The 67984-nt window shown below is 36.7% G+C and overlaps 2 protein-coding genes and 1 long non-coding RNA gene across 4 annotated transcripts; 1 reads left to right on the plus strand and 2 right to left on the minus strand.

Annotated features, from left to right (window-relative positions):
- Positions 1–34291: 34291 nt before the first annotated feature.
- On the minus strand, positions 34292–37252 carry LOC134749861 (uncharacterized). The gene is made up of 2 exons (XR_010128526.1): positions 36789–37252; positions 34292–35812 (listed from the first exon to the last, which is right to left on the minus strand). It is a non-coding gene; the product is annotated as an uncharacterized LOC134749861 (long non-coding RNA).
- Positions 37253–39132: 1880 nt separating this feature from the next.
- On the minus strand, positions 39133–47939 carry LOC134750404 (carboxypeptidase B-like). 2 transcript variants are annotated; one of them, XM_063685575.1, is made up of 7 exons: positions 45855–45996; positions 45348–45560; positions 44776–44866; positions 44290–44391; positions 43701–43916; positions 39997–40422; positions 39133–39378 (listed from the first exon to the last, which is right to left on the minus strand). In XM_063685575.1, exons 1-7 carry the CDS (start codon positions 45953–45955, stop codon positions 39214–39216), a joined length of 1314 nt encoding a protein of 437 aa, XP_063541645.1. In that variant the 5' UTR covers positions 45956–45996; the 3' UTR covers positions 39133–39213. The 2 variants fall into 2 exon arrangements, with proteins under 2 accessions (XP_063541645.1, XP_063541644.1); XM_063685574.1 differs by lacking the exon at positions 45855–45996 and adding an exon at positions 47823–47939 and having other exon boundaries at positions 39155–39378.
- A 15809-nt stretch (positions 47940–63748) lies between these two features.
- LOC134750020 (uncharacterized) lies at positions 63749–66389 on the plus strand. The gene is made up of 4 exons (XM_063685086.1): positions 63749–63921; positions 64686–64855; positions 65368–65543; positions 66156–66389. Exons 1-4 carry the CDS (start codon positions 63765–63767, stop codon positions 66373–66375), a joined length of 723 nt encoding a protein of 240 aa, XP_063541156.1. The 5' UTR covers positions 63749–63764; the 3' UTR covers positions 66376–66389.
- The last annotated feature ends 1595 nt before the right edge of the window (positions 66390–67984 follow it).

The raw sequence follows: 67984 nt of genomic DNA on the forward strand, positions 1-67984 counted from the left end.
TGCAGCAACGGTAATGCAGTACGAATACAAATGTCAATTTAAAAGATATGGCGCGAAACTTGCGACGGAAGATGTGGCCATAGCGCTGCTTTTATAACGTTTTAACAACTCTGAAAATATAAGTAGGTATACTTCTAAATATTTAGATCAGTACAACTTCACTCACCATTGTATTTAATCGCTTTTGGCGACATGTTTCGGATTCGTCGGGAATCCTTCCTCAGGCACGAGTGTCCGCGGCGGTTGTACTCCGTGCGATTTAAAACAATAGTGAGTGAAACCGTACTGATCTAAATATTGTGATATATGTATACTTCTGATTAAATGGTCACTGCCCACGGCTATAAAGCTTCTGTATGTAGTACTGTTATTTATTCTGTGGCGGAGGCTAGTATTTAATAACTAGGAGTAGTATTATTTGTGTTTGTGGACGTGACGTCTTTTGACTGTTATCTGCGTGATTTACTCTCAGCCTACAGAGATAAATGAAAAACCTCTGCCCTCGGGCATAGACTACCCCTCACAGACTCCGATTTATTGGTAGAGGGCGTACCACAAAAAGGTCTATATTGTCGGGGAAGTGTATGTCAGCTACCTTAATTACCTGCAGAAATATGTATTATACAGTGTGGCCAAAAAATATGTGCATTCCCGTTGCAACGGGGGTTTTGGGATTATACTGAGCAACTTTTACTATGGGACCAACCACAGAAACGCGAAAAAAAATTACGCTCCCATAGAAAATGGACCAGCCAAAATGTATGAAACAGCCAAATTTTTTTTCCCATAATAAAAGTTGCTCGGTACGACCTATAAAGTCACTACGCAGAGTATGAACGGCGGTTAAAATTTCACCCTGTATACTGTTCAATTTAAATAAATAAAATTCATTTATTTCGGACAATTCGGAATCCATATACAATTTACATATCAAATATTAAAATATTAAAATTAAAATTAGAATTAAAATTAAAATTAAAATAAAATTAAAATACAATTAAAATACAATCAACTTTAAAAAAAACTTAGATATAAAATTTAAAATTAGAATTAATTTTTTTTTAATTTTTTTTTTATGAAAGCTATGTTATCATACGTTAAAATGGTTTTAAATTTAATATCGGCTTCTTAGCTCCTAGCTATACCTCCGAATGAAGCGGTACAGGGACAGTCGCGCCCAAAGACAGAACCTACTTAAAACACTTATAATGAAGTGTCCAAGTTTAAATACCTTGGGTGCACTGTCATTGATACACATACAAGGACGAAATCAACATCCGAACTCAAAACACCTTGCGCTGCAGAGCTGCTCCATAAGGTGTTGGTGTCCAAGCCTCTTAGTAGACGCACTAACCTACGGATTTACAAGACCGTGAACCGCCTAATTTTGATGTATGGGTGCGAGGCATGGACTCTAACACTCAAGGATGAGAACATCCTTTTAATCCCAGAACGTAAGGTGTTAGGGAAGATTCTGGGACCCGTCAAAAGACGATGGCAGTTGGAGAATCCGAAAGAATGCCGAAATAGAACAGCTAATAGCCAAGCGAAATGTAATAGGTGAGACCAAAGCGCATCGTCTCCGCGGGCTTGGCCACCTCGAAAGGGTGGGTGAAGACCGGGCAGCCAAAAGTGCCTACTTGGGTCGACCAACTGGACGCCGTCCTGTTGGTCGTCCTAGATATCGTTGGGCGGATGGAGTGGAGGCGGATCTCCGTGAGCTCGGCGTCGGCGAAAGCTGGCGTGATAACGCTCTGGACCGGGCAAAGTGGCGTGCTCTTGTGTTGGATGCTAAGACTAATTTTGGGTCATCGCGCCAGCCAAGTAAGTACGTAAGCTTTATCAGAGAAAACACAGTCTTGTAACACTACTTAGAAAAATCGTTTACCATTTTATACTTATAGTTGGTCAAGCAAATCTTGTCAGTAAATAGAAACAAAGAAAACTATACTCATCCTTTTCTTTTGGGTGCTAGTACTAGTGTAAGACAAAGATAGTATGATTATCTCTGTCTATGTTTGAAATGAGACAGTCTCTTGACAAACTATAATATTGTTCTAGACTTAAACAATTTTTGTTCAAAGTAGAAAATAAAATATTGTTCTAGATTTAAACAACGACTGTTTAAGTCTAGAACAATATAACATAGAAATAAGTGTTATATTTTTTAACACATTATTTTATTTTCATTTATTTAATATATAATATTAGCACTAACAGATATTATGATTCTGACACAGAATATATAATATTTTAAACGTTAAACATTTTACAGACTGGCAGCATAATAACCACCAAGGGGGCAAGATAGTACAAGGTATATAAGACCATTTTTCGGTACCTCGTAGCTCATATATTTTTTTTTTTTATTAATATTTTTTTTTTTAAACTTTATTGCACACAAAGAATATACAGTGACAAAAGGCCGACTTAATGCTACACGGCATTCTCTACCAGTCAACCTTTAGGCCAAACAGAGAAACATAGTTGGTGCGGGGTATGTAAAGAACACTAAAATTAATTGCTTTAATAGACACAAATATAAATGTAATATGTAGATAAAACAAATATATACAACAATAAATATATGAAAAGTTAAAAAAAAGTTAAAAAGTTAAAAGTTAAAATCATTTATTGTACACCAAGACATAGGCAGAAACAAAAATTAACTGGTCTTAAAACTAAGGGACAATTTATGTACATTTATGCATTTACAATGACGGTTGCACCGGTTCCTACACTAGGCGTGGCCTGTCACGTAGGTAACCAATCCAGACACGAAATATCTGTGACATGATTTGTGCGAAATGCCAATAAGACACTATACTTAAATTTAAAGAAGTTACTAATCAATATCAATAAATATAAATATGAATTAGTTAACGACTATGAGTTTGCGGCGCTCGCAATAGAGACTCTGGGTCCTTGGTCATCCGACATGAAGACATTTATGAGAGCTTTGTCGGCACGGCTGGTCGATTCCACAGGGGACCGTAGGGCCGGTGCGTACCTCTCTCAGCGTATCGCCCTAGCGGTACAGAGAGGTAACGCCGCCGGCGTAATGGGGTCCATGCCGCAAGCCGACCTGTTGGACGGGGCATTTTTTTTATGATTCGGTTTTATGTTTTAGGTTAGTTTAATTTTTATACTCTATGTTTAGGTAGTTATTTATTTAATTTTAAATTGTATTTCATTTGCTTAGTTAGAAATTTAGGTATTTCTTTTTTCAATATATATATGTACCTGCTACTAAATTTACTATGCAGACACTTAATCGTGAGACTTTTCAAAAAGATACTTGCGCAGCTTGCGCTTGAACGTCAACTTAGTCTCGGCTTGTCGCGACGATATTGTGTATGAAAGTGATCTATGACTCCGAGCTATCGCGCCGAATTTGCCTGCTGGCGTGGAATGAGATTAAGGTAATGGATGACGCAGCCACACAAATAGTTTTATACAAGAATATTATTTATCTGTATCTGTAGTCCGATAAACAAAATTACTTCGAGAGCAAAAACAACTTATTTTTCTGGGGCTAAATTTCAGCTCTCAAATCTCAATGTAAGACCTGAAGAAATCCCATTACCATCAGGCGATTCATTTCATTTCATTTCATTTTATTTATTTATTTATTCATCTGCTCGTTCGCCTCCTGTACCTATCATAAAATAAAATAAAATAAAAGAATAGTTAACACATTTTTACGAAGATTCTTTGAAGAAATCAATAATATTCTAGTGAACTAGAAATATTCGCGAATATGGCACTTTTCATTCTTTTTTTAACTAAACTAAAAAGATCCGACACCGAAATTTCGATATTGATCCTCTTCAATTCCAGTAATAAAATATCGTAAAAATCAGTCCGATATTCCAGAATTCCGTATTTGATGCCCTGTATGCAGCATCGTGCCATGCTGCGCAGCAATGCTTTCACAACCAGAATGGAACCTTAAAATAAATCCAAATAAATGGGAACGTGTCGCTTCTCTTGACAAATGTACAGTCAGCTGTACATTCACCGATGATTCACGGCGCGCGTTTGTCAAAATTATTCGCGTCGAACCCAAATAGATACAATATACAGTTTAATTGGAGAAATGCCACTTTAATAAATAAATAAAACATTTTTATATTTTATACTTTTTTTTTTCATTTATTTTTTAAAGGCAACATATACATGATCAATTTTAAAGTTACTCGCCAAACTGCTTATGCAGTTTGTTGGCGAGAAAGCGCTCTTTTTTACAATTTTATGCACCTACTTGAGTTGCTATCTTACTATGCTTACCCTAAGCACAGAATAAGTAATCCCTAAGTTTGACATTAAAGTTAGTAAAAACTGTAATAGATGTCATATATTAAAGAAAAAAAGAGGGAGGGCTTCGTCACTTTTTCTTTAATATATGACATCTATTACAGTTTATAATTTATATATAGTAGAGTGACTACTTAAAAAAAACACAAATCAAAATATTTAATAAAATAATTTGATTTGTTCCCAAACTTGTTGATTAAAGTTAGTCTTAGAAAAAATATACCTATATAATAAAGTATACTTTTACAAATAAAAGACAGACGACATGTCATGTCTAGTGAGACATGACGGAGCCAAAGTTGAAAATCTTCTTCAAAATATTTAAATAATTAGGAAATATTTATTTTTGACATTAATGCAAACTTATAATGTCAACTTTCATGAAATAAATCATCTAATCTAATCTAATCATAAGGAACAAATATCCGTATCTACTTACCACAAAAATAAACGCCCTAAGCGAGATTTGAACCCGGGACCAACAGTTTTACACTAAAATGGCCGACAAAATAAATCCAAATAAATATTAATATGTCACTTACTCTTGACAAATTGAATGTACAGTGTTCGAAATTGCATGGAGAATTGAGTTCTTGCTTGCTTTTGGTGTCGAGACACTCGGTCCGTGAGGCAGGGGTGCACTCGGGCTCCACAAGGAGCTCGGAAAGCGGTTGAGGGAGGCAACGGGGGACCCTCGCGGGAGCAGCTTTCTTACGCAAAGGCTTGCTTTCGCGATACAACGCGGGAATGCTGCCTGCGTGATATTTGATGGGCACTGCCAAGAGGTCAGGGTTTGTTATAGGGTTTTTGTTTTTTTTTAGGTAGGTTTAGTTTTAGTCGTTTTCTTTTATAAGTAGTCATAATTTTGTTTTATACAATTAATGTAAATGTTATTTATCATCTTTTTAATTGAGTTCTTGACAATTTGTATGTATAATTTTTCAGTGATTTACGGCAAATAAAATTGCTTACGTGATCTATCCTAAATAAATAGTATTCAATGGAGGATTTGGACTTACTTGTGTTTTATGAAATGTAAAGACAGATATAAGTGCGACAGCAAGATATAAGTACTAAATAGTGTTGTAGAGAGTGGTGTATCTGTAACGTACCTTTATTATTCACGTGATCTGTGCAGATCCCACCTAACTCCACCGCTTAGCTTATGGCTGTTTGAATAAGACGAATCGTTTTTGTTGTTTATTTCATTTTTTGTGAATGTTTGTTCGGTTTGCGAATGTTTTGTTAATCTTTATTGCCAATATGTTTTGACACGTGAATGTAAATTGCGGCATTGTTCACCGTATTTTATTTTATTGTTTGGTACCTACTGCTGATGGCCCATTTTTAGGGTTCCGTACCCAAAGGATAAAAACGGGACCCTAATAATAAGACTCCGCTGTCCGTCTGTCTGTCTGTCACCAGGCTGTATCTCATGAACCGTGATAGCTAGACAGTAGAAATTTTCACAGATGATGTATTTCTGTTGCCGCTATAACAACAAATACTAAAAAGTACGGAACCCTCGGCGAGCGAATCCGACTCGCGCTTGGCCGGTTTTTTATTTATTTATGTGGGACAAAAAACAGGAACACTCAAGGGTAGGCACAGAAATAGAGTACAAAGAATAATAAAGTGAGAGACCAACAACATCGTCCACAGATTACAGACTTATATTGACCGGGATATAGACCGTGATTACCTTTTGTACTGTTTTTGAGCTCCCGCTATTTCGACGCAGTTACATGCATCTTGTTCACGGGTGTAACTGCATCGTAATATCGGGAGATGCATGTAACTGCGTCGAAATATCGGGAGCTCAAAAACAATAAGTACAAAAGGTAATCACGGTCCATATCCTGGTCAATATTATAATAAGTCTAGTGAAAGTAACCGTGAATCATTCAAAACTCTTACTAGATTACCTATTGATAAATCTACAATATAAAGCGCTAGGTAACAATATACAGGGTGACCTTAGCCATTGGACAAACCCTGAAATCCCACGTAGGGTTACTTCTCAGGAATGCTCTAACGTTAATATTTTTTTAATAAGAACAAAAGAAAAAAAATTTTTTTTTAAACAAAGATTAATTCCAATGATCGACAACAAAAAGAAATATACTGTATTAATCACTGGCAGTGTTTTTGATAATTTGTTCGAAAATGTGCGGCAATGATGACATTTCTCAAAAGTCAGAATCTTATTATTGTCATAATTAAAAAAGAATCAATAAGGTCGAAGAAGGCTTCATATATACTATTTATTACCTCAGTAGCTGCTCTCAGCACATACAGGCTGCTCCAAAGTGAAAATTGTAATTTGTTAATTCCTTCGTAACCTACACCGGTTGTTATGATACTTGGTATACTGATTCCAAATACCCTAATGCATATGTACATTTCTGCTTTTTCCAATGGCTAAGGACACTCTGTATAGGATAAAAAGCTAAAATTAACAAAATGTGGTCGTATTGTAGATATTTATTTAAATGTAGGCGCATGGAAATAGTATTGATAGTAAGTTTTAAACTAAACATACCCTTTTTCATCGATCGCTCTAAACATGATCCCTTGTTTATCCGACTTGTCCGTCCTTTGACGTCCGGGTACCCGGATTATGGATACCCGGATTACGGACGGTTTATTTAGAGATACGAGAAAAGGTATGCATTCGATATTTGAAAAGTAGGTAAATAAGGCCGTGTCTGTGGGTTCCCACGGCCTGTTGTTTCACGGATCTGACCGCGCCTCAGATCCTGGGAACGGTCGCATCCAATGGCAAGTGCGAGTCGGACTCGCCCACCGAGGGTTCCGTACTTTTTAGTATTTCTTATAGCGGCAACAGAAATACATAATCTGTGAAAATTTCAACTGTCTAGCTATCACGGTTCATGAGATACAGCCTGGTGACAGACAGACCGACGGACAGACGAACAGTGGAGTCTCAGTAATAGGGTCCTGTTTAACCTTTTGGGTACGGAACCCTAAAAAATAATTATTTCTACGCACACATACAGTACCAGCTATGTTTTAAGATTGGTAGGGACTTGAACATTATTGCGAAGTACCCAGAAACTGCCAAAGTAAATATCTGCATCGGACTTCGCCCAAGGGAAGGACTTCGTGTACACACAAAGTTCCTACATGGGAGGAACTAATATTTCCTAAAATCAAATACAATATTACCTACATTCAGTCAGTTCACTTTAGTGCTAGGTATCGACTGAGCGACATGATGTTATGGGATTACAATTAAATACAATACAAATCCTCTTTATTGCATAACCTCAGAATAAAATGTACATGGAATTGGAAACACAAATAATGAATGAAGACAGAAAAAAAATGACGAGGCTTGTTGCGGATATCATCATTGGTATTTTGCACGAATTATTTTGGGACGAAGCATGTTGCTGATTTGCATTTGTAGCCACCAGACGAAGCCTGCGCTGCGGATGTTTTACATGTATAGATTATTTTTTAAGATTTTCTCAGTTTCTGTATTTTTTTAAAATGTAATGTGCACATTTTTATTGTTTTGTGTGAATAAATGATTTAATGAAGACAGAGGTAGACAACAGGCGGTCTTATCGCTAAAGAGCCATCTATTCCAGACTACTTTACTAACTACTCATAAGGGGGCAACTTTTCATGTTTCTAAGTTCATTGGTTGTTAGACAAAAATATCTGTCAATTTCCTTGACAAAATGGGTGACGTGCGCCGCCTACTTACTGCCGCGATTATTTACATTTAATCCATCACTGATTTCATCTAGGAAATTGACAAATATAGCAACCGCGTCAAATCCAAAGCAGTAATGTCGCAACCGCAACAATCATCTTCTTCTTTCCGTGCCTCTTCCCATTATTTGGGGTCGGCCCTCCTCGTTTTTAAGCGCCAGGTCGGTAGATCCTGGGTTGGCTCTTTGTTCAACTGGCTCTGTACCAAATCCATTGATATGGTGGACCACCACGTAGTAGGCGGGCGGCCTCTGCCTCTCTTATTATTTGGTAGTGCAAGGGCTTTCCTCACGACATGGTCTTCGTCGCGTCTCATGATATGTCCGTACCATTTACCCTTTTTCCGATTTTTCAGATACAGGTTGCACTAGCGGAAGAAAGGTAAAATAATGAAATTTATTCGCGTTAGACCCGCTAATGACATTAATTAATAATATTGTAGTTACCATCCGAATGACACCTTATTGCTCATTTAAATATTATCATTTGAAGGGTACACGGAAAGAACATGTCTAGTCACTTTAGTAACATTTTGAGTAATCGCGGTTTTAAAATTTGTAACCATGTCAAAATGTATGGTAATTCCGTTGTATTACATATATTATATAGTGGTAGCAAAAGATAACTAATAGTTCATTAAAAGTTCTACATTTTGAAATGAAAATCTCATTTTCCGAAAAAAGTGACTAGACATGTTTTTTCCGTGTACCCTTCATTTGCAGAAAGCATGTATTCTGTCACGTTTCCGTCTTTGTACAATTCCATGAAGTTCTCCCGGACAGTCGAGCATGAAAAGTGAAAAATATCGCCGTCCTTTCCGGACTGTGGACGTACACAAGCCACAGTGAAAACTGAAACGGCAGTCACTAAATCCAGATCTCGGGGCAGTAACTCATCAGCACTAAAAAGTCACACGAATCCGCGGCTTAAAAGTCAAGCCAATTAAAACTCAAATTATGAAAATTATGAAAAATGATATGAAAATTTACGTCTGGCATGGTCATGGAATTTAATTTCAGTACCATTTCGTACTTAATCACAGTAACAAATTGTATGAGCAGGGGTGCGAAACTCCTCGCTTCGGGCAAACTCGGCTCCGTTCGGCTCAGAATTGCTCCTAGCAATTATTAGGGTTGACACAACTTGACGTCCCTTTGCATGCACGACCACAGATAACATAATGATTTAAATTTTGACCATTGTCTGACAGGGACAACATAATAAAACACTGTGAATACTATCATGTTGTTCCTGTCACACAATGTTATATTGAAATTGAAATTGAGAATATTTATTTCAGGCACAGAACAGAACCCATATAGTGTTAGAACAAAAATTATAATATGCTACCTATATCTATGTTAGTGTGTACAATATGTAGTAAAACAATAAATACCTAAAAACTAATTAAAACCACCTACCCACCCTAATTAATACCCACGATCTACATACATACATTGGATGTACTGAGAAACTGAGTTCCCCACTTCCCTCGTTTTACTATCGCCTTATGCAGAGTAGCCCGGACATCAACTACGAACTAGTTTTCTGAATACCAAACAGCAGCCTTCTTTTATTTGCAGGAAACGAGAAGTCCGCAGCGGTCTCAAATTTATTCTCGAAGGCCGATTCTGCTTCAAACTTTTATATAAGGTCAATACGGATGGTGTGGCTGCAGGGTAAGTGTAACTGGCTTTCATATTGGGTCTGTTTACACATTGATTAATGTTTACGGCGAGTTTACTGCTACACTAAACCAAAGTATTAGCAAGTAGCAAATCTAGGAGGAACGTTCCCCTCCCCCGCAAAAATTGGCACTGTTTTTGTACAGAAAATCAGAGACGTGGCGTCTCCGTTTGGTTATATCCTCCTAGTAGCAAATGTATGAACTCGCAATAAATCATGGAGACTGTATAAAGGAGCCAAATCTCTATGTATGAAAAGTGTCCATCAAAAAACAGTAATTAGGCGGCGCCACCATACACCGAAATACTACCAAAAACAACCTTTTGGTCGGGTTATTTGTTGCCTTATATGTTTCATGTTATATTCATGTCCCAGAGTCTAACTAGCGCCACCGGAGAGATTAGGAACTATTATTTAAAGCTTAACGCGGTCACTTTTACAACAATTCTGCCGTAAGAGATTGCGATCCTTTCTATACCATCCATACAATAAATACTAATCAATGTGAAAATAGACCCTATAGGGTATTTGACTACTAGTCAAATCAGTTTTTTTTTTCGAACTGTCAAAACGATTTTGCTACTATGGAATTTATATGAAACACTATGTGACATCATAATCAAATTACCTACTCTTTATGGTTTTATACGAGTTTTAAAATAGATATTGTGTCTAAAAAACTGCGTTTCTCTATTAATCTTCTGGTGCTTTATGCATGGTGTAAAATAATTTATTTTAAATACAGTCAAATATTGTGAAGGCCAGCCTTACTAAACTTATCACGCAGCCGCTCTTATCAGTATTGACCTTAGTTTCCATCTTATTTTGATCTTGCTTCATCAAACGCCGCTGCACAAATCATAGATCCTCACGGAATACAATTTTGTTTCTCCCCATAATGCTGACGCGACAACGCTATTTAATATTTGTACGGGCTGTTATAAAAGCTCCGAACTTCTGGAGCAACTTCACTTTAGAGTCCCTACACGCAGTGCGCGCTCACTACGATCCCTCGCCTCTTTTGCCGTCCCGCTATCCTCAAGCCACGCTGGCGCTCGCGCACCTTTGCACCGTATTTGTGATGAGTACAATAAGTTCTGGGTTTCAGTCGATATCTTTAATAACAGTAAACTGCAATTCAAGAAAAAAGTACTGAAATTGGCAATGGATAGTTAATAAGAGATCATAGGCATAATACCTACATAGTAGCTATTATTGTGAAATAGTATTGTTAGTCGTTACTGCTTTGTTTATTTTTGTTTTTGTTTTTTTTTTTTTTTCTTTACTTTGGCTCTTTCTCCCTTAGTAGTCATAATTTTGTTTGATGAGCTTGCACCTAGTGTTAGTAAATTGGTAACTGTATTTTGTACCCTAAGAGTAGTTTAAGTGTAGTATATTTCCATTACATGTTTTAGTGAGAGCTGTTAAGGGAATAAGTGAATGTCCTTAATGTGTATTTGTAAACTCATCTCCTGCTCACTTATTTCTGTTTGCTTTCCAAATAAATAAAATAAAATAAAATGCATCTCGCTTGCACCATTAGATTCCATGGGAATACTCAGTCGTATCAAAATAAGATCAAAACTTTATCAAATTGATACAACAGAAACAGCTTTTCGCGAGAAAACGGCGAGAAAATTGAGAAACATAATTTTGCTTTCAGGTTTTGTTGGGATTATTATGAATTACCGGAGAACGACTTTGTGAGGAAGTTCTGTGGATAAATTATTATGCCAGTATTGTTTATATGTACTGTCCGCGCGCGAATTCCGTGCACGGCTGAGGAATTTTAGGAATGTTCGGCTTCATGACAGAGTGATAGTGACTGGTGTCATTTTGTACGTACGGGCGCGGCGCTCACCCCCCCACTTCCTCGACCTCCGAATGCACGGAATTGGCTCGCGGACAGTACCTACGAGTAAGCATTACCGCCGAAGTAATCAAGAATGCTCGGTGGAAGGAAAGAGACGCCTTCCTTCCACCGTTCCACTATTCTTGTGGCCCTTTGGCCACTGTCCATTTGTCCACTGGCTTTACCAGCGTTGGCAGCATAGTTCCATTTTTATCGTCTGTCACTATGCCTGTCACTTTCACACTTACTTTGCAATTTCGAACCTCACTGTACATACTTGTTAGAACGTGACAGGCATGGTGACAGGCGATAAAAATGCGACCGTGCTACCGCCGCAGGTCAGCAAATAAATTTATCAAGGGCCATGAATGCCTTAAAAGTCGCACGAGATCGAAAAGCCTGGAAATCTGCCATCAGGAATGGTCACAACCCTCAGCATTGAGGAGAACAGAGCAAGGAGGAGGAGGATCATCCCCCCCCAGGCCCCACCACTGCAAAAAGTGGGGTATTTATGCGAATGTCACGATCACGTGATGATTTATATGGAAAACGACGTGTCAGACGCCTCGACCCGGACCTGAACCGTTTTAGCGTGAGTCAGCCTTAAACCGAATTGAGTGCCGTTTTCGGGATTTGTGACACTCCAAAACGTTATCATGGGCCTTATGATAGCATTCTGGTTCTTAGGCAGGTTTTAACTCACTAGGTGGCGCTGGCGGTGTTACAGTTTTTTTTTTCGATTTTTTTATACCTACTTTATTGATGTAAAACTTCTTTAGGCGCGACTAGAGGGTAACTCAGATTTTTCTGACGGAAGTAACGCTCAGTAGTGACACACGCACAATAGGACACACGTAAAAGTGCCAACATAGCGATAAACGTCATCGTCAAAGAAGTTTTACTTCAATCGCGCGTAATGCGCACACACTTTTTTTGTAGGTAACAGCCAAGGGCCTGACACTATTTGATAGAGAAAGATAGTCTTATTGCGATTCCTATAAGAGGAAAGAGAAAATAGTGCCATGCTTTGTCCTTATCACCGACCGGGTTTTTTTTCATGGTCGGGTTATGGCAGCAAAGGTAGGACGATGGCGAAATACCGAAATTTATAAGTGAAAGAGAAAAAGGATTATGCTGCCATACATTAACCTGTCAATACATGAATATGTCTTTCTCTTACCCCTGGTCGCTCGGTTTCATGTCTATAACTACTATACTATGTCTATGGTGACAGCTTACAAGCCCACAAGTCTTTTACGACCGCTTAAATAAAAATCTCTGTACAAATTTCACACAACTCTATAAAAGTAAATTATGACTTCCTTGCCCATTATTAAACAATGTGTTATCATGGTTTACAGCGTCGTAAACCTTTAGATAACATTACGGCCTTTATTCCTGGCCCGAATGCTTTTAAGAACTTAGGAATAAGGAAAAAACACCATATCGGGCTTCATCATTGTGCTTTTAAAGCTAATATTTGTTTATTTTTATATCCTTATAACAAAATTATAGCTAAGTGTGGACGGTGGACTAAAATGAGGGACTTTTATGTAAACGGGGAATTTTTTAGGCTACGTACATTTATTTTTCACTTATTAATCACGTTAATATTTCAAACTCTTTTATAGTACATATGGTGCTACTTTCTCGCACTAGTGCGTCAAATAGCACTTTTCGTGCATATGTCGAAAGTTTAAAGGGCCATATGTACTGGAAAACGTTGTACGATACACACCTACCTGCGGTGGTTTTTTAATTTATCGTCACTCGTTTCGAATTTCCTCTTTTCCGCACTTGTATCGTAAATAACTATTTTAAATACAGTTCGGTAAACATTAGTGTAAAAATCTGTATTTTTCAACCCTCGTTGATGAAGTAGATCCGATGAATTACATGACTTTGTCAATTTAAAATGTAACTTTGTAGAGTTGTCACTGATATAAAAATACTTCTTTTTAATACAGTTGCTCAAAAAGTGCTACTTTTCGTGGCTGTTTAGCGTGCGGAAAGTTGGTTTTCGCGAACTAGTGCTTTTTACTTTTCCAATTTTTTAAAATTTTTACTTGTTCCAATTCATGACTACTTATTGATGAGTGTTAATATTAGTTTCCTTTAAACGTCGTAATCAACATAAAAACCTACTGTTAATGTAAGAATACGAAAAATATGCATATTTCATATTTTATTACTTACCTCTCCATCATTATAAGTATTATAACACGTTTATTTTTTAATGTTGAAAAACCGATCTTAATAAGTTGTCTGCATGGAACGGAACGCCTGTCAAAGAAGAGGCGTATTTTCTTACTGCAAGAATGTTTTAAGTTTCCAAAGGCAACATTCGATATTGTTTTTATAAATATACGACACACAAATAATCGTAAATAACGATATTTAGGTAATAATAGTACAATGTTTTAATATTAACAATTGTTTCTGTCTTATAGAACATGCATTTGAAAAAAAAAACTTTCATTAAAGTGGGTTCAATAATAATAACAAAATGTATTCTAGTCGAATAAAAGCCAGAAAAACACCTCTTCATAATGTCAATGTCAATGATGTCAGTGTCACAGAATTAATAATATAAAAGTTTCGAATTCCATTCCTTACTTGTTGCTTTTCTTATTTTTTCGCAACTGTATTAAAAAACGTCGTTCGAAACACGTGCGGATATGTCATTCTTATTCAGGTAATGACATACTTTCCGCACTAGCATCGAAATGTACTATTTTAATGATCTTGTTTTACTTTTATAGATCACTTAGATAACACTAACGTTTCAGCTCAGTCTCTAGAAATAAGATAAGATAAGATAAGATATAATGTTCCATCCTATACTTATATGAGTGAATTTTGCCCCCTAAAATCCGATGTCTGAATATAAACAGATTAATCGTGTACAAAGACGACTGAAGACTTAAGGACTTGCTCGTTATAATTTTCTTTTGGCTTATATTTTTATAGTTCCCTCCCGAGCTCCCTAAAGTTCCCTTATGAGCTCCCTGCCGAGGTTTTCCCGAGGGGCTACAGTATGGGGTTCTTCAAAAAAGGAGTGTACAGGTTTTTAAAGGGTCGGCAACGCGCATTTAATATCTCTGGTGTTGCAGGCGTCCATAGGCTACGGTGACTGCTTACCATCAGGCGGGCCGTATGCTTGTTTGCCACCGTCGTGGTATTAAAAAAAAAAGTTACCAATTTAAACATAAATTAATGTATGCTCTAACATTTACCCTACGTTTAGGCAAGTATATCTAAGTCAAAGTATTTTACAATTGATAGCAGACTGCTGTTGGTTCTCCCAATATCAAATAAATAAACATTTACATAATAAAACATTCATTTGTGGCTTTAATAACTAAAAGCTAAATGTCACATTTGCAGGACATTATTTAAAATTTATTTTGCTTTAACGCATTTGGTGCAGCAAAAGCATCAGTCCGATAGAACGCGGAGAAACCTTAATTATTTCTTTCCCGCCTTCCCACTGCGTCTGACAGCCGTCACGCTATATTACTTCTATATTACAGGAAATAATAACATTACTAGGGTTCCCACGTAAAACCCCAAAATTTTCGAAGAAAAAGTCGATAGTCCTAAATTCAAATCAGATTCAGAGATTCACTTGCAGCGTAACGTAACTTTATATCGTTCGCAACAGTATGTTTTAGCGTTGGAATCCCTGGACAAAGATAAGAATTTACAAATTATTATCACTTTAATCCATTTTGAAATCACTGCTGCTTATTCACATAAACATCGAACTATTGAAAAGCCGCGTATTCACTAGAGGCAACTGCGGTTCGAGCGGCTGCCTCGCTCCGAGGACGCGCAAGTGGAAACGCTGCCTCAACTGCGAGCCCAAGGTATAGGCATTGTCACCATCGCGCATCACGCTCTCACTTAAAAAAAAAACAAAAAGAATTTATTTCGTTAAATAGTACAACATAACACTCTTCGGGTATTCCTAGTAAGTATGTACAATACCTGTGACAGGAAGGCCCGCTCTTCCACATTTATCTAGTACATTTGTACACAGTTAACCATTATAATGTAACATTGTGCAAACTGCTATTATTTACTTAAATAGATTTGACCATCATTTCCGTATTGGTATGCTTAATTATCAGTCTTAATTAAGTGGCAGTGGGCGGGGCACATTGCTCGCAGAACTGATGGCCGGTGGGGCCGGAAGGTTCTGGAGTGGCGTCCGCGTACCGGAAAACGAACTGCCGGTAGGCCTCCAACGAGATGAAGCGACGACCTGCGGTGTCAACATGGTTGCATTTTTATCACCTGTCACTATGCCTGTCACTTTCGCACTTACATACTTGTTAAAATGTGACAGGCATGGTGACATGCGACAAAAATGCTACCGTGCTCAGCCCGCTGGTGAAGGTCGCGGGAATTCGGTGGTTGCGAGCGGCACAGGATCGGTCGGAGTGGCGAGCCTTGGGGGAGGCCTATGTCCAGCAGTGGACGTCTATCGGCTGACATGATGATGATGATGATGATGCTTAATTATCTGAACCGTACACGGAAAGAACATGTCTAGTCACACTGACAACATTTTGAGTTATCGCGGTTTGAAAGGAACGATGTAGGTAATTAACCATATTATTTTCGTGTATAGGTGTTTTTATAGTCAGACAAAAAGGAGCTATATTTACAGCGGTAACAGAAGTTGTAACTAATAGTTCATTAAGGGCTCTACATTTTGAGATTATAATCTCATTTTCCAAAAAAAGTGACTTTTTTTTAATATTACGTCGGTGGCAAACAAGCATACGGCCCGCCTGATGTTAAGCAGTCTCCGTAGCCTATGTACGCCTGCAACTCCAAAGGAGTTACATGCGCGTTGCCGACCCTAACACTCCTCTCCCTCGAGCTCTGGCAACCTTACTCACCGGCAGGAACACAACACTGGTCTAGTGTTATTTGGCTGCGGTTTTCTGTAAGGTGGAGGTACTTCCCCAGTTGGGCTCTGCTCTAGATCTGGAATGACATCCGCTGTCCTGTGCCCTACCACACAAAGAGAAAGGTCATTTACAGTGCCCATACCTCTCTTTTGGACGTAGTTTAAGGACATACCCCCGGGTCCAAAGTGACTAGAAATGTTCTTTCCGTGTACCCTTCATCTACGGTAGATTTGTTTTCTTTAATAATTTCCCGTGAAACCCGACTCTCGCTTGCCACATACCGGTTCTTATAAACCCGCTCGCATTTGGTGGTAACAAAATAAACCGTTCCCAGACTTTGATTGATAGAAATGTAATTTATCCGCTTTGGAGATTCAAGATATTGCGATATTATAATCGTGTCTTTTAGATTTTTTATTAAATGGATAATATGATATTGTTTACTTTGTTATGATACCAGAACGAGTGTGATTAATGTTGGAGAAGGTGTTTGCATACACGGTATTTACACACAAATGCGCTAGGTGTGTAAAAGTAAAATTAAAATTATTAAATTAAAAACCCCCTATGCAATATGCCAACAAAATCCATTTTATGCCAAACATGCCTTAATATCATTTTGGAAATAAAAAGAGCTGATACTCTTCAAACGACTGGATCGATTTAAATAAAAAATAAATGTTATTTATTTAGGTATCAACCCATTACATTAAATTTAATTTAAGATCGAGTAAGGAATGTCGAGATCCGTCGACGCACCAAGGTGCAAGACGTTGGTTTCGCTATTACCAAGCTAAAATGGAGTTAGGCGGGATATGTTGCTAGGCAGAGTGGTGGCAGGTGGACTAAAATGTTAACGGAATGGTGGCCGCTTTCGAATGAAAGAAGCCCCTGGCGTCCGTCGGCTCGTTGGGTGGACGACATCCGGAAGATTGCGGGTCACTTCTGGATGAGATTAGCTCAGGACCGGGACAAGTGGCGTACTGGAAGAGAGGCCTATGCTCAGCAGTGGGCGATAAAGGGCTGAAGGATTCGATGGTGATGATGAAATTAATTTATATGAACATAGCTAAGAATCGCCAAAAGAAAACTCGCCTTTTAGTAAAAAAAAACGAATCGAAATCGGCCCATCCGCATCCGTTGGAGAGCTACGGTACCACAGACAGACAGACAGATATTGTCGTCAAACATATACCTAACATCCGCTTTTGCGTAGGAGTTTATAAATTTAAAAAAAAAGCAGCAACGGCTACCTAATTCACTTGATTTTTCTAACTTTATGAATGAAGTATCTCTCAGTTTTTTTCTAACATGTCATTGTAAATAATTGAAGAATAAATATCCACATTATCTGTAAAGTCTCTCCATTCAGTTGTAATTATAATCTCATGATTCTGTAATCATTAATGTAAGGCTTTAAGGCTGGATTACCGGAAGCCCGATAACTGAATTAATTAATCTTAATTAATCCGTTAAATACCACAATGACGGTTTTATCACGCAATTCAATTTAACATTCTATTTTCATCCGTCAAGTCCATCCATATACCAATAAGCATAAAAATGTTTTCCAAGTTATTTACATTAATTTGTTTGTACGTATTTTCTTTACAATATCTTCTTTTAAATAAATGTGAAAAGATGGTGATATTCAGTTCCATCGTGTAGGCCAAAGGCGTAAATTTTGAAGACAAAACGTTAATTTTTTATTAAATAATTGTAAAATAAAACTATGAAAACGGATTATATCGCGTATATTGAATTTATAATACATCCCGACGTTTCGAACCCTTTACAGCGTTCGTGGTCAACCACCACCACCACCGCTGACCACGAACGCTGTAAAGGGTTCGAAACGTCGGGATGTATTATAAATTCAATATACGCGATATAATCCGTTTTCATAGTTTTATTTCATGAGTAACTATCGCGGTAACCGAAGACAATATTAAATAATTGTAGTTTTAATTATTGATGACATTTTACGAGTGTAAAAGATGTGTTTCCTTAAAATTCTATGTCAACGAATGTTTGAGCCAAAACCCTTGCACAAAAGATCCCGATATGTCGAGTTGTATCCGCAAGGGCCTCCGAAATTATAAGATAAGTTAAGATGTTTGGGCTTACCCTGTAATAAATCCCCCCCCCCCCCTCCTGTACTAAGCGTTAGATCTTAGTCCTTCCGCTAAACTTATTAAACTTTTTAATTTTACATTAACCTTAATAGCAGACGACAGCGAATAGCGGAGGAGGCGACGATGCTAAGTGTGTAATAACTCGAGCGTCGTAAAGAGTAAAGACCTATTGGAATCGAAAGATTAGATGATAGTGTACGACTTATGGTCTTATGTCGCACGCTCAAGGTCTTATGTGCTAGATGGTAGATGGAGTGGTGACCCATTAAAAATCAGAAGGTTAACTCTATATTTTATTTTACGTATTGTTACAGCGATGGTATCTAATGAAGTGGCGGGGCCCGTGAGACCTGACGCTTACTCCCCGCGCGTCCCGCGCCCGATTCATTTTCGCTGCGTAGTGGGATTAGCTAACCAAGTGTGTTCCCACAATAGGAAGATAAAAATGTTATATAATATTTTCTTTTTTAGCGAGCAAGAAAGCGTCTAGATTTTTTTAATGTAAAAAAACACCATGTGTGACGCGATCGAGTATTTCAAGGTGGCGATTTTTTTTTACTATTCTAACGTGCTGTCCTTAACTCCCTGCTCAGGGCTGTCAAGGACGCATACGTGGTGGAGGTACTCAACAGCATGCCAGGTATGGGGGATATATCTTAATCTGACGCGCTCGAGTAACACCAAAAATCCCCTCTTGGGCTCCCCGACCATAACCCGCTGAGGGCTCCAAAAGTTTTCGGCAAGAGAGGTATAACAATAATCCTAAAGATTATAGCGCTGTTTCCAAGTTAGGGCTATTAATTAAAACTCAACTGAACTAGGGGATTGGATCTATGCCGCTAATTTTGAAACATTTCTTCGTAGAAAATCTGAACATCGATTTTACCATATTTTACTATAAAGTTGTTGTTATTTTATACCAAAATAAGTTTAAAATAGTGTTACTAGCGCGATCTAGTTAAAAATATGTAACAATATGTGTCTTTAATTCCGTCTGGTCTTTGAATACAATCTCGTCACTTGTCAACCGTCATCCGTGTGTTTCCTTAGAAACATATATGTGGTATTTTCTATAAAAAGGGACCTTATTGTCGATGGCGCTTACGCCATTATAAACGATGCTTCGATATATTACAATGCCGCGCAACCATCGCGCGATGCTGTGCGGCGTAAGCGCCAACGACAATAAGGTCCCTTTTCATAGAAAATGCCTCATATAAGTACTACACTTAATACATACAAATAGTGGACTAAATAGGCCAAGCAATAAGAAGGTATAGAGGGAAATGCTGGGAACACAATTTTTGACTTCGTAGCTTTGTTTGGACTAGTTAGGATATGTACATATCAAAAGTCCCCGGCCGTGACCCTTTTTTTTTTCCAGGAGGGGAAAATGCATTCCGCATACCACCCGGGTGCGGGGGGTGACCCGAGTGGTTATGTGGGACTCCCGTCTAGGCTAATAAGGCCCACGGTGTACCCGTGTTCCGTCGTAATCAAGAGCAAAGGCACATGGATGACTTGGAGCTAGAAACCTTAAACCGTTCCTTTGGAACGGCAGTCAAGCGATGTAAGTCTGACGCAAAAGGAAAAAGAACTTGCGTGCACAGACTATTCACAGCAGAGGCACAGAATAAGTAATAGTATTATCACAGCAGAGGCACAGAATAAGTAATAGTATTATCATAGCAGAGGCACTGAACTAGGTATTACGTTTTTTAGGGTTCCGTACCCAAAGGGTAAAAACGGGACCCTATTACTAAGACTCCGCTGTCCGTCTGTCTATCTGACACCAGGCTGTATCTCATGAACCGTGACAGCTAGACAGTTGAAATTTTCACAGATGATGTATTTCTGTTACCGCTATAACAACAAATACTAAAAAGTACTTGGCCGGTATTTTTAAATACATAATATATATACATAGCTATGTATATTAAAGCGGGGCGCTCACAACGGGGATATTTTTAATTGAAGGTTGCTGGACATGTTTCGCTCCGTCGCGGTTTGCCAACGCGTGCTCCCGTTATGGAGCGAAATAAGTGAGTGACCCGTCTTTGACTTAAAACGCGCCCGTTTTAATATATTTACTAAAATTACATTACATAATAATAGGTATGTAATAATTTAAACTTTTAAAACTCGTGAAATAAAACTATGAAAACGGATTATATCGCGTATATTGAATTTATAATACATCCCGACGTTTCGAACCCTTCGTTGTCGGGATGTATTATAAATTCAATATACGCGATTAAATCCGTTTTCATAGTTTTATTTCATGAGTAACTATCGCGGTAACCTAAGACAATATTTTTAAAATTCGCTTATTATTTAATATGATTTCGCTTACTATGTAAGGATTGTTTATTTTCAGTATTTTTTTAAGTTGTATCCAGACTGTCATGTAAATTAGCTTTACCAATAAAATGATTATGATTATGGGCGATTTATATGAAATTATGTATGTTCTGCTGTTGTTAAAGTATTCAAGAGTATTCTAAGTACCTATTGTATACCTATTCGTGAGGTCTAGTGTACCTTTAAAATATACATAAAACATTCATTAAGTTATAAAAGGTTCCTAATTGAAATTCAAAATCGCTTCTTAAACTTAGGAGATTATACAGATTTACCCCCTTATTCATAAAACTTTACGGGCCTGATTTAGTTAAATTATGTTTTATCCCTTTCTTACAAGTACATAAGTCAAAATGGCAGATAAAGACAAACGATTCATAGCTAATTCAGGCCAGTAACGCGTTTAAGAATAACGTTATTAGAATCTTAACGCCGAAGTGTCCTGGCTGCTCGGTAGAGCTGCGGCCAAGTTCTTCAAACAAGTTGGCTCGTTATTTACTTTTAAGCGACCCTCTAATTGTCTTCGAGACTGCGGTTCCTCTTCCAAGTTGTCAGTTTGTTGTGTTGCCGATAGGTAGGTATAGTGTAAATACGGAATAGATATACAAGCATGTAAGCATGTTTTTATTTCATGAGTAACTATCACGTTAACCGAAGACAATATTAATATAATATAATATAATATAAGATAAGATACTATAAGATAAGATAAGATAATATAAGATAAGATAAGTCATTGCTGGCGTTAGGCCTAGCTCCGTCATGTCCTTGGAGATGGTTCTAGTCCAGTTGGTTGGCGGGCAGCCTCTGCCTCTCTTGCCCTCGTCTATAGCCATAACTAGTCATAAGTATTTATTGTTATAGCGGCAATAGAAATACATCATCTGTGAAAATTTCGTCTAGCTATCACGGTTCATGAGATACTGCCTGGTGACAGACAGACGGACAGCGGAGTCTTAGTAATAGGGACCCTTTTTTACCCTTTGGGTACGGAACCCTAAAAAGGGTTTACAAGAGTTAGTTATCTCATAGAGAGGTAGCTATTTTGACGTTATAATACAGCCTAGGCAGTTTGGGTTATAGCCATATATAAGCACGCTTTAATACGTTTTAACCTTTTGGACGCCAATGACGGATATATCAGCACCGCAGGTCAAACGCAAAAGACGGATTAATCCGTCACAGACCACAGAGCAACATAGACCTACGTGCATGTGCATAAAGTTCAATTTCAGTTTTGACACTTCGGTGACGTGGCGTCTGAGTGACAGCTTTTGTGTTTGACACGGCATAAAGTAATTGTTTCTTAAGTATGTAATTAATTTATCGTCGTAAGTATGTATATCGTCGCCTCTAGTACCCATGGCCAATTGCTTAGTTTGAGGCAAAGAGGATATAATAGGATAGAGCGGTACTGTCATAGTAGAAACCAAATCTTTTTATAAACTCTTTAAAATCATTCTTACTGGAGAAATGTTATTATGCAGTATCAGAGTTTATGAACGATGATATTTGAAATGTAGCCACAACAATTTAAATTAACAACTTGTAGATTTATATTTAAGATTTAGTTAATATTGTAAAATACAGTTGCTAAAATATGTAATTTGCTATGTCCTGATCAGGGTCCATGAGATACTGTAACTTTATTTATGACAATTTTATATTGATGAATACCATGGTTGCAATAAAGTATAAAATAAAAATAAATTTTGTAGCCACAGTAAATACACTGCCATCTATCGACACACGATTGAAACTAAAAATAAAAATATCAAAAAATGTATTTATATACGGATAAATGATTTTTTTTATTTGCAATATTTGCATTGATTATTTTTATATTATTTTGACCCATGTTCTTTCACTGTTATGCGTTAAAATTGTTAAATAACAAACGAAACCGTCAACGCCATCTATACGAGAGTAGGCCAAAGGTAGTGGTGCCATCTTATCGAGAAACAAATTTTCTAGATTTTCGAAGCACGTTTTTTCCTTAGACTGTATCCATCTATTACGGAGTTATATCTATCTTTGGTTTGAGGCTAAGTCGATCTATGTACATAACATTGTCCCCAAATATGTATTATTATTTAATATTATTACATATATTACTATCATTGGAATAAAGCCTAACAAAAGTAACAAGTAACTAGCTAGATTTATGAGAGCTTACCACTAGTATTCCTCTAGACACTCAGACAAATGACCGTTTCCGGAGAGACATGACGTGAATATATGATTATACTGAGATATGAATATGACAAACTTAGAGAAGGTGCATTCAAATGTCTGAGTTCTTTCATTACTTAAGGTTCTAAAGAATGATAACCAGGTAGATTTATGTAAATTGGTTTTCTGCTCTTGTAATGTCAGTTTAAACTGTCAGTTGGCACTTAATGACTGCCGACTAACAGGTGCTCGTACCAGACAAAGAATGAAGGACTTTGGAACAGGCTATCTGGAACCAAAGGAATTCAAAACCTACCTATGAGCTCCATCATCCGGCACATGGAGATGGTGGGAAAAGCTCTTGAGTAGACGGATCTTTCCTAGGGGGTAACTGCACAAAAGATCCCACTGGGTCGAAGGCCCCCGAAAGCCATAAGATAAGATAAGATAAGATAAGATAAGATACGATAAATTAATATAATATAAGATAAGATAATAATATAAGACAATATAAGATAAGAGGTACACGCAGGTAATTAATAATAATACGCTGAAATAGATGTCTTACACTAAAGAAAGTGACCAAGCCTTTCCGTGGCGGAGGCCGGTCGAACCGGCGCCTTCAGATTACGCGGCTAATGCCTCGACATCTAGGCCACCCGGCCCGTCTTAAATTCCCGAGTATGCAATTTTTGAAACGCTAGGCGCCTTTGACCAACTTTAAATTCCTTAGATTACGGTATAGCGAGAGATGGTGCTGCCATCTATGTTACTGTAAAAACTCGTCTAGTGACAACCCGTTTTCCCTAGTCAAAACTAGTTTTTCGTATCGCCTCAGCGTATGAGCGAGTGGTTTGAAAAGTAGAATCTTGACCGTTGCGAGGGTTTCAAAGCACGAGGGTTAAATAAATTTTGCCACCACAAAACTTTTCACCACACCAACGGGAGCAAAATACTAACTGTAAAACATCAAACAAAATCAAACCAAATCAAAAGGACCAAATAAACGTTCTTAAATATTTCCAGCCATCAAAAGGAAACAACTTAAAATTTGCATCAAATTAATTTGCCACTGTTGTGGATAAAATGCAATTTTCTCGTCATTTTTTAGGGTTCCGTACCCAAGGGGTAAAAGCGGGACCCTATTACTAAGACTCCTCTGTCCGTCTATCTGTCACCAGGCTGTATCTCATCAACCGTGATAGCTAGACAGTTGAAATTTTCACAGATGATGTATTTTCCTTACCGCTATAACAACAAATACTAAAAAGTACGGAATCCTCGGTGGGCGAGTCCGACTCGCACTTGTTTTTAGGGTTCCGTACCGTACCCAAAGGGTAAAAACGGAACCCTATTACTAAGACTCCGCTGTCCATCTGTCCGTCTGTCTGTCCGTCTGTCCGTCTGTCACCAGGCTGTATCTCATGAACCGTGATAGCTAGACAGTTGAAATTTTCACAGATGATGTATTTCTGTTGCCGCTATAACAACAAATACTAAAAAGTACGGAATCTTCGGTGGGCCCGACTCGCACTTGTCCGGTTTTTATTAAACAGCCAAGAGAGCCTTTACGAGGGTGTAGTGAAAAATAACATAAAACTTTTTCTACATCCCTTTCTCTTATTACAGAATAGTAATAAAGTAGGTATACACACATTCTCTCAACACTCGTCTGTAGAAGGGTACTTCAATATGATTGAAAGGACGCGTAGATAAAGTGCCCCAATTCTATCAGCCCATCAATAATAATGTCATCAGGACGACACTTTGCCCGCGTCCCCTGCAAATATTATTACAGGCGAAACAGGATAGCTTCCTTTATGTGTTTGAAAAAATCGTTTTTAATACAGTTGCTCAAAAAGTGCTACTTTACGTAGCTGTTTAGCGTGCGGAAAGTTGGTTTTCGCGAACTAGTGCTTTTTACTTTTCCAATTTTTTTAAATTTATACTTGTTCCAATTCATGACTACTTATTGATGAGAGTTATTAATATTAGTTTCCTTTAAACGTCGTAATCAACATAAAAACCTACTGTTAATGTAAGAATACGAAAAATATACATATTTCATAATTTAATTACTTACCTACTCATCATTATAACACGTTTATTTTTTAATATTGAATATTGAAAAACCGTTCTTAATAAGTTGTCTGAATGGAACGGAATAGCTGCCGAAATGCCTGTCAAAGAAGAGGCGTTTTTTCTTACTTTTACTAACTACTAAGAGGCGTTTTAAGTTTCCAAAGTTTTTATTTCTTGCTTGTTGTTTTTATAATTTTTTCGCAACTGTATTAAAAAACGTCGTTCGATACACGTCCGAAAATGTCATTCTTCACTCGTCCCGAGTCATACTTTCCGCACTAGCATCGAAACGTACTATTTTTTACTTTCAATGACATACACGTGATAAAATCTCTTCTAAGTCTGAATAATAAAACACAATGTGTATCTCTAATATTTCCTTTCAAAATGCATCCGAGTTCTTTCGAATCACGTTCCAAAAAAACCGGACAAGTGCGAGTCGGACTCGCCCACCGAGGGTTCCGTACTTTTTAGTATTTGTTGTTATAGCGGCAACAGAAATACATCATCTGTGAAAATTTCAACTTTCTGGGAGGGTCACTATTGGTCTTTTCCTGTAGCAATAATTCCTGTTTAAAAAAGGCCTTTCTTAAACTATCTAACTAAAAACTTTACTCTTTTACATAATTCTGCTGCACAATTACCGTACTCATTTCCCGCTGCGCAAGGCGTAATTTACTTATTTTTTTATTATCATTATTTAATTTAGGGTACCTATTGAGATATCCGCCTTAATCTGCTGCGCAAGCGGGTATTAGCGGAAAATTTCGAGTAAATAAAATGTGCCCTAAGAACGTATTTGAGGATTTTGAGGGCTAGGTATGAGATCTGACTATTAAGGTCGGCTGCTGTGCCGGTAAGAGGCACAAAAGTACACACGGTTTATAAGATACAGCCTGGTGACAAACAGACCCACAGACAGACAGACGGACAGACGGACAGTTTTACCCTTTGGGTACGGAACCCTAAAAAACAAAAGTTAGGTATAACGAATCAAAAAACAAAATTTTCGTAAAATATCCTGCGCTGAGCGCCGAGTTGTCCTTTGCTTAATAAGCAAGCCGGAGGGAATGGAGCTTTATCTCTCTGCTACTGATAGGTATTGGAACGACATTTAAGTGGCTCCAATACCTATCAGTACCTACCTACCTCCAACTTTGCTTCGGTGGTCTGTAAACATCTCCAAAAAACGGTATTTGCTGTGCCCTCGGCTCGGCTCGTTGTAAATACCCGTATAGGGCAAGCATGAAAGATATGCTTGTTTATATTGAAAGGATGCACTATTTGATCAAGGCAATGGCTTCTTAGTCACGTTCTCCTGTATATGCTATATTTGACCTGCAGTGGACACCGATATAGGGCAGACATCAATACGCTTGACAGTTTTTTATTCGGGATACTGGTTAGCGTTTTTCCTAACGTACAGTCGAAGGCAAAAATATCGATCCAGACAAATGGCTCAAAAATATGTGAACACGACTTTATTGTCTAAGGTGTAAGAGCGTACACATATTTTTGAAACTTTAGGAATGTATATATATCTATGCCCTTGACTGTACATAACTTCTTCTTCTAAAACTTATGTATCTCAGAAATATTCCCATCCAAAACGCTTCAGAGTATTTTTAGGGCCGTTCCATCGGTTTGCCGCTGTCACTGTCACATTTCTCAAGAAAGAACGGGATAGATCATGCGCGCCAAGTGTCAATTTTGATCGAATTTTGTCGATTTTTATTTATTTTAAAAACGTTACCTTACAATATCGAAATTCGAAAGCTATGAAATTACTGTTTAAGTTAAGATTGTTTTTTCTTCTTTTTTTGTTTATAGTATCACATAATAAATAACCGAGTAAAGTTGGATTAAAAGTCCGAGTTAGAGGTTACTTTGGGAATTAATTGTATCGAGCGAAGTGTCATAATTCGTGTATCGGAAGCTATGATATTAAAGATAATATAGTCAAGAACTACATATATTTTTTCCATGTCTACGAATATCAACGCCTCTTAGAAAAACATGATCATATAAGGAGATTTTTCGCCTTCTGGCTCAGGGAACCGCCTTAAGCTACATTTAAGGTGAATGACTCAAGACAAACGTCTCGTAAAGAAAGACACTATGAGAACACTAGTCAGCAATCAGAAAACCGGGGGGGATCAAGCTCTTATGATATTGCCGAATTTCACCTTCCCATACAAACGGTGTTTCGTTCTCATTTTAAACCCCCCCCCCCCCCCTTCCCCTACCTTCTGAGGTGTTTCTCTTGCGCTATGACATGGGGTTCTTCAAGAAGCAGGTATTTAGGGTTCTCAAAGGTGGGCAACGCATAAGTGGCTCCTCTGGTGTTGCTTATGTCCATGGGCGGCGATGACTGCTTCCCATCAGGCGGCTCGTCTGCTCGTTTGCTTCCTATTACATAAAAAAAAACTACGTGTAATTGGAATGTAATGAAACTTTGCATATACAATGACATGAGGTATATCTAGGTTTGTAATTAGTTTATATATCTCCAGTTTATAAAACAAACAAAATAGAGCAAAAACAAATTTCGTATAAAAAAAAAATTCGCTGTATTTTTTACCTATATTATCTGAAGCTACATAAACTAATTACAGACATAGCTAGCTACATAAACTAATTACAGACCTTATCCTATTGTAAGTACAAAGTTTCAGAGCAAACTAGCTACTCGTTTTAAAATGAGAGCGTAACTACGTTTGTATGGAGAACCGAGCTTGCCGGGGACCCTTAAGTATCTTTCCACTTTCCTTTGCTGCTCTGTAAACATCTCCAAAAGTCGGTGTTTGCTGTGCCCTCGCCTCGTTGGACTCCGATACGGCAAACATCAAAGATGGGCTTGTAAATATTGGAAGGATGCACTATTTGATCGGGGCACCGGCTGAAGGCTACAGTGACAGTGTTCGGAACGCACCCGAAGTGACGTCACGGACGGCCGACTGCGTCCGAAATTCGAACATCGGCAATCGTCGGGGGTCTATATAACGTCCGCCGACAACAGCCAACGGCAATCTTCGAAACTACATTGAGCGATAGTTGTACTGTAATGAGGGCTATCGTTTTTTTGCTCACCAGTTGGCGCCTCTGTTGATGGTGGTCCAAAAGACCAAAGAACAGCTGTCAGTCATTAAAGTGACAAGTGACATCTGACATTTCGAACTATGGAAAAGACCACCATCTACACTAGCGCCCTAGCGGCGAATTCATACGCGTTAGCCCTCATTCAGTCCTAAATGTAAAATAAATCTTTGTAAATTAAATAATTTAAAATAAATAAATAAATGATAAAATAATAGTCATTGAAGTTCACTATGCATCCCTGCAGTATATTTAGAAAGGAGCCTAGGCCTCAACATATGGTCCTTCGAACCGGATATGAACCAGTGGCCTATGGATCTACAGTCCACTTTGCGGTCAGCTATCAATATTGGACCTGCGTAGTCCGTAACCGTTAAAAACGGGTGATCTAATTGAGCACACGTTGCAGGTACATTTCCCATTATAGGTTGAACAGTTTGACCTTTGATCCTGCAACACGTCACACAGGCGACACACTAAACTTGTAACGCAGCGGTAATAATACTGCTATAGTTACTATCCAAATGGAATGTATACTATTTTTAGGGTTCCGTACCTCCGGGGAGCGCCATGGTAGAGTGTACTCGATCCCATGGCGCCCCCACAAACGGCAGAGAGGATACGAAACGCCGGAGTGGGTTTAGTGGGTAGGGCCAGGTTCTCCCTCCCCTCTCGCCAGTTGAGAGGGGACAGGAGCGGCGAGTCCCACACCCCCCCCCCCCCCCATCAATGGCCTTCTCGCGGCCGGGGGGACGGTGCGTAACAGCATTCGCCCACTCCATTAACAAAAAAAAAGGGTTCCGTACCTCGAAAAGAAAACACGGAACCCTATAGGATCACTGTTGTCCGTCCGTCCGTCTGTCTGTCTGTCAAGACCCTTTTTCTCAGGAACGCGTGGAGGTATCAAGCTGGAATTTATATCAAATACTCAGGTCTACTGTTCCTTGGAGCTGTGAAAAAATCAAACTTCTAAGCCAACGCAATCAAAAGATACAACCGTTTATGCCGCAAATTTTCGACACTCGCAAGGTAATTAAAACCTACAAGGTACTTCCCGTGAATCTTGAAATTTGGTACGAAGCAACGTCTTATAGCACAGATAAAGGAAAAATTGCGAAAACCGTAAATTTTTAGTTACATCATATAATAAAAATATTTTTTGTACGGAACCCTCGGTGCGCGAGTCCGACTCGCACTTAGCCGGTCTTTTATTCTACAAAACAATGACATAAAACTATAAAAAATATGATAATACACCTACTTAAGAAATAAATCTATGAAAACGGATTATATCGCGTATATTGAATTTATAATACGTCCCATCGTTTCGAACCCTTTACAGCGTTCGTGGTCAATAACGTAATATAATTTATTTATTTTATTTATTTTATTTATTTTATTTATTTTATTTATTTTATTTATTTTATTTATTTTATTTATTTTATTTATTTTATTTATTTTATTTATTTTATTTATTTTATTTATTTTATTTATTTATTTAGGCAACAAACAGTCATATACAAAAATGATGTAATAATAAGCAATGGTTAATAGACCTTGAGTGCCCTACCTTATTTAAATAATTTCTAATCGAAAGTAGCTAGTGTAGGAGCAGTAAGCGGAAAACAAAGTTATCATTAATTAACAAACTTATCAGTAACCTGAATAATTTACCTATGTAGAGAGATTGTATATATCAAGCGAGTATTTTGATTCGTTATTTCATCATAAAATATCATGTCATCTTAGAATGAGCACCAGATTAAGATGCAATAGAAAACAGGCATGAATCGACCTCATGAATATTATTCCAATACGTTTTACTACATTATAACCAATAGTTATCATATCTTACCTATACTCTTACAATATCATGGTAATATATTACTTTACCCATATATCCCTAGCTAATATTATTGGTGTAATCCTTCGATTTTCCTCATAAAGGAAGGCTGTAGGAATAAATAACATTTATCGGATCGCATAATACCGATAAATCTTTTCAATGCACGCTTTCTATTGGACCTTTTTCAATACACAGTATAAAACAAAGTCGCTTCCTGCTGTCTGTATGTCCCTATGTATGCTTAGATCTTTAAAACTACGCAATGGATTTTGATGCGGTTTTTTCTATAGATCAAGAGGAAAGTTTATATGTATAATACATTAGTATTGCACCCGTGCGAAGCCGCTCAGTGTCAAATTGTACTGGTAAACCTGGAGTTACCATGGTTACCAGTACAATTTGACACTGAGTTAACGGTTTAACCGGCTAACCCCGGGTTAGTAGGATGGTGCAAGGTGCAAGTAGCTATATAACTTTGCACCGACTTTAATAAAACAACGTGGTATATTTATATCATTGTAAACTTCATAATATATTTCCATAGAAATTTGACATTAATGATGATATTGCCCCTCTATGTTATAATTCCATGCAAAAGTTTGCTTGGCTCAACTCTATCATAATCATAATATTGCTATTTTTTAGTTTTTTAGTTCTATTTGTAATCTTTATACTTTGAGACAATCCAACCTGCCAAACCCCAGCCTAAATACTTACGACCCTACCAAAAAGCCGTATGGCTTTTCAGCACCTAGGAAGGAATGGTGCCAATTGAACAGACTTCGCACCGAACATGGACGCTGTGCGGACTACCTGTTTAAGTGTGGTTGGAGAGACTCACCAGCGTGCGACTGCGGGGCCCCGGTACAGACTATACACCACATTATGCATAATTGCCCGATACGAAAATTTATCGGAGAGGCCCTAGATCTTCACTCACCTAATGCACACGCCGTCCAATGGGTTAAGAATTTAGATATCATATTGTAATTAATAATTAGCGACTCTGTAATCTGTATATGCCATACAAATAAATAAAATACTTTGAGAGTTATTTATTGGAAATAAATTAAACTATTTAAATGATTTACCATTTAATAATAAACAAGTATTATTTACTTATTGGTTGTTTTATTTTTATAAAATAATCTCTGCAGCTTTTTTTAACGTAAATTCCAATGAATAATTTAAACATCAAGGTGTGTAATTACTGTAATTAGGTACAACACAAATACCTAATACTTCAATTTAATCTCTATTATGCGTTCAAAAACCACAAATGACGACCAGCAAAATATAGAAAAAAAAAGTGTATGCGTGTAATTTTTACGTAAAACTTCTTTGACGATGACTTTTATCGCTATGTTGGCACTTTGACGTGTGTCCTATTGTGCGTGTCACTACTGAGCGTTACTTCCGTCAGAAAAAAAATCTCCCTCTAGTCCCGCTTAAAGAAGTTTTACTTCAAAAATCTCAGCTCAGGCTTTGAAGAGAGAGGCGGAGAAGTTTTTGAAAAACCCAACGCTACCAGCCGATAAAGAATTCTGCCACCCTCCTCCACAACGTTTGGTTTCTCGAAACTCACCCTGTGCTATAGCGCCAAGCCTAAACAACTTTAACATCTCGGACAGGTGGAAAGATGAATGGTCTACTGCCACAGCTGAAAAAGACGCTCCCTATCTCCCAGACCCAACGAGAAAACCAAAGGGATTCCATCTACCTCGTAAGATCTGGTGTCGTCTGAATAGGTTGAGAACAGGTCATGGCCGCTGTAATTATTCTCAACATAAGTGGGGTTGGAAGGAGTCTCCCCTCTGCGAGTACGGCGAAGAAGACCAAACCACTGAGCACATATTTCGGCGCTGCCCGCTTCACTCCTATCGTGGCCCAGCTGAGGACCTGGATGCCCTGACACCCGACGTGGTTACCTGGCTTAACAACCTCAAAGCTGTACTCTGATTGCCTAAATATGCATGCCATACGATTAAATTAAAATAAACTTCAAAAATGTTAAGTACCCTTTACTGAAGTCACTCAGCAAGAAAGCAGGTGTTTTAGCTTTCACTATTTTCTTTCACAGCGTTCACAGGCAATCGAGCATTCTGTTGAGGCAACAAGCTATAACCTACTATAACCACGTCTCGGCTTCCTACGGTCTGTATGCCACAGACAAGATAGAAAACAGCAAGTTCCCAAACTTGATGGAATTTTCTCTGTATTTTTGACGTTTTCAACTAAAAGGTACCACATTGTCGCTTGTTGATAAGGTTGATTTCAAATTGAAGCTATATGGAAATAGCGCCTTATTGACAACCGACAATAAGTACCCTTTTGGTTGAGAATGGCACATTGTTCTCTACACGTTTAATGTCAAACCTTCTTACAGTTAGTTTTCATTTCTATGACACTTGAAATAGACGCCAATGAGTGACGTTAAATGTTTAATGCATGGAGACTGTATAAAGGAGCCAAATCTCTATGTATGAAAAGTGTCCATCAAAAAACAGTAATTAGGCGGCGCCACCATACACCGAAATACTACCAAAAACAACCTACGTAATTTGGTCGGGTTATTTGTTGCCTTATATGGTTCATGTTATACTCATGTCCCAGAGCCTAACTAGCGCCACCGGAGAGATTAGGAACTATTATTTAAAGCTTAACGCGGTCACTTTTATAACAATTCTGCCATAAGAGATTGCGATCCTTTCTATACCATCCATATTTAATGAAACAGTCGGCAACAGAAGAACATAGTTATCCCTGATCTGAACGGACAAAGTAAAAACTTGCATGAGAATTTTCCAGAGATTTTGGAAATTTTAAGAATGTTCTTCGACTTGCATATTGCTACTCTTACATCTACACGGCAACCGTGCAATTATAAAAGCACTATAGGAATATGTTAATCAATTTTAAAAGTTCGAGGATCTCAAATCATCGGGATTTTCTATATAGAAAATCTTTACTGATCCTTCTTCACATACTTATGTCTGCATCCTTTCGGAAACGCTTGGGAATCAAATTTTAAAGCTCGTTTTATGGAAATTGCCGGAAAAAACTTCGCTGAGGAAGGGAAGTGGGAATTTACTAGGAATTTTTCATTGCAAACCATTGATTAGATTGGGAACTGCCAGCTTGTTGCCTTGCGCCTGTGGCTATAAAAGGGTTTTTGACGCGATTAGAGAAGTTTGCAGTTATTTTTGTGTAGGCGCTCCTAGCCTCGTCTAGTCCCCAGATCGGGGAAGGCCGGTGAAAGCGTATTTTAGATGAGTTAACTACATATATTCAGAAGGTTGGATTCCCGTTTCGGAACAATCTGGAATCAAGTTTGTGATTGAAAGATTGAAACTTAATGAGGCCGAGCTCGAACTTTTAATCCGGACAACTTAAAAATAAAGTCGTTTTGCACACAGTGGATGTGATTACGATTACATATTTACTAAATTTGTCTTCGTAATATTAAAGAGATTGATAAGTAGTAATTGTTAACAAAAAAAAATACAAAAAAATGCGCCTTGACCACCCAGCCTGTGTGACCCTGTGTCAGACATTGAGTTATGACTTCATAATTCATAATTATCTCGATAACTGTTACTCAAATATAAATGTGATAAATAAGTACTGCAGATACTTGGGAAAGAAAAAAATTTGCTTTGCAACTGGATTAGTGTCTATCAAAAATTCACCCGCTGGGTGTTAGGGCACAATTTAATTTTCACCTCAGCAGCTCGAAGAAGCCTACTTTCCTCACTCCAGGGAGTGAAACAATGTAGCTTTTTAATTTAGTGAAGGCCATGAACTTCATACTACGGTACGGTACGGTACGGTACGGTACGGTACGTACGTAGCAAAGTTATTTTACATCTCGTGTTTTTGAGTCCCTCGCTACGCTCAAGATTCTACCTTAGAATAACTCGCTTCGCTCGTGATTCAATTATAGAATCTTTTGCTTTCTCGGGACTCAAAATAAACACTCGCAAGAAAAACCAACTTTCCTCTCTTGTTGCACAATTAACTATTACGTGATTAAGGGTCAGTCCCAAGGGTTTTGAGGTCAGTAAAAAAAACACTTAGCTGATTAATTTACTATTAATACACAATAAAAACAAAAAAGCTGCAATTAAGGCACATTTATCACAATTTTGACTTAAAACTAACACGCTTTTAAATGGGCACGTGTGATTTTATCGGATATTTGAAGCTCTGTGCTAATATGGTAAAAATATTACCAGTGTTAACCTTAAAATTATTTAAAAATATACAAAATTAAGTTAAATACATCATTTGACTCGGTAGTCCTGCAACTGAAATTGTGCCCCTATGTCGTATTGTTACAACTACCTGATTATTGTATTTGTAAGGCAAATAAAAGCTTTATATATAAAATTAATTTTATATGTCAAATACAACCGTTCTGTAATCCGGCGTTCGACTGTGTAAGGGAAAATACGCTAGTCTGAAACCGCTCTAAACTGCGGGAGTATTAAACAGGTCACCTGAGTTACTAAATTGTCGGATTATTGGGCGTGCCGGATTAGCGAGCGCCTACTGTAGGTATACGTTAAAAAATATTGAGATTTCTGATCATTCATTCGAATATAGGCAACAATTTTGCGAATGGACGGATCTTGTTTAAAAAAAATTAAACGCTGCCAATTAGTCGAAAATTAACCATGTAAAGTTCTATAAATATAAAATTAATGTAACATCCGGTCATAACCAAATGCAAAACGTATTATGGCTTTCCTCAATATGATCTGATGAATTTCTCTCCATTAAATTATATTTATCAAGATAGACACCGTACCTACATTAAATTTGTTCGGTAAAGAAAAGTTTATCGAAAAAATTCTGAGTGGATTCTCGAGTCTTAAACAACCAGTCACTTTGCTCATGATAAAAAATTTGAAGAAAAAAATAAAGTGCTATTATTGTGCATTTGGTTGAGTCCACATTGACGACTTGTTGTTGTTGTTATTGTTGACGAATGAGTGCAAGATATGAAATTGTGTTCTAGGAACAGGATTGCATGTCAGGATTTTTGGTCCTTTGCGGATTTTTTAGAAACCTTAATAACCACTAGAAGTTAACCAAAACCTTAGTCGGGTAGAGGAAATTTATGCTTCAGCTAGGTACAGCATGGTGGCGAGTTAAGGGACTAGTGGCCCACGAAAGGTTTTTGAATAAGGGATTTAATGGACCCTTTTATTATTTTTCATGCTAATGGTAAAGTTAAATCGTGTACGAAGTCGGAGTGGGCTATTTTTAAAGGAATTACCATCCAGGCAATGTCTAGATTTTAGGGTAACGTCCGGGTTTTGTCAGGTTATTACATTTTTTGATAGCAATCCTATCTAGGGATAAACATCCGTTTTTCGTAAGTAAACTCTTTAAAATGCAGTATCTGTCAGCAAAGCGTCTTGTTAACTACATTTTAAGATTGCAAAGGCGTCTGTTCTGCCAGCAGCGCCTTCGGCGGGGCGGAGGGGGGAAGCAGCGCAGCGTTGGTCACACCTGGCTTCTCGCGCTTGCGGAGCAGCCCTCGCTTGGCAGCCAGCAGGAGGAGGATGGCCGAGGATATCGAGAAGGATACCACCTGGAATTACAGAAGAAACAGTTTTAGACAACGACAAAGGTTATTCTTCCATTTAAACATGCAATGCGCTTATAATTATTTATTAATGTCATGTCATGAAAATCTTAAAGGACCTTCTTTGAGGTTCTAAACCATCGTAGAAAAATAGAATTGATACATACAATTAGCTGAAAAAAATTGCTAAAAATTGTTCGAAAAAGTATCGCTATCAATCAGATCCATTTCCATCTTCTTTTAGGCCTTAACTAAGTGTCTACATTACATTATACCAAACGCTTATGTAGGATTTTTATAAATTATAGTTTACACCTACCTAATAACAATCCATATCTCTAATATTCTTCTAATTATTACTTACTATCAATCACTAAAATATACAAGAACATTAAGTACATAATACAATCCGCACATGTCTTATCTCTATCGATATTATTCCAGTCAACATTGTAGTTTTTTCTTTATATTTACCTAAAAGAAATTATAATATTTATAATTTATAACAATATACTATCAGTACCAACGTTTGCCTACCGGTACTAACAGTTAATAATGTATGTCAGCGATAAAAAGCCCACGGCTTTGTACACAAAAGCAAAGGTCGAGATATCGATAAAAAATTATTTGAACGCTCGAAATTCCAATGATATCATCATATTCAGTCTTACATTATAAATAAACCATTCCAGAGTTAACCAATACCTAACCAAGTGTATCTTTCTGCAAATAACCAGGATATAATGGATACTAAGCCTGGTCTGAGTCACAGATATGCAGCAGATAGATACTAATTTGTAATATCTGGGTTAAATATAGACTGGTAATTTACTCTTGTTTCTTATTTCAGTTGGTTGAGGCTGTATATCACTATCTTATTGCTTCACAAACTACGTTTTAGTTCAAAGAAATACCATTATGCATTATTGTTGAGGTACTTACAGAACCGGTGATACAAAATAGAAAAACTATAAGTACTCACAGCTGATACTCCGAATGTGGCAATCACTTCAAACGTCAGGAACATGTTCACAAAAAAATAAATAGATCAAGCCCAAAAAAACGTAAACACACAGAGACGCGTGCGCAGCGCAACTGACTGCGAAATGATCATAATCCCGTTTTCCAGCTTTTAAAAACACACGTGGTTTTTCAAGCGAAAAACAACACTGTGTGACACTGTGTTCAAGTTGACTCATCGCAAAAACGTCTATACTGGACAAACTTACATTTGCAGTTGAAATGAGCGCTGCTATCGCAAATTACAGCGAATTGATTAGTTATGAATTTGACCACCCGCATTTATAAGTTGGCTGCTTTGACGTTTCGCTCGGAACGGCAACGTTGTCAGAATGGCAATGACGATAACAGGTTATGTCGTCACATTTTGTTTGCTATGCTGGAATGAACCTTATTTAAAATGGATTAGAGGTTATTTTTAGGAGAATATCGTCATTTATATGAGGCAAGAATGAATAACGAGTAACGGCGTGTAATAATTTATGTCAAATGAATTAGTAGTTAATCACTCATCTAGGGCGACTTTTAAGCTTCTAAGCGAGCAGATGGTGTGCATTTCTCAAAAATAAGTTTGCACCTGTCTCTACTGTTTCTACTGAAATTAAATAAATAAGAAAAGATTCCGACGAATGAGGGCTAACGCGTATGAATTCGCCGCTAGGGGCGCTAGTGTAGATGGTGGTCTTTTCCATAGTTCGAAATGTCAAATGTCACTTGTCACTTCAATGACTGACAGCTTTTCTATAGTCTTTTGGACCACCATCAACAGAGGCGCCAACTGGTGAGCAAAAAAACGATAGCCCTCATTGAGAACCTCCTCCTTTTTTTTAAGTCGGTTAAAAAGTCAAAATGTCTGCTATACACTTCAATTTACTGACAACATACATAATGGTATTCATTATCGAGACAATTCTAAGTTGGAATTTTAAGTAAGAATTTCTGACAAACCCAAACACTAGGAGGTTACGTTTGTCCTAAGGCCACCTCCGTCAGATCAGCTCGATGGTGCCATAATATTGCATTGTCACCCAACTTATACCAATATGAAGTGAGACTAATTCAGCCATTGAGGTATTAAGTAGTACATATATGTACATGTATGTATAAGTTGGGTGATAAGTCAGTGAATTCAGCTTGTAAGATTTGATTACCTTATTGCCTCAAATTTTTTGGATATTAATGAAATCAATAGGGAGTATTACTGCAATGTTCTGCCGCCAGAGTGCAGCACTAGTGCACATACTAAACCATAGAGTAACTTATACATACTAGGCCTTAAACAGTTTTTTGACAAGTTAACACAATGACATTGATGCATCAAGGCGGTATGGATGGTATAGAAAGAATGCCAATCTCTTATGGCAGAATTGTTGCAAAAGTGACCGCTTTCAGCTTTAAATAATAGTTCCTAACCTCTGGTGGCGCTAGTTTGGCTCTGGGACATGAGTATAACATGAACCATATAAGGCAATAAATAACCCGACCAAATTACGTAGGTTGTTTTTGGTAGTATTTCGGTGTATGGTGGCGCCGCCTAATTACTGTTTTTTGATGGACACTTTTCATAAATAGAGATTTGGCTCCTTTATACAGTCTCCATGCAAGGCGGTTTGCTGTGGCCTACCGCGAAACGCGAAAATCGAAATTTCGTTATCTGCCTCTCTATCGATCGAATAGGCAAGTGATAGAGAGGCAGATACCGAACTTTCGATAGGCCCCCCTGTGATGTGCTAGTGACGCCGTCAACGCAGAGTTGCGTAATATTCCCTATTATAGCGAAAGTATGTCATGTCAAGATTCATCATCATCATCTCAGCCGAAAGTCGTCCACTGCTGGACAAAGGTCTCCCTTAAGGATCTCCACAACAAACGGTCATTCGCTGCCCTCAACCAACGGTTTCCCGCGACACTAACAACATCGTCTGCCCATCTAGTCTAGGGCCTTTCCACGCTGCGTCTTCCGGTACGTGGTCGCAGATAAACCAAAATCATTTTACATTTAGGCAATTTTATTATAGAAAGAAAGAAAGAAATAAATAAATAAATAAATAAAGAAAGAAAGAAAGAAAGAAAGAAAGAAAGAAAGAAAAAGCATTTATTAGCACAACATAACATAAGACTAAAACTAGAAATAATTACACAGAATGAGGTTGCGCTAAATGGTCCTTACTCAGCTTGGTGTCACGGTGTGAGCCAACATGGCACACTCCGCAACGCTGATTTTCAGTAAGTCAGTAAGGCTTGTTGAACTAGTGAACACAATGTAAAAAATCAATAAGGGAAAGCTTAAATACAAATAACAATCACATTAATTAATTAAAATTAGCCTATAGGATGAATGTTCGTGTGTATGTATGTATGTAAGTGTAAGTATGTAAGTGCATATATTAGTTGGCGTTGCGAGCAAGGTAATAAGACCTCGCAAGGCGAGCAGTGGTCGCTATGCCCCTCCAGGTTTCGGCGTTGATATGGTCGATGTACTGCGGCGGCACGCGGAAGTCCTGCCCGTACCCAGGGAGCTCCAGAGTGTAGGAGAACGGGATGCCAATATACTGCAAAACATGGGATAGGTAATGTAAAGTTCAGGACCTAGAACTGAACCTTGCGGTACACCTATTGTGAAATGAAAGCCTAATTATACTACATTAGAAATAATTGCTATTAAGTTCAGTACCAAGAATACCTTAAAGTAGACCAAGACTGAAATTAAAGCCTAAGTGGCTGTCGGTATTGAAATGCCTACATAATTTAGGACCCTTGATGTGGGTAGGTATACTATGCAACGAATGTAGTACACTGACATCAGAATGATATTTGAATCGTAGTCATCGTGTGTCTAGCCCGCGCCAATACATGTACGGACAAGTACGAGCGAAATGCACAATAACTGAATGACATCGTCAGATGTCATTGTGATATCAGTGTACATTCGAATTGGCCTGTAACACTTAGCGCCACTTTCACCAATCCTACTAACCCGGGGTTAACCGGTTAAACCGTTAACCCAGTGTCAAATTGTACTGGTAACCATGGTAACTCCAGGTTTAACGTTTAACCTCGGGTTCGTGGAATGGTGCACGTATAGCTTAGAATTAAAGAAGTTTATTAATAACTAAGTCTAATTGTAGGCATTATTTTATAAATCATTAAAAATATGTTTATAGACCAACCTGTCCATAATCCTGAGCACTTCCAGACGTAGAGTAAAGAATTAAGGCACTATTTCCAACCAAATAAAACGTAGCTTCCGGCAGTTTAACAGCATCCATCACAGCTCCCATAGTCGCCCCAACATGGTGAACATGCGCCACGTTTGAGGGTAAATCTCCTGATCCAAATCCATACAGCACCCAGTTCCCATGGCTATGAATGTTCATGTACAGTTGGATTCTGTCTACATATTCTTCAAGGATATCTCTAACGATTTGGGTTTCTGGTTCGGAAAAGGCTAAGTGGCCAGGGTAGACATCGGAACAGGGGTCGGAGGAAACGCCGACGGTGTTGAAGGACACGTTGAAATTGCGGTTGGCGTCAACACCGTAGCAAGTTTCGCTGACTTCGGGATAGAAGGAGCGAGTGCGGCGCCAGAGGCGAACCTGAGGGACAACAAAAAAGCGTATATAACTATGTTTACAGTTTGTAACAGTACTTAAACACACATTTATTCCGTATTAAAGTAGTAGTAGTCGTAGTAGTAGTAGTAGTAGTAGTAGTAGTAGTGGTAGTAGTGGTAGTCGTGGTAGTAGTAGTAGTAGTAGTAGTAGTAGTAGTAGTCGTAGTAGTAGTAGTAGTAGTAGTAGTAGTAGTAGTAGTAGTGGTAGTAGTAGTAGTCGTGGTAGTAGTAGTAGTAGTAGTAGTAGTAGTAGTCGTAGTAGTAGTAGTAGTAGTAGTAGTAGTAGTAGTGGTAGTAGTAGTAGTCGTGGTAGTAGTAGTAGTAGTAGTAGTAGTAGTAGTAGTAGTAGTAGTAGTAGTAGTAGTAGTAGTAGTAGTAGTAGTAGTATTAGTAGTAGTAGTAGTAGTAGTAGTAGTAGTAGTAGTAGTAGTAGTAGTAGTAGTATTAGTAGTAGTAGTAGTAGTAGTAGTAGTAGTAGTAGCAGTAGTAGTAGTAGTAGTAGTAGTAGTTTGAGCAGCAGCAGCAGCAGCAGTAGTAGTAGTAGTAGTAGTAGTAGTAAAACTCTTTATTGTACAAAAAGAAACATAAAACAAGAAAAAACACATCATTTGTGCAAATTCTTATCCCTTTCAGGGATTTCTTCCAGTTAACCTTTGAGCAATTGGGGCAAAGTTAACTTGACCTTTACTTATTTTATTAACCGACTTCAATTTCATAGAAGGAGGAGGTTCTGTATTCGGTTGTGGCTATGTTTTTTTTTTTTTTTTTATGTATGTTCACCGATTATTCCGAGACCCGTGGTCCGATTTGAGTAATTCTTTTTTTGTTCGAAAGGAGCTACTTCCAAGTTGGTCCCATATTAATCTGGTTCTGATCTGATGATGGGATCCCTGAGGAATTGAGGGAACTCCTCAATTTTTAAAGGCACATGTATGGTGATTTGGGTGTTTTCATAAGCAACTTTAGCATTTTCTCTCGAAAACGACCAATTTGATGAATTGCACCTGATGATGATGATTGTTTTGAAGATAGTGATGATGATTTTTTTATTGTAGGATGTTCAGCGAATACTCCGAGACCCGTGGTCCGACTTGAACAATTCTTTTTTTGTTTGAAAGGAACTACCTCCAAGGTTGTCCCACATTAATCTGGTGCTGTTCTGATGATGAGATCCATGAGGAATTGAGGGAACTCCTCAATTTTTAAAGGCACATGTATGGTGATTTGGTCGTTTTCTTAAGCAAATTGAGCATTTTTTCTCGAAAACCACCAATTTGATGAAGTGGAGCTGATGATGATGATTGTTTTGATGATAATGATTTCAGCGATTACTCCGGCACCCATGATCCGATTTGAGTTATTCTTTTTCTGTTTGAAAGAAGTTACCTCTCCAAGGTGTTTTCGTAATATTTTTGGTTTTGATCTGATGATGGAATCCGTGAGGAATTGAGGGAACTCCTCAATTTTTAAAGGCACGTGTGTGGTAATTTCGGTGTTTTCTAAAGTAACACAAGCATTTCCTCCCCAAAACCACCAATTTGATGTAGTGCAACTGTAGCCTAACCACGAGTTTGACACTAAATATTCTTCGTAACTTACTTCGTACACTAATATGCTAGTACGAGCGAGATGCATAAACAGTAAGTTACGCACACGATAGCGAATATATCAATGTCAAACTCGTGGTAAGGCTACTGATAACTTCCCTCGTATGTGTATTATGATTTTTGATGTAGGTAGTGTTGGAAACAACCAAAGAAACTGAGAGGTGAAGGTAGAGGGTATTAGTGTTTGGGGGGTTTGAGGTTGGGGGTTGAGGGGAGGTGAGTTGATGGGTCGGGGACTGTGGGGTTGGGAGTTAAGGGATCGGGGGTTAGGGTTAGAAGTTAAGGGGTCTGGGGTTAGGGGTCGGGGAATGGCGGTTGAAGGGTTGGTGGTTTAGGGTCGAGGGGTTCAGTGATCAGGGGTTGATGTGCTGTGAGGTTGAGTGATCACCGGGTTTGAGGGATTGGGTCAGTGGCGGGGCGGAGAATGGATTTAGTGACAGGAATGATTTCCCAGACGGACTCGAGGAAAATTCTGATTATTTAATAAAGTTTACGAATTTACAGTTAAACATCATTATGTTTTTCATTCATGCGTCACGCTCTTAACAATGTTTTAAAACTAAAAATGGAAAAATAAAAACTTTTATAAAAAAAAAGATAAACCGACTTCAAAAAGGATGAAATAAAATATTATCCTTTTTAGGGTTCCGTGTTTAAGTATATGCGTTACCAACTGATATTTTTGAAGTCGGTGCCAAGCCAAGTACTCCAAGTAGTAACAATACCAGTCAAAAATAATCAGCTTTATGTCTATAAATCCCATTACAACTGTACAAATATTATAAACGTGAAAGCAATTATGTCTGCCTCTTTGTTACCTTTTCATGGCTAAACAACTGAACCGCTTTAGCTGAAATTTTGCATGAAGGTTCCTTGAATTGTTTTATATTTTGAAATGTAGTCCTCTGGATAAGCGACAGTCCCAATCCCACACTTGCGTGCTATGACTGTTCAAGAATTAGTAAGAAATGCTCTTTAAAAAAATACGACGACAAAACGTATTAGATTTACACTAACGTGCCGACAAGCATGGTACGAACTGCGCCAAGAAGATTCAACCGTGTGTTCTGTTCTGAGGTGTACAGAAAGTTCGTTTATTGTCGTCGTGTACGCTGCGTCTTACATAGGCGAACACTCGCGAACGCGAAGCGAAGCGACGCGGCACGGCGCGGCCGGCCCAAGGCGTTCGGGTTCGCAACGAGATCGCCCACGTAGGACACTTCTATAATATATGGTTTAAAATTTGGCTTGGCACCGACTTCAAAAATATCAGTTGGTAACGCATATACTTAAACACGGAGCCCTAAAAAGGATAATATTTTATTTCATCCTTTTTGAAGTCGGTTTATCTTTTTTTTTATAAAAGTTTTTATGTTGAATCTATAAATGGTCTAGTATTTAAGTATAAATTGTATAATTATCATTGTATCAATCAAATTAGCATAAGTTTGAAATGAAGAATTGTATAATTATCTTATCTCTTAAATCAACATGGTAGAAATATGGTCTGTGTACTTTAAATTGGCATAATAAATATCAACATACCACAATACGTACATATACAATAATAAACTAAAATTTCGAAATTTTAAATAAAATTATAATTTTCGAAAATAAAATTATTGACACAGAGCAAATAAATTAGAAGACTTACATCAGTATGCGTGTATTCATAGCCATCAGGATTAACGAGCGGATGAATGATCCAGTCAACGTTCTCCAGCAGATCTCTGTCCTGTTCTTGAAGATCCTCGACCAGGCGGTGGATGCTGTACAGCGCCACTGGGGTGGTCACCCATTCGCGGGCGTGGATCATGGCGTCCATGTAGTAGATGGGCTTGGAGGTGTCCGTGAAGTTGGTGGTTGAGATCTAGTCAAAATAATAATAGCAGAAATGGAACAAACAATCGATTAATATTTGTGTCAGACCTTTAAGGACAAAGGTCTAGATTTCTTACGTCATACAAAACAGCCAAAATATTAACTATTCAGCAAACTTTGGGTTCCGACGCAGGAACCAAGATGAGAAAGAAAAAATATCTAAGCAGCAGATTAACATATCAGTCAGCTTTTTTAGTTTACTTAAAATTTGAGGGTTTAATAAATGTGAAATTAGCGTGGAAATTCTACAACGTTGCAATACCTCTTCTACTAATATCTCCTTTATATGTAATAACATATATTCTTCTTTTTTATATGTAATAACATATAAAAAATTGTCGACAAATGATTAGAAGAGGTACCTTAAGATATTTGATAGCACGGCCTTCCCAGCTGGTCCCGGCGTTGACTAGAGTCACAATATCAGGGTACGCCGCCGCGATTCTTTCCAAATACGCATCTATCTGTAAATAATCGAAAATAATTTCAAAATTCATGGTCATTTGTCCCATGCCCCAAATAGTTAAAAAAGAGCATGCTTTCAGATTCTTCAAGATGATTTACTAACACCACACACTTACATTTTTTTTGATGATTTTTAACTAAGAATAGCTGTAAAAAGTAATGAAATAAATTAATTTGTATTTGTATTTTGTAATTGTATTTACTCATCATCATCATCATCATTCATCATTTTAATATAGGATCTTTTCAAATCACGAGTGAATGAGTAGTCATCATTTAGGTAAGCATGTTCCATCCAAGACCGCATCGGCACTTACTATCGTACTAAAACTTTCATGTGTTTTTAAATAAAATTGCATTGCTGTGCAGTATATTTTACAAACCTCAGCATACCGAGGGTATGACTCGAAAACCATTCTATTGGTCCTGGTCCTTTGATAACGCGATATCTCGGCGTCGTGCTCTTCGAAAGCGCTGTAATAAATAATGTTGACATGCATATTGCAGTATAAATTTGAAAGCGATCTTATAATATTCCTTGAGGTTAAGACGACCTTATATTCTCAGAAATTAAGGATTTATTTATTGTAGCGCGGAGAATGTCTGATCAAGCAGCAATGATAAAAATGGAAAATCTAAATTCGTTATCTGCCTCTGTATCGCTCTTGCATATTAAAGCGACAGAGTAGCTAACATTTTTAGATTTCTATTCGATTCGCGGTCGGACCCCTGAGTAGGTAGGGTCAGGTGGAGTATATATAAGACACGGGTAAAAATAAGACTAAATTTTAACCAATAAAAACTTATTTTACTTCATTCCTATTCCATTTAAAAATAAATCTTTTGTGTAGACTACTTTTTAAATGAAATGAAATATAATAAGTTTCTGAGTGTTATAAACTTAGTCTTATTTTTACCCGCGTCTTATTAACCCCACCTGACCTACTCCACTTACTTAGCAACATCTTCTAAGTGCAAATAATGTTCTACGCCATTCTTCTCCAATTCTTCAAGGAACTGTTGCTTGTTCTCAGGAGACACCATCACCAGAGCGTCACTCAGGGCTACGGCACCATGCTGCCAGACATCCACGTCCAGGGAAACCTCCAGGTCGTGGAGGAGCTGGCCATGGGACGGGTTGGTGAGCTTGACTCCGTGGACTGTGAAGCTGTTACAGATTTAGTTAAATTAATTATCACTTTATTTTATTATACCTAATTGAAGAAATATGTTTGTACCGTATACCTACAAACATTTTAAGTCTTAGGTAAGTTTAACTCCATATAAAAATGTACCAGGTACATCATTACACGCGAGAGGTATATATGGTATGCCAAATGATTATATTTCGATCAAGGAACATTGATTGAGCCCTTTAGAGGTGTAGCGTAGATATGAAAACACTAACCTAATCTAGATATAAAATATAGAAGCAAAAAAAAGTAATATAACCATTACGTACCCAGAGTAGATGTCATGTTTCCCAGCATTAGCAAAGGAAACAATAATAGCACTCAAAATGAAAAATTCACGAAAGACCGCCATTTTCATGGCAAGCCACATAAGAATGTGCCATACATTCAGACTTAGTTTTAGAATTAGTTTAATCTTAAACTTGCTTTGATAATAAATTACATATCTGATAATATCATTATTATCAGATAATTATATTTATGACACTGCATATTTGGATCAAAAGATCGACGTAAACTCAATAACATAGTGATAAAATTTACAAACAGTAGTATGTCTTTAAGTCCGCCATTAGCGTGGTATTTTGCAATAAAGATTAAATAAATAAGTAACTTGTAAAAGATAGGTTATTTACATCCCTTGAAAAAGACTGAAAAAGATACAAAGTACAAATAGACCCGTATCAATGAACTACCGGCAACTACAAGACATCTAAAATGGGTTTTACACCTACAATGGGTTTTGTAGGAATTACAGAATTAGGAGATATTGTTTTTATCGTTTAAATATTTAGGCAGCATAATTACTAGTGATTCCAGATGTACACAAGATATTACTACTAGAATAGCGATGGCTAAAAAAGCTTTTAACGCAAAGAAGTGCCTATTTAAAGCCCGGATATCAGACAATATACGCAAAAGGCTCATAAAAGTGTACATCTGGAGCATTGCACTGTACGGAAGCGAAACGTGGACAATGAGGCAACGTGATAGGAAGAGGCTGGAGGCTTTTGAGAGGTGGTGCTGGCGTCGAATGGCTAAGATCAGTTGGACTGAAAAAAAAAACAACGAAGAGGTTTTACGTATAGTAGGAGAAAAGAGGACTTTGTTAAGAACTATAGATAATAGAAGAGGAAAGATGCTTGGGCACCTGATACGACACGACGAATTTATCAAAAACATCATAGAAGGGAAAGTTGAAGCAAAGAGGAAGGAGGGAAGACCAAGGAGACCGTACATGCATCAAATAAAGGAAAAACTCAACGTCGTGTCGTATCAGGCTGTCAAAGAGAAGGCAGAGGACCGCGAAACATGGAAATTGCTCCACCGACAAGAGACTTACTCTTAAGTATATGATGATGATGTTTTTATCTATAAGTACCTACCTATTAGTATGTACTACCTAACCTTATTAAATAAGATAGGTATATGTTAATAAATGAACACAATCTATGTTTCAACTCAAATGTTAATATATTTTTCCTTTTATATTGTGGGACGTACACAATTGCACAATTGGGCGCAATTGGTAACGCATTGGACCGGCAACCCAAGGATGTGGGTTCGAGTCCCACGTTGACCAGAGTTGATCATCGTTGATTTTTTCATTGTGATTGACATCTGTATATACAATTTATATAGACAATCTATGTTTCGATTAGTTTAGTGGATACTCGTTTCGTTTAGCGCTTTTTAAGTCATTCTCTGTAGTTTAGATACATTAGATACATTCTGCATTAGCTATTATGTCTTGGAGACTATAGTAGATAGATAGTACTATAGTAATATTAATAATTATACTGTAATAATTATAATTACGTATTATAAGATATAATGATTTGAAAAGATGTGTGCCCACGGCCACCGAGTTTGTTGTCGGTCGCTCTCCAATATAGGGATTTAAATTTCGGGCAGAGATGTAGGTGCGGTCCGTGCCGGTGTAGCTTTATTTGACGTTCATAAGCGCATTGTATAATGCATACTTGAAAAATAAACTATCTTTATCTTACCTTTATCTTAGTTGTTACGTAATGAACGGGACTATAAACACGTTGAAATGGACGCCCCTTAAAACCCATGAATTATAAAATTCCATAGAACCATGCATAGTACCTAAGTTCAGTTTGCTTTGTTTCCAGAATTTCCTGTTATAATTATACTTGAGACGAGAGTCCACTTAAACAGTCACAATGTTCTCTAATGCTTTGGGACAAGAATCAATATCCATTGAAGTTTACCTGGAGATATCACCTTACAGTTTCGTGTAGCTATAAATGTGTACACGCAAGTCGATCCAATGTTATGACTTATGACACATCAATGAACGGACCAAGCGAATCGAATTGCTCCTTTTAGAATTCGCTTTTCGTGGCTAACCAAACCAATTTAAAGTGAAATCTCATTGCTCGTTGTTTAAGTGTGTTCTAGTCATACTTAAACTAGTTCAGAAGAGGCATAAGCTAGCTAAATGGTTAGGAAAGAATAGCAAGAAACCGTTTATGGTTTTAAGTCAATGCTCACAGGCATCACAGACTACAGTTGGAAAGCAAGTTCTTGCCAATTCGTCCCAGTTCGTTTGAGTAGAGCGAATACGATCGTCTTTTATTAAATTTCATTGTGTTTATCAAACTGAAACGAACTTTACTGCTTTAGTGGTAAAATATATATTTGATTGATGACTGATCATATTGAAAATATTCAAGTTTGAGTACTTTTAGTTGTTGGTGAAGAAAGTATAACCTGTAAAGTTGTTTGATTAGTTTGTGATTGTGAAAACATAGGTATTATAAATTGCAGATATACAGTGTTAAAGAAGATCGAGGCGAAATGCAAGTTGTAGGGATAATATTTTTCGCATGTTTGACTTTCGTAAGTATGTTCTCTTTGCTTGTGAATAACCGGTTATACAGTGAAAGACTTGATTGTTATGTTATATCGAGTAATATAAGCATTTCTTGATGTAAAATAAAAATAAATATGTACTTATAGGTAGGTACGTGCATAAAGATACCAACTTAAAAATTCACTAAACCTATTCTTATGTTATGCAGAGAGTATAAGTAAGTAAAAATCCAATACATTAAATAAAATTAAAATAAACATTAAATATGCATAGTTAACAAAGCATTTGTGATTCAGAATTCTATAAATTATAGACAATATTGTTGTCTTTACGTAATCATATTAGCAAATAATACCAAACAATTGTAACTAACATAAATTGATATCGAAGTCAGTTTTTGAAACCAGAAAATACCCACCTACTCGTAAACATATTATTTGTATTTTTTTACTAAAGGACTGGCTTCGGATCGACCAAGGTGGAGACAACTTCATCACGCTGCACCGACAAGAGCCCACAGCTCTTAAATTGAATGATGATGATGATGTATTTTTATTAATATAACATATTTTTTTTATTTTTTTACTAGCCTAATTTAGTGTCCCACTGCTGGGCAAAGGCCTCCCCTCGTTTCCTCCACTCGACCCTGTCGTTTGTAGTGTCCCGCCAATCCGGATAAAATGCGTCCAAGTCGTCCCGCCATCTCCTTTTCGGCCTGCCTGCACCCCGGCCAGCACCATCTATGGTGTTCCGTGGGTCCCACTCGATAACCATTTTGGCCCACCTTTCAGGGTGCATGCGGCAGACATGCCCAGCCCAGTCCCACTTAAGCTTAGCGGTCTGGACACCTACATCTACAACTCGAGTTCTGGAGCGCAGTTCCGTGTTTCTGATTCTATCAGTTCTGCGAACACCTAGTATACTGCGCTCCATCGCTCGCTGGCAAACCTTGAGTTTGCCAGCGAATAATATAACATAATATTAATATAATATTTTTATTAATTGATAACGATAATTTAACTGAGTATGAAAACGAGTTGTAAGACATCTATTCCCTGACATAAGCCACTCCCCAAAGAAGTTTACAATGACTGGTCAAAGTGGTCAAGCGCTGCTCTCATTCCACGGTTCCCTGCGATCTTCATCATTGTTTTTAAGTAAAATCGAAAACTGACTCTTATTTTATTGTTTTAGGCCATAGCTATACTAATCTTAATCACATGCTGTTTCTACAAAGTCAGCAGTGGCAAAGACGATCCCGAAATGTGCAAAGCATCAGAAAAGGCATCAGACAAAATACATCGAATGAACGAAATCGCACACAACAAATCAGTCAATGACGAAAAACCAAGCGCAAATGTAATTTTATTTGTAAACAAGACAAATAAATACTCTGAAGAAAGAAGAAATCATTACGAAAGTCACAGTGGTGATGGGCTTGGGATTGGTCATTTTAATGATGGATTCTGCAGTCATCAAAGCGGTTTAGGTCATCACAGTAATGATGAAGGATTTGATGATTGTGGTCATACTGATGACGGAGGGCATGGAGGGGATGGGGACGGTGGAGACGATTAAGTGATTAATGTAAAAACCTGAAGTAAATATGATTCAGAAAATGACATAAGCATAAGTTAGATTTAGTGTACCTACGTGTAATTCCAGTGTCTAAGTACGAGTACCTTTATATGTGTACCTAATGATTTTTTTGCACTCTCGTTGGCAATGACCTAAAATACCCTGTCAGACCTTCCTTTTTAACCCTGACTTTAGCAGTTTTACGTATGTTTACAAATCTTCTTCTTCTTTATCCTCTCCTTATCCCATTATTTGGGGTCGGGTCTCCTCACTTTTCTGCGCCAAGTCGTACGATCTTGGGTTGTCTGCTCAGGCAATTGGGCTTTTTTGAGGTCTCTTTCTATGTTTTTCCACCATGTGGAAGGGGGGCGACCTCTGCCTCTCCTTGTCTGTTCTGGTAGGTTCAGCGCAATTTGTACCACGTGGTCTTCTTCTCTTCTTTTGACATGGCCATACCAACGAAGACGATTTTCAAGGATTTTATCCGCGATCGGTGCAACTTTGAAACTACCACGTATGTATTCATTTCGGATTCTGTCCATTCGGGTTACACGTATGTTTACAAATAAACACATTTATTAATTTGATAAAAAAAATATTGACTGATATTTTTATAAGTATACTGATGTAGGTAGATAGGTACAAATTTTAAGTATGTACCTACTTTTTTTTTTTTTACTTTATTTAGAACACAAACAGTCACATATATACAAATGGGTATCTTATAAGATTCTTAAACTTAATTGTACAAGTTACCAATGTCAAGGTATTAAAAAAAGATCTTATTTATGTGATAGTCTATAACGTGTTTTTATTGTTTATTTTATACATAAAATATAAAGTTACTGGTGTTTACTTTTTTATCTTCCTTTATATTAGCTTTTTACACAGTTTTACGATCTGCTATTATAATTTGTTCATATTGTGATGCCACATAAATGTATATTCTTTCTTTCTCCTTTTTAAATTGATGCCGTGCACTCGAGACATCTTAACATTCTGGTCTCTTAAACCAAAAAGCTCAGCGGTATTATAGGTAGGTAATTAGTATATTTGTTGTGTTATTTGGTTAGGTAGTATATTTGTAACTAAGAAAATATGGATTGTATTATCGTCCGAAATAAATGATTTTTATTTTTATTTTTTTATTAGTTTTCTTAAGTTTTTTTTTTAAGATTGACTTTTTTTTTCAAGCATACGGCCCGCCTGATGGTAAGCAGTTACCGTAGCCTATGGACGCCTGCAACACCGGAGATATTACACGTGCGTTGCCGACCCTTTAAAAACCTGTACACTCCTTTTTTGAAGAACCCCATACTGTAGCCTTGTTTATATTATGTACCTAACTTGTTAATATATTTATAATTGTAATTGTAATTGTATGTCACAATATGGAACCTGTCCAGGAGATAAATACTATTCATTCATTCATTCATTATAGCTCAAACGTTTTATTTTGTATTTAGTTTGAACCATTAGATTCTGGTCTTTTGACGCATACTGATACTTGATATGCAGTCTTAGCCATATATTTATCAGTCTGTCAGTCAGATGGCTGGAAGGACAGACAGCAGTCGTTTTCGTAAAATGTTGTGCCTACGCCAATTCTTGGGATTACTTGCCAAGCGGACCCTAGGCTCCCAGGAGCCGTAGCTAAAAGCCGGTACAACACGTGAAAGATGATGAAGCTAAGCTAAGCTCACATATTAAATATATTAATAACGGGTCACTCACGTCTCACGTATTTTAAGTCGAAAAACGCTCGACATGTTTCACTCCGTACCGACGAGTGTTATCAGGAGCTTGCGTTGACGGTGACGGACCGGCGCAGACTGCGGAGTACGGAGTGAAACATGTCGAGCGTTTTTCGGCTTAAAATACGTGAGTGGCCCGTTATTAATATAATAATAATAATAATAATAAATGCCCGCAGGGCAGCTTGTGGCGAGCTGTTGGGGAGTGACGACCCCACGGACCCGAGTGCTCCAGAGAGTCGGTCAGGGTCTCCGTCTCCGGCGTGTCTTCGTCGGTCGGAGTGGACCCGCCCCAAGGGGACCCGCAGGACTCTCAGCTCTGGCTTGCCTTCATTGGCCGTCCAGAGGGGAGTCGTAAGATCTATATGCTCCAGGGGTGGAAGTGAAAGATGCATAAGACGCGAGTTGGCACAGTGGCTGGTAACAGCCACTGGGTAGAAAGCGGCGCACACCTCTCGACACCCCTGAGCCGCTCACACCGGTGTTGCTCCTGGTCGTTTTCACGACGGCAGTTTCAGGGGCCCATCTAGTCAGCGGCAAGTCACCACCTGCCTCGATAACGTGTTTTAACATTGTTATGGCAGGTGTCCGGACTTCTTTACAATAGCCCAGTCTCATTGTCCACCCAAACTTCAATCCATAGACCGGTATACTGTTCACTTTTTCTGCAATAGTCCCAATGCCTGCTGCGACCGGTTCATGGGTGTCTATTGTTGCGCCTGTGAACGGGTTCCAGCAGGCGTTCTACATGACATTAAAGCTCTCCAAGGGGCCTCTACGTGTTGGATCTATATCCCCACGCAAGCCCTTAAAAAGACCGGGATTTATAGGTCCGTGATATCCAAGGAGATACAAATAATAATAATAATATTCTTTATTGTGCACAATGAAACATGATTAAATACAGCAAATTAACATAAAAAACTAAGCAGCAACAGGCGGTCTTATCGCTTAAAAGCGATCTCTTCCAGACAACCTTCAGGTAGTAGAAATTAGCGCAAGGAAGAAATATGTATAAGGATAGCAAAAATAAATGGAGAACGAGTACAGGAAAAAAAATATATATCAGCACAACTAAATATATAACAATATCAATACATGCATAAATGTAATATATACAATAAATATATATATATATATACTAAGGTTCGAACTACGTTAGCTGTAGCATAATGATCTAGAAGTCGAAACCTATCGCCTGGTATAAGAATTTTCTTAAAATGTCACTTAGTATAGATTTTTAAATGACGCATACAGTGCCATCTGAGTGGAAAATCTGTATACTAACACGAACACCATTCCAAGTGCCATATCGAATCGTACGCGATGAATGCCATCTCACTCACTCGCGCGTACGGAGCGCTATTTACCACATCGCACTCGGTTCGCGGCGGACCGGCTAGTCAACGGTTGTGAATGCTTCGATCGTTTTCTAGAGAATATTAACATGTTATTACGTTAATTTTGTCCTAATTTTGAGTTTTTGTAAGAATTTTGTTGAATTCATTCGATTGATCAATTTACTACAAATATAAAGTTTGTTAATCATGACGAAGAAACGTGCGAGATGGTTGAAATCATTAAAATCAGGATCAAAAAGTTCGGGTACGGATTATATCAAAACAGAACTAAATAAATCGACCACAATAAAATGGAGGTATGTAATATTTATTTACATTTTCTTAATATTTTTCTGTTTATACGTTCAAAAATGTGTAAAGTGTTCGATGTGACATATAGAACTACATACGCGAAAAGTATTATTTAAGAGAACTACGCACGCAGGACTATCTGCCACTTAGAACTGTTTACGCCATTTAATCAGTCACTTAGAACTATTTACCTTTTTTATTTGTTTTTGAACACACTCAAAATAGTCATATTTTTCATTGTAAGTGCTAATTTAAATATTAAAAAGCGTAACCGTAATATTATGTTATAATGCTATGCTATGTGTAATAAAATAACTATCCTAGATGAAGGTTTTATACGGGCAGTTTTGTTGTACCTATAGCTAATCCTTATTTTGATCACTGTTTACATTGCACCACTAATATAGCTTTACGTATAAATATATGCACATAATGTTAAAGCTTAATCTATGTTGCTTTTAATATGCATGGTAGGTATTTGACTTTCAGAGTCACCACTAAGGATGGACGAAGCATCATGCGAGGAATTATATTTAAAAAAAAAACATTGTCACCCCAGTTAGCAAATACAGTTCCAGACAGGCAAGACAACCAAAACTTTGATTGTATGAATAATTTTGAAAATATTAGAGATCCTTCTTTGAATGTCACGAATTATGTATTGTGGCTTGGCCATTTCGCTACCGTCACATGGACGGAAGGTGAAAAATTTATTCATTATTCTTTATTATACAATAGTTCTTGTAGTAACGAAACGGCCAAGCGACATAATTTGACTAAGATGTAGAGTTTATGAAGTTAGGGCAAGCCCTAACTACAAGTAGTATAGGTCTACCCGCAAGTAGTTAGAAGCTTGGCTCTACAAGAGATCTGATATTAAGTTTTTGTCAGTGCGAGCCTTATGGTTTCTTTCATCTTGGCAACATTTTACATGAAAATGTTTTTGGTGGGATTTCACTTCTATTTGTAAGTTGCGTATGACAATTTTCCATCCCCTAATTTAAAGGGTTGGGAGTAATTTACTATTAAAAATCCTGAAATACGTATCTGAAGGCATCTTTTACACAATCTGCTGTTTACTGATTCCCCATACAAACTTCAGCCCCCTTTTTCCCCCTAACGCTCTTTTCTACCTCCTTACGGGGTGATTTGAGGGTTGAAAACTATTTTATATACTTCCCCATAACAAAAACTATCTACATAATTTCAACAAAATCGGTTCAGCGGTTATTAATTCCCCATACAAAATGCCACCCCCCCTTTTCACCCCCTTAGGGGCTAAAAATTTCATGTTTTTGAATTTTTCTGTTGTTTATGTACTAAGACTTACATACCAAATTTCAGCTTCCTAGGATTTCCGGAAGGATCCTAAATGTTTTGATGATCATCGGTGAGTGAGTGAGTGAGTGACGAAATCGGGTTTTTTTTAGATGTAAATAAAATCTATAGTATAAGAGCTATGTAATTGAAAGTGTTTATGCTTAATAAGTCTACTAATGACATCATTTTCCGAGAATTTTGTTTATCTGGTATAATCTAAACCCAAGTTATGAGGGTTCAAAAAAACGACGAAGCGCTTCGAGAAAAGGTAGGTAGTGCGCTTCGCTTTGCTCGTCTTGGCGGGGGCACCGTGCCCCCAGATCTTTTATTCAAAGAAAAACCAATGTGATATATGTCATCAATATAAAAATATACGGAAACCATCTGAGAAGGAAATATCTAACTATGAAAATCATTTAAAAGCTAAAAGGGTTGCTCGTGAGCTCAAAGCCTTAGAAAAAACATAATCAGGAGAAGAATATTATGTTTGTTTTTATTTTTATGATGAGACATTATTCATTTTAATGTTATGCAAGCGAAAAGACTTGTTTGAATACGTAATTTTGTCAGAAAGACTGATAACTCACGTGATATTAAAGAAGATTGATCAATGTGATAGTAAAACCTAAGGTAAATAAGTAAGAACAATGTTTAAAGGTGCTCCTTTTTTCCTGACTAATTCCGTGATTAAAACTGATATGTAACAGGTTTACATTTTTATTACATTTTATTGAATAAATAACACATCTCATAAACTTTTACTTTTATTTAGTACTTTCTACATAATTATTAAGTTATAAAACTAATGGCGAATATGATTCTATCTGCAAAATGTGTCAAAATTATAATTATTCAGATTTATACAGAATAATTATGCAACCAAAAATAAATAAAAAAATGGTGCGTTAAAACTATGTTATATAATTTAAAAAAATAATCAAAATAAATGACTTAAATTTGATGACTTACTTCACACATAGAATCTTTTACAGTGAGTCGGACACTTTTTTTACCAAGTATAATATTCTAAGTCCCAGATAGACTTACATACGTAGATTTGATAGAAAATTACAACCAAGTATAATGTTCTAAGTCCCAGATATAGACCGATAGTGGGACCATATTTTTGACCTTAAAGTTATGATAATTCTAAAGAAGGAAAAGTGATGCTTATATGGCAGGGGACATGTTTTTAAGCATATTTGTAATTTAAGACGAAAAGTTAGAACGAGCGTTAGGTATAAATTAGGTATTTATATATTTTGATTGATGCTTTTTGAATATTGAATTAAAGTGCAAAGTTTAAGCTTCATCGTTTAAATTATGTATGACTCTTTAAACTGTTACATTTTTAGAAAAAAATTTAACGTGCTTCTTTGTCAAACTAAAATTAGCTTATTATTTTGTCGATATTGAATTAAAGTTTTAAAAATCCACAATAATATCTCTAAATTCTTAAGTTAATAGACAAAGCCGAAAAATTAGAAAAATAGGATTGCTGCTTAAATTTTAATATGCGTTTTTTGTCGTGTAAGGTCCAATATTGAATTAAAGTCTATAAAGATAAGTTTCATACTATAAAATAATATATGCAACCATATTATGAAAAGTAAGAAATTTCTGTGTGTAGCTTCCATTGTTATAGCAAAATCTATTTAAAAAGGCGCGAAATTCATACATACGCCGCGCTGGTCCGTCAAGGTGCCGGCGCGGCACGCGGGAGCCTATCGTAGTATTCGTATCTATCTATACCTATAGGTACCTCGCCCGGTCGCCCCACCCCCCGCTCAGCTTCGTAAGCGCTGCTTGACTTTTCTTGTCATTCATTAGTTTGTTTACCGTGCACATAAATTAGATGCCGATATTACGTGAAATTAATGTAATTATGACTTCAAAATGAGTACAAAATGTTTGTTATGTGGACTGATTATTTGTAGTTACTTAGTGGTCCGAGAGCTGGTAGACATTTTGGAGTAGGTCCTTGAGGCAAGCTGAAAATTTGCCTGATACTTCTCCTATCATACCCTAACTCAGCACTGGAGGTCTGGCTGCAGAGTAGCGGGGCTAAATCAACCCTTATATTTTTTAAGATTTTTTTAGGGCTCCAAAAAAGTTCGTGAGGCAATCTGTAATTTTTACAGGTTGAAGTTAAGTATCTAAATAGTCACAAAAAAATAAGCCTGAACATTTGGTCGGGTCTTACTTACTTACACGTACGTAAAATTAAGTTTGTCTACTATAGTAATTGTATGCATTACAAAGTTATTTTTGTAGTACAGTAAATTAAAGACTACTAGGTAGGATGTACAGTCAGCAATACTATTCGCTTAGCACCGTTGCATACAAACTTCTTTACAGGGGTGGTATCTTTTCTCTGCAGCTGACTGTACAATGTGATTGTAACTATGACGATGGTGTATATTTATGATGTATGTTATTTATTGTGTTTTTTGTATGTTACTTAAGGGCTTCTGTTAAGGGAACGAAAATTTGATTATTTTTGCGCTACAACGCACGGTTTAGGAGATACAGAATTATAAAGGTTTTTTTGTGTTTTTTTTTAAATATATTAATTAAGGGTTTCTTAGTGGAACGAAAATTTGATTATTTTTGCGCTCCGTCGCACGGTTTAGGAGATACAGCCCTCTAAAAAAAATTTTTTTTTCTTTTCTTTTTAAATGTTAATTAAGTTGAACGAAAATGTTATTATTTTACGCTACGACGTTATTATTAAATTATGTTAGATTTTGAAATTTTTATATTAAATATATCTACTTATATATAAAGTTGAAGTTTGGTTATTGAATTTTATATTATATAAAGATACAAAAAAAGAAATATAGGGCTGTATCTCCTAACCCGTCCGTCGTAGCGCAAAAATAATAAAATTTTTGTTCCCCTTTAAAAACACTTTTAATATACAAAAAACACAAAGAAACACAATAAGAAAAAAAAACTACACGGCTGTATCTCCTAAGCCGAGCGTCGTAATATGAAAAAAAAATCAAACAAAAATACCAAAAAAATCTTTCTGGTACCTTGTTGTACATTTTGCTACATTTGTCACCCTCTTTTCACTTTCTCCTCTCATCTACTCAAAGGTTAACTGGAAGAGATCCCTCATAGGGATAAGTTCGCCTTTGTACATCTTATTATTTGTACCATGTAATTTTTTATGTGTATATTTGTACAATAAAGAGTTTACTACTACTACTAAAATCTTTATAAGGCTGTATCTCTGAACCGTGGGTCGTAGAGTAAAATAATAAAATTTTCGTTCAACTTAATTAACATTTAAAAAGAAAAGAAAAATAAAACAGAATTTTTTTTTAGAGGGCTGTATCTCCTAAACCGTGCGTTGTAGCGCAAAAATAATCTAATTTTCGTTCCCCTTTGAGAAACCCCTAAGTAACATACAGAAAACACAATGAAAAACTAAAAAGAAAAACAAAGAAAAAATCTTTATAGGGTTGTATCTCCTAAACCGTGCGACGGAGCGCAAAAATAATCAAATTTTCGTTCCACTAAGAAACCCTTAAGTAATATATTTAAAAAAACACGGAAAATCTTTATAAGGCTGTATCTCCTAAACCGTGCATCGTAGCGCAAAATAATAAAATTTTCGTTCCATTGCAGTGGACCCTTAGTTAACATTAAAAAAAAAGAAGAAAAAAAAACAGAAATAGTACATTTCGATGCTAGTGCGGAAAATATGTCATAATTTACATACTTTCGAAGAATGACATTTCCGCACGTGTATCGAACGACGTTTTTTAATACCGTTGCGAAAAAATAAGAAAAACAACAAGTAAGGAATTCGAAACTTTTATATTATTAATTCTGTGACATTATTGACATTAGACCTAATTATTGACATTGACATTATGAAGAGGTGTTTTTATAGCTTTTATTCGACTAGAATGGATTTTGTTATTATTATTGAACCCACTTCATACAACATTATACACATTGTATTGTTTTACAAATATAAAACATTGTACTATTATTACCTAAATATCGTTATTAACGATTATTTCAATACTCAATACTCAGTAATCAACATAAAAACCTACTGTTGAAGTAAGAATACGAAAAATATACATATTTCATATTTTATTACTTACCTCTTCATCATTATAACACATCTATTTTTTTATATATTGAATATTGAAAAACCGTTCTTAATAAGTTGTCTGAATAGAACGGAACGCCTGTCAAAGGAGAGGCGTTTTTTATTTCTGCTTTAAATTTCCAAAGGCAACATTCGATATTGTTTTTATAAATGTACGATACACAAATAATCGTAATTAACGATATTTGGGTAATAATAGTACAATGTTTTATATGTACAATTGTCTTATAGAACATGCATTTAAAAAAAAATCTTTCATTGAAGTGGGTTCAATAATAATAACACCCAGCTAAAAAAACACTTCCTCATAATGTCAATGTCAATGATGTCACAGAATTAATAATATAAGAGTTTCGAATTCCTTACTTGTTGTTTTTCTTATTTTTTCTCAACTGTATTGAAAAACGTCGTTCGATACACGTGCGGAAATGTCTAATAATGACATACTTTCCGCACTAGCATCGAAATGTCCTATTACAGGGCTGTATCTCGTAAACCGTGCGTTGTAGCGCAAAACTAATCTAATTTTCGTTCCCCTTTGAGAAACCCGTAAGTAACATTAAAAAAACATAATCGAACAACAAAGAAGAAAACAAAAAAATAAAAAATCTTTATAGGGTTGTATCTCCTAAACCATGCGTTGTAACGCAAAAATAATCTAATTTTCGTTCCCCTTTGAAAAGCCCCTAAGTAACATACAAAACACACAATGAAAACCTAAAAAGAAAACAAACAAAGAAAAAAATGTTTATAGGGTTGTATCTCCTAAACCGTGCGTCGGAGCGAAGAGCAAAAATAATTAAATTTTCGTTCCACTTTAAGAAACCCTTATTAATATTTAAAAGATACAACCCTATAAAGATGTTTTAATTTTTTGTTTTCTTTTTTGTTTTTCATTGTATTTTTTGAATGTTACTTACGGGTTTCTCAAACGAGAACGAAAATTAGATTGTTTTTGCGGTTCAACGCACGGTTTAGGAGAGACAGCCCTGTAAAGATATTTTTCTGTTTTTTTTTTGTTTTTTTTTTAATGTTAACTAAGGGTCCACTGCAATGGAACGAAAATTTTATTATTTTGCGCTACGATGCACGGTTTAGGAGAGACAGCCTTATAAAGATTTTTTTTTAAATATAAATTAAGGGTTTCTTAAAGTGTTTAGGAGTTACAGCCGTGTAAATATTTTTTTCGTTTTTTTTTTGTTTTTTCTCATATTAAAAAAGGGTTTCTTAGAGTCAAAGAGGATATAATAAGATAGAGTGGTACTGTCATAGTAAATTTTGTAACCGCTTTAAATTCACTGCCATCTATCGACATACTTTAAAACTAAAAATGAAGATTTATAAAAATACGTTAAAATGTATTTAAATATGGATAAATGATTTTTTTATTTGCATTAATTATTTTTATATGATTTTGACCCGTCAACGCCATCTATACGAGAGTAAGCCAAAACTAGATGCGCCCTCTGATCGAGAATCAAATTTTCGTGATTTTCGAGGCAAGTTTTTTCCTTAGACTGTATCCATCTATTACGGAGTTATATCTATCTTTGTTAGAGGGGAACGAACATTTAACTTTTTTTTGCGCTCCGACGTACGGTTTAGGAGATACAGCCCTATAAAAAGATTGTTTTCTTTGTTTTTTTCTTTTATGTTTTCATTGTGTTTTTTGTATGTTACTTAGGGGCTTCTGATAGGGGAACGAAAATTTGATTATTTTTGCGCTATAACGAACGGTTTAGGAGATACAGCCCTGTAAATATTTTTTCTGTTTTTTTTTCTTTGTTTTTTATTAATGTTTATTAAGGGTCCACTGCAGGCGGACGAAAATGTTATTATTTTGCGCTACGGCGCACGGTTTAGGAGATTAAGCCTTATACGGATTTTTTGTGTTTTTTTTATACCTATATTAATTAAGGGTTTCTTAAAGTGGAACGAAAATTTGATTATTTTTGCGCTCCGTCGCACGATTTAGGAGATTCAACCCTATAAAGATTTTTTCTTTGTTTTTCATTGTGTTTTTTGTATGTTAATTAGTGGTTTCTCAAAGGGGAACGAAAACTAGATTATTTTTGCTCTACAACGCACGGTTTAGGAGATACAGCCCTCTAAAGATTTTTTTTCCTTTTTTCTTTTTTTTATGTTAATTAAGGGTCCACTGCAGTTGAACGAAAATTTTATTATTTTGCGCTACGACGCACGGTTCAGGAGATACAGCCTTATAAAGATATTTTCGTTTTTTTTTGTTTTTTTTTTTAAATATTAATTGAGGGTTTCTTAAAGTGGATCGAAAATTTGATGATTGTTTTTGTGCTACGACGCGCGGTTTAGGAGATACAGCCGTGTAAAGATTTTTTTTTCTTTTTGTGTTTCATTGTATGACCGGTCTGGCCTAGTGGGTGACCCTGCCTGTGAAGCCGATGGTCCTGGGTTCGAATTCCGGTAAGGGCATTTATTTGTGTGATGAACACAGATATTTGTTCCTGAGTCATGGGTGTTTTCTATGTATTTGTATATTATATATATCGTTGTCTGAGTACCCATAACACAAGCCTTCTTGAGCTTACTGTGGGACTGTCAATCTGTGTAAGAATGTCCTATAATATTTATTTATTTATTTATTGTGTTTTTTGTATATTGAAAGAGGGGAACGAAATTTTTTTTATTTTTGCGCTGCGACGGACGGTTTAGGAGATACAGCCCTATATATTTTTTTTTGTTTATTGTTGTTTTTTTTTTGTATGTTATATAATATAAAATTCCATAACCAAAATTCAAATTTTTATATAAGTAGATATACTCAATATAAAAATTTCAAAATCTAACATAACTTTTAATAGAAATGTCCTCATACATCATAAATATACACCATCCTCATAGTTACAATCACATTGTACAGTTAGCTGCAGAGAAAAGATACCACCCCTGTATAGGTTTGTATGCAAAGGTGCTAAGCGAATAGTATTGCTGACTGTACATCCTACCTAGTGGTCTTTAATTTACTACAAAAATAACTTTGTAATTCATACACTTTGTTTAGTAGACAAACATAATTTTGCGTGCAAAAATAACTGCGATGCATACGCTTTGTATAGTAGAGAAACTTAATTTTGTGTGCAAAGATAACTTTGTAATGCATACAATTTGTATAGTAAACAAACTTAATTTTGCGTGCAAGTAAGTGCCATACTTTTTAGATCGCCTCGCAAGGTTAAAGACACGACACGACCAAATGTTCTGGTTTATTATTTTTATGACTATTTAGATACTTAATTTTAACCTGTTAAAAATACAGATTGCTTTTAGAACATTTTTTTGAATTTTGTGAAATATTATTTTGCACGCGTCTAGCAAGGTTAGGTTACCCGCTAGCCCGTTGATCTATATACCGTTGATCTACCTATATATCAATACCGTTTGATCGCTGCCTCGGCGGCGCACAGCGCGGCGCGCGCAACCATGCCCTGTGTTTGAAATGTAACGTGAATATAAGCACGGAATGCATACGTATCAGTATTTAGTGACGCACAAATTTTATATTTCTAATCTTTTGTGTGGGAACTAAGATCATTGTCATGACCGTTTAATATTAACTCTACAAACTTTAATTCAATATTGGCTATACTGCCTAACCAGAAATCAATATCTAGAGAAGCACATTGTCTACATTTCTAATTTTTTACAAGTATAATAAGCTGATCCATAATATCGTAATTTTGCAATATCAGCTACTCTAATTATTTATTTACAAAATAATTCATGTTTTTAAGTTCACCAGAAAGCACATGTTCCAGATTTCTAAAAACCGAATATTGTGTATAAATTAAAGTGGTATTGAATATGTTAAAGTTTTTTGTAACTTTAATTCTATATTTACAAAGTTATTAGCAGAAATTAAAATATTTCAATATATCCGAACGCTCACCCTAAAAATTTCTAACTTTTTACGAAAGTCTTATTTAACATGCTAACAATGACATATCGAAAAAGAAAAAACTTTAATATTATCTAAACCCATTTTTGTTCCACCGCTGGTCTAATAGACCTGCTTACGTAGTTCTTAAAGAAAATTGAAACCAAGTATAATATTCTAAGTGGTATATAGAACAGTATACACAACGGTGAGCAAATCGTTATAACTTAATCTAGTGGGCTATCTGCATTTTCTCGAAAAATACCATTAAATTGAGTTATATGAAAATTAAATAAGCAATAAAATAAAATTATAATCATGTGTGCCAAATTACAGTTTATTATCTTTAACACAAAAAAAAGTATAAGGATTCTACTTCTGTTTTGCTCTCCTGTAAAGTTGTCATTTTTCAATTAGAATCATATACGTTGTTGTCGTCGATATATTCATACATACATACATAAACATATCACACAATACAGATAGACAGACAGAATTTAATAATTAACGAGTTTGAGGAAGGGACAGGTAGTGGATTTTGAGCTGAGCCTTAAAAATGGGGAGTGATTTAATATATTATATATTTAATATGTCTGTTCACGGACGTTTTGTTATTAAGCTCACATAGCCACTAGTTATTATTAATATGTTACTTTTCTTTGTACATCCGTTACGCAAGATTTTAACCCAGTTGTGTCTCTTTAAGTGATTGTTTTGTGACAACAGTAATTAAGTCGTTATCATTAAGGCGCTATCAAATGATTTAATAAATGGAACAAGTAAATTATCGTTCATGTTCAAGTACCTCAGTGTTATTGCAAACAGCCATACAAAAGACGCTTTTTTCTTAATCTCTAAAATAATTCTTTATGTTAAATATTTTAAAAGCAGTGAAAGGAAATAAAATAAAACCAATTATTATAAACAAAAGTTAAAGATATTAAATTAAGTGTAAATAAAACGATAGAAAAAGTGAAAATAAAATAATATGTCATCGAAAGTGTGGATAAGGTTTGAGAAGCAGAAGAGAGACGGGATATTGATGAAGCTGAGAATACAGGACATGCCGCCGGACAGGATCGAGGAAGCCACGGCGCTCATGGTCAAGTACTTCGCCAGGGATGAGCCTTATCGAAAAGCGACAGGTAAAAATAAAGATTTTATTTTTCAAGTAGACATTACAATGGTGAAACAAAATATGTAAAAGCTGGTATAAAATTGCTTTGCAAATAATGCACACATTTCAATGGTTTACTGATGTTTCGGCGAAAATTACTTGACAAACTTTCTTAACTTTCAGTTCCCAAACTATTTGTCCCATATTTTTAGTTGGGCGAAATTTCATTTCGCAAATTTACATAATCCAACCTAACCTAACGCAACCTAGTACGTCATTTTCATTTCGCAAGTATGGGGTTGGGAAATGAAATGGTTGCGAAGTAAGGTTATGCCAACGATTGGTTTGCCAAATGAAATTTTGGCGAAAAGTTGGTTGCCAAGTGAAATTTCGCGAAATAAATTTCGCCAAAAAGGAAGTACACCCATTTCAATACTGATGACTCGTATATTTTTTGAATAATTTAAATTAAAAAAAATTATGAGTGCACATTGTTAATTGTAAGATGAAATGTTTTGAAAAGATGCGCCCCGCAGAGTTTTATATTGGGATACCCTCCTCCAATTGAGGAGGGACCTAAATCTTCTCGGGGCAGAGGTATAGGGTTAGAGCCCGCGTAGCTTTGTTTGACGTTCATAAGTGCATTGTAATATGCCTACTTTAATAATAAACTATCTTTATCTTTACGCCTAAAACAAATCTTGTCTTCATGATCTATCTAACTTATGTCATTGTGAGCAGCTCCTATTAAACGTATGCTATATTTGTTTATTATTGAATATATTATTTCAGGTTTTCCAAATAACCCAGAAGCATTAGAAGAATACAGAGATTACATAAACAAAATATTCCGCGACCCTGCCAGTCGCAACGTGATGTGCTGCGATGATAATGACGAGGATAACCAGGACATCATCGGGATCTCCTCGGTGGCTGTAGCTACTGAGTCGTATTGGGATATGGTAGTATACAACCAGTTGAACACAGAGCTTATTCTGAATGAAACCTTTTTCTTGAGTTTACAATTTTAATGTCTTCTGTGTTACTATCGAATGACATCACTGCTGAGGTGATAAGTTGTAATTTCTTATAAAGTCGCGGGTTGGATGGTCTACTTACCAACTTGTGGCCTAAATAAATTGCAGCAATAAATTGTATATGCGGGTCTTCCCCACATTAACCTTAGGCATTGACACTCCACAACAAAAAGAAGATGCTTCCCTATCCCTATAGTTCACGCACGCTGCATTGCGCATACGATACTGAACCCCAATTAGCTAGACGTTGAATGACTCTTCGCGCCAATAAATAAGGGACTTCTGTGCTGCTCCCACAGTTCTCGCAAGTTCCCAATGCCTAGATATATATATTAGTCAAAAACCAAAAACTATTCTCGAGAACAATGGAAACGGGTTATGTGAAAACTAGGAATGCACACATTTCATTATTTAATAACAATACACACTCTTCACAGACCGCTGGCAGAGGAACAGAAGAAGCTAAGAAGATCAACGCGATATTTTACGACGTGTCCCACTCGTTCGACCTTTTGAAGGAGTTCAACCTCTCTTCCTACTACTCCGATAAATCTTTGATGGTCGTGCCGGAGTACAGGGGTTACGGTATTGCGGAGAAGTTTCTGACAGTCAGGTACTGTTTTTGTGTTCCGTACAAACCTAGAGTAGACTGATGAAGTAGGAACTTTTATATGACGAATGAAACATAAAACCAAAATATACCCATAAAGTTGACCGAACATAAAATTTGCCAAGAAGTAACGGCACCAATCATGAGACATTTAAGAGAAAATTTGTAGTATTTTTGATACTTTACTGATAGGTAACTGTAAAATTTTTACCGCTCTGCGCGTTATAATATATTCGACATATTTAATAAAAGATATCTACTGCAATTGGTTTCAACATATGTAATTAAAGAATTAAAACGATGTTGTTTTCTCCAGTTACTTATGTACAGTAAGGCGCCATTTCTTTTAAAACAGAAATAAATGAAACGTAAAACTAAAGCAGTTCTCTGGCTTTTTGTTTCTCAAAACCAAATGTAATACTTAATTTTATTATAATTATAAAACAAACAATATCCAGCTAATTTTGCCGCAGTCTGATAAATAAGACAAAACTTCATACCGGCGGCGACAAGAGCACGCTCGATGAAAAATTCTAAGCGGTTTAAAGGTTAAAACCTCCTTCAACAAATACCTAGAATGTATTGAATGCTGCTCATAATAAATTTCTTTTACAGACGACTAATGTGTGGAGCCCACGGAATACCCATGACCGCCGCATGGATGTCCACCTTCGCGACCCAGATCGCCGCGGAAAAAGACGGCTGGCAGACCCTCTGTGAGCTGGACTACGCGGACATTGCCCGGAGGCATGGCGTTAGCTTTGAGGGGGTACCCCCCACTAATAAATACATGGCGGCTTGGCCTCTTTTTGATTCAAATAGCGTTGATAAATAAACTGTTTGTAAATATTTCTTGAGGTAAACCTCAATAACCACAGCTAAAGCTGCAAGTTATCGGGTGCAACTACAAACTTTTAGGTTATGTATAGAGATTGGATGTATTAATAAATATGTTTAAACAATATACGTTTCATAATTACAGTATTATTTTCTCCTAAAGTTATTTCCCTTTTATGCTAATCTCCATTCTAATCTCTACAACGTAAAAAGCGCCTTACTTTATTACCAGTAAGCAATCTATCATTAATTTAACTTTGCTGCCCATTTTATGGCAGGCGCTTACATTATGCACGAAAGTTCAAACATTTGAAGCTAATCTTTCGTTTTATTTGCGTTCAAAGTACGTTTAAACTGCGGTTTATAGCTTAGAATATGGTGTTACACTTTCGGATCTGGTGGAAAACTTTATTTGAATATAAACCGTTTTATTACCTGGTAAACTCCAGAGGTTGAACTTAGTTCTTAAGCCGTTAGGAAGCGGGAGTATAAAGTTCGTAATAAATTAATTTTAACTTCATTATCACGTATCACGTAAATGATTGGATTTGATAAGATTATCCATACATCAAAATTTATCCTGTTGATACAATAGCCCACTATACCTTGCCCATAAGATAAGGGTAGGGTTAGGTAGGGCTTCGGTATAAACCTAAGCAGATTTAAGATCGAATTACCTTCTGCCCGCGACTTCATCTGCATGGGATGATGATGATGATAAAAACTATTCTCTGTCCTTTCTCGGGCTGTAAACTATTTCCATACCAAATTTCATCTAAATCGGTTCAGCGGTTTAAGTGTGAAGAATACAGTAACAGAGAAACAAACTTTCGCATTTCGCGTAGACATTTGTACTTGTATTTACACTTTACAGTCCTACCCAAAAGTTAAGAACATTAGTAAAACCATAGAGTAACTTATACTAGAGCGGCACTGTCATAGTAAATTTTGTAACCCCAGTAAATTCACTGCCATCTGTCGACACACTTTAAAACTAAAAATGTAGATTTATAAAAATACGATAGAATGTATTTAAATATAGATAAATGATTTTTTTGATGATTTTGACCCATGTTCTTGCACTGATATGCGTTAACATTGTTAAATAACAAACGAAACCGTCAAAGCCATCTATACGACTGTAGGCCAAAACTAGTAGCGCCCTCTGAACGAGAATCAAATTTTCTTGATTTTCGAGGCACGTTTTTTCCTTAGACTGTATCTATCTATTACGGAGTTATATCTATCTTTGGTAAAACATATATGCTTACAATTTGGCAAAAAATCACATTGGAAGCGGTTTTGGCTGATAGGGGAGTGGGGTAGAACCGGGACGTTAAGGGAAAAGTTGAATAAAATTATTAAAATCTATGAACTTTACTGGTCTCTGTTTAGTTGACTTAATTAACAATATATTTATTAAGTGTCATCGCTATTCTCATTATCACACGTCGAAAACACAACCAACTTTTAAAACTCTATTTTGTACGGTTTTACTCCATGCCTTGTCCAAAACCGGGTATGCCATGCAAATTCTATATCCGATTTTGCCCCTTAGTAAAAATAGCAATGGAACTCGCCAAGTTCTTTAGATTCCCAATCAGTAA

This window comes from Cydia strobilella, chromosome 19, assembly GCF_947568885.1.
Source record: "Cydia strobilella chromosome 19, ilCydStro3.1, whole genome shotgun sequence".
In the NCBI taxonomy this organism is placed as follows: Eukaryota; Metazoa; Arthropoda; class Insecta; order Lepidoptera; family Tortricidae; genus Cydia; species Cydia strobilella.

Bases quoted from the DNA above. Each gene is read 5' to 3' on its own strand.
- LOC134750404 (XM_063685575.1), bottom strand. From the start codon at position 45,955: ATGTGGCTTGCCATGAAAATGGCGGTCTTTCGTGAATTTTTCATTTTG. The intron at 44,867-45,347 runs GTAAGTGGAGTA...TATTTATTACAG, and splicing joins CACTTAGAAGATGTTGCTAA to CGCTTTCGAAGAGCACGACG. The intron at 43,917-44,289 runs GTACCTCTTCTA...TATTTTGACTAG, and splicing joins GTGCTATCAAATATCTTAAG to ATCTCAACCACCAACTTCAC.
- LOC134750020 (XM_063685086.1), top strand. From the start codon at position 63,765: ATGTCATCGAAAGTGTGGATAAGGTTTGAGAAGCAGAAGAGAGACGGG. The intron at 63,922-64,685 runs GTAAAAATAAAG...ATATTATTTCAG, and splicing joins GCCTTATCGAAAAGCGACAG to GTTTTCCAAATAACCCAGAA. The intron at 65,544-66,155 runs GTACTGTTTTTG...TTTCTTTTACAG, and splicing joins GAGAAGTTTCTGACAGTCAG to ACGACTAATGTGTGGAGCCC.